The sequence below is a fragment of the Sabethes cyaneus genome, chromosome 2, assembly GCF_943734655.1.
Source record: "Sabethes cyaneus chromosome 2, idSabCyanKW18_F2, whole genome shotgun sequence".
Taxonomy (NCBI): Eukaryota; Metazoa; Arthropoda; class Insecta; order Diptera; family Culicidae; genus Sabethes; species Sabethes cyaneus.
Genome location: NC_071354.1, coordinates 6,819,838 through 6,891,926, shown reverse-complemented (window position 1 = coordinate 6,891,926; position 72,089 = coordinate 6,819,838). Strand labels below are relative to the sequence as shown.

The window sequence follows — 72,089 nt, the reverse complement described above, 5'->3', positions numbered from 1 at the left end:
TTTTAAATGATGAGACTTCCGACTATCCAGCGTCTTTTGAAGTCTCGTGTCTCGCAATGCTTTCCCGCTCTTCCGGAGTTTCCACTGGGCTTCCATCGAATCAAGTTCTTTTGATAAATTGCTTGGTTCATGGCTCCAAAACTGATAAAATCCGATTTTTAACTTTTCGATCTGCAATAATTGGTCAAACGAGGAACCTTTTTTAGTTTACAGTCTATGATACAATTAGCCCCGTTCGAATAATGTTCAGGAATTTGTCCGAAACACTCCGAAACCTTTGTAATTGATTGATGGCTGGTGAATGGCTGGATAAGCAACTATTCCTATGTAAAGGGCGGCTCTTGATGGCTTGGCGATTCCTTAACCAAGTGAGCGGTTGTACCCCAAGGTTATGAGCGGCCCATGACAGCGACAGCCTCTTCGAAATGAGGACATGGAATGGATGCTTGGTACCAGAAACTGTAAATCGCTGAATCACAAGGTGCTGCTGGAACAGCTAGAACTCCGAAAGTTCGGCATCGTGGCACTGTAAGAGATCTGTCGCAATGATGAAATTAAAATTAAAATTTCAGGACAAATATATTTGCGGCTAAACGGCATGTCTCAGATCAATGTGGTCTTCGGCAACTTTTTGAATGAAAAAATGATGCATCTTTTGAAGGGGTCGTTCAATATTTGGGTGTTACTTTAACAACAATTTAAGTAATAACTTTTTGAGTAAATTTTTTTCACCTTTTTGGTTTCAAAATATTAAAGATAAACCAATTTCAAGTATTTTTTCTGAAGATATCAAACTTCTACCATTTTCACCAATAGACCTTTTTTATAAATGACCCCTCAAATCACATTTCTTCTTGTAACATATTTATTTCAACAGACAACTCAATGTGATGTTCTAGACAACATTTTGCATATAAAAGAGGAATATTTTTGCAGAAGACTAGTTTGTTTTTTTCTGCAATAATTAATTAATAAAACCATCAGATGGTTTTTAACCTAAAATCAGTTGTATCTTATTAATTAATGCATATAAAGCAAAACAGTCTTCGGCAATAATATTCCTTTTTTATGTGCAAAATATTTTCTAGAACATCACATCGAGCTGTCTGTTGTAATAAACATGTTACAAGAAGAAATGTGATTTGAGGGGTCGTTTATAACCAAAGGTCTATTGCTGAAAATGGGTAAAAGGTAGAAGTTTAATATCTTCAGAAAAAATACCAGAAAAAGATTTATCTTTAATATTTTGAAACCAAAAAGGTGAAAAAAAGTTTACTCAAAAAGTTATTACTTAAATTGTTGTTTAAGTAACGCTTAAATATTGGACGACCCCTTCAAAATATGCATCAATTTTTTATTCAAAAAGTTGCCGAACATCACATTGAGCTGAGACATGCCCGCAAATATTTTTGTCCCGAAATTTTAATTTCTGGCCCATAGTGCAATGTACGGCAATCGGGCCACATAGCCAGCACACCGACAAGAACTTTAACGGCTAACGATGTATATACTTTACCGCTTCCCGAGGCCTGGTGATCCGAAGCACCTTTTTGCCAATCCCCAAAGCCACCGGGTGATCACCTGCCCAACGTATAATGAACCAGATTGGAACTACGCGAGAAAACTGGATGAGGTACTGCCTTTTTCCGACGAGTTCGATGCTTCAAACCTCGAAGACGGTTGGGACAGAATAGGCTCAGCCATCAGATAGGCTCTAAGCTGCTACCACGGCACTAAATGAAGAGCCCCGGAGCAGAGATGGTTCGATCACTTTGACTGAATTTTGATTCATTTGACAGTACCGTCTTAACGGGGCCAAATATGACAAAGTTATGTATGGCACATATTAGAACAGGTTATTATCTATAATTTTGCTGAATAAAGTTGTGCTGTATCTCTTGTAGTTACGGCGCTACAATGCTAGTATCTTTTTAGTGACTAAATGAACGTTCATTGAGTCACTGATGAGTTACTAGCGTTGTTGTACCGTAACTACAAAAGGTACAGCAAAACTTTGCTCAGAAAAATTGTAGATTAGAACTAGTTCTACAAATGCCCTATATATAACATTGTCATATTTGGCTCGGCTGAGACGGTACTGTCAAATGAATCAAAATTGAGTCTAAGTGATCGAACCATTCCTGTAAAAATTTTCAGTTTTATTCTCGCTTAATAAGAATGAATCTAACACATTCGTTAACTTGCATTAACGGTTCAATTTTCTTTATAGTTTTCGTCGTCGTCAGCAGCATAGAGCCAGGATGGTTCGTGCTGCTTCGAGCAGTCGTCTGCATTTAACTCCATATTGGGGCATTCACCGCCAATTTTCCAGGGGTCTCAGAAGTCGCGACCTGGTAGGACCATCTCGTCATCTTGTTGAAGAGAACCGTGTTCGCTGTACTGTCATCCGGCATCCATACGATGTGTTCAGCACAGCGTAGCCTACCGACTTTCGTCAGGTGTAAGATGGAAATCACTCCAAGTAGTGTCTGTAGTCTGTGATTCATACATACATTGCCCGCAACATCTTCCGCTCGAACATGGAAACGACAAGTATGTCCTCCGTGAAAGGCGTCATACTTTCAGGTCCATGACGAACTACCAGTCTAATAAAGGTTTTTTACATTATCAGCTTCGTAAAGCGGAGTATACTTCTTGATCGAAGCGTTTTGCGGAGGGCAAAGTCGGTCCGAATTCCTGCTCGAATGCTCAGCTACCACTTCTAGATCGACGCCGCCAATGGTTACCATCTGTGGAAGGCGCACGTCTGTCTCCTTTGAGCATCTTTCTTGCATATATTTTGTCTTCGATGCATTAATTTTTAGCCCTATCCGCCAAGATTCTGCTTTCCGTCTGTGGTAGATTGCCTCCGTCGTTGAAAAGTTTCTGGTTATGACATTTAAGTCATCTGCGAAGCTTAGTAGTTCTCTACCTTAGGTGAAAATCGTGCCTCTTGCTTCGATACCCGCTCGTCGGATCACCCCGTCAAGAGGGATGTTGAACTTCGCCTCAACTCTCGCCATGTCTCGAAGGGCACAAAACTGCAATCAGTCGCATCAGTTTGTTCGGAAAACCGTGGCCGTGCATTATCTGCCATGGCTGGTCTCGATCGACTGTATCGTATGTTGCCTTGAAGTCAATAAAGTTGTGATGTTTGGGCACGTCTTACTTTTGCAAGATCTTTGAGATAATAATAATTGGTCCACAGTGGCGCGAGGAACTGTTTCATGAATTTCGATCTTTGTTTCACTTTTGTAGTTTACAGTTTTTTTATAGTTTTACAGTCAGGAATGGCACGCACAGTTGATTTTATTTTGCTCCTTTTTTGACTATCTATGTATAAAAAATATGTATGTGTTAGTCATAGAGTTAGTTATAATTTACAATATTGCCGAAGAAAGTACACTGAGGTCGCTTTTCAGGCGGTTTTTTACGCGGTTTTCGGAATTTACGCGGATGCGTTCAAAACGTTTATTTTTTCGCGTAGTGTTGGAATCCACAAAGTTTTTTTTACGCGAAATTTAGGTTTTTTTAGGCATTTTGGAATTTATGCGGTTTTCGGAATTTACGCGGTTTTTTACACGGATTTCGGAATTTACGCGGTTTTCGGAATTTACACGGTTTTTTTACGCAGTTTTCGGAGTTTACGCGTTTTTTTACGCGGTTTTGATTTACGCGGGACGTATCCTTCGCGTAAAAAGCGACTTGAGTGTATTGTTGTGATTAATTCTCTTGAAAGTGAGATTCGAAATTCGAAAATTCGAAATATTTTCTCGTATATTCGAGATACATGTTTGATACTTTTGGCAAAGTTGTAGCAAATATAAATACAAATAACTTTGTTAAAGACACTATACGTCTATTTCTTTATAGAAATTAACTATGAAGCGTTATTCGTGGGCAAACCCTTGCAAACAGTTTTTAAACCCTGACTTATTCTGATCAACTTTTATGTGTTCATAGTGTTCTAGAAAGTTGTTTATCTTGTTTTTGTAGAACAATATTGTACGTTATGTTCTGAAGTTTCGGAGATTCTGTGCTTTTTTGGTGAAAAATAGTACTTCTTTGAGCTCAAATATTTCCCATGGTGGCAAATGGTGGCAGATCCAACAACTCCTACTTAAAAGTACAACAAAAAACCTGTAAAAGCAAGTATCAATTGTCTATATCTGTTTGTATCCTCAAAAGTTATAGTTGTTTTAAAAATCCATTTAAGTCATGTTTATAGAACAATTAAAATGTACTTCGGATGGAATAAACGCCATTTTGCTTACATTGACAATCACATCTTACATTGTATTAGTTCTTTGAGTTCTTATATTGCATAATATAGCTCTAAGAGATTGTGCATGATCGTTTGCTATCATTAACTCATTTTTCAAAATTTTGCGACTTGGTCCGGTGCCGGCCTGATCTAACACCGACCATATGATATCGCGACAAGCAATCGAATTGAGCAGGCGAGTCGAGCAGTCGAATCAAGCAATCGAATCTAGCAGTTGGGTCGAGCAGTCGAGTCGAACATTCAAATCGAGCAGTCTAGTCGAGCGGTCAAATCAAGCTGTTCAGTCAAGCATCCCGGTCGAGCAGTCAAGTCGAGCAGTCCAGTAGAGCAGTTTAATCGAGCAGTTAAGTCGAGTAGTCCAGTCGAGCAGTTGATTCGAGCAGTCTAGTCAAGCACTTGAGTCGAGCAGTCAAGTAGTCAGGTCAAGCGGTTAAATCGAACAGTTGAGTCGAGCAGTTCATTCGTGTAGTCGAGTCGAGCAGTTGAGCCGAGTAGTCCAGTCGAAAGGTTTATTCGAGCAGTTGAGTCAAGTAGTCCAGTTGAGCAGCTGAGTCGAGCAGTCGAGTCGAGTTGTCCAGTCGAGCAGTTGAATCAAGCTGTCAGTTGAGTCGAGCAATCAAATTGAGTAGTCTAGTCGAGCAGTTGAGCCCAGCAGCCTATTCGAATAGTCCAGTCGAGTTGTTGAGTCAAGCAGTTCATTCGAGCAGTCGAGTCGAGTAGTCCAGTCGTGCAGTGGAATCAAGCAGTTGAGTCGAGCGTCGAATCGAACAGTTGAGTCGAGCAGTCTAGTCGAGCAGCTCGATCGTGCAGTTAAGTCGAGCAGTCGGGTCTAGTAGGAAGTCAAACAAATGTGTCAAGCATTGACAGTTGAGTAGTTCACTCGACCAGTTAAATCGAGCTGTTCAGTCAAGCAGTCAAGTCGATCTGTCCAATCAACCAGTTGAGACGAGCAGTCTAGTCAACCAGTTGAGCAATCGAGTAGTCCAGCAGTCGACCAGTGAGGTGACTGAGCATACAACCCATTGCTACGAAAGCATGATGTCCTGTCAGGGACCTGTTTTTAGTTACCGATAAGCCTTTTATGACGTTCTGTCAGATACCTGGTTTTCGGTACAGACATAAGCCTCTTACATAAATAGTAGATTGTTCTGAATCCACGGTGTGTGATATGTTGAAATGACTTGGAAAATGTTTGACCTTCAAAAGGAATTACATGATGTACGTTGAACAGTGGAAACCAGTTTGATACGCAAAATGCGCCCTGAAAGGTATGAGTCAACTTAAGTTATTCTGTAAGATACACTGAGCTTAGAGAGCTTGAGTAAGAGTATTTGATCATTTACTGTGTCAAACGCGACCTCAATATGTGTGTACAGAGCTCCGATTTGAGTTCCAGCTTCCATCTGTGAGATTCAGGTACTAGTGAGTTCGATCAAGTTAGTCAACACAGAACGACCCGGCAAAAACTGAGGCTGGTCTACTGAAACATGACGATGATTTTAAAAAGCTTTGCTCCAGCCGAAAGACTGGTCTTTGTTTTTGGGCCCAAAAACTGCTTCCGCAGTTGGGCTTTCCGATGAAAAGTTAATGACTGCTAGTTCCTCATTGAACTGTTGCTAACAAAACGACAGTTATGTGGGTCTTCTTCCCGTTCCGCTTGATGATGGCACAATATTTCGCGGCAGAGCGAAACTTTGGCGTGTTGAGGAGGTTTTTATTCTTGGGCACCTCTTGCACGTTGTTAGCGGAATATCACTCCGTGACCTATCAGTAATGGCAGGTTGCCAAATACGGCCAAAACAGTACGGAACAATCGTGCTGCTTCAGGATAGACAAAAGAAATTTTCCCAGACAGTTCGTTCGAGTAAATTTCCTGGCTGACGGTTCCGGTGGCAATGGGAATGTCAATTAACAATTTCATATTCTTGGAAATTTTGCGTTTGCATATAGGAAGCCCAGGAAGCTGTTTGAAATTTGTCTCGACGTACGTTCGGTCGTCCGTCACCACGCGATCGAACTTCATCAGCATGATTGTGTACAGCTTCCGGGATCGTGTTTCGGTTGTCAACATCTCCGACGGAAAGGGTTTAGTCTTTTTGTCGTTGCTGCGGCATCCGGTGGCCACTTTCACCGATTCTGATATAACTTGACGTACGAATAGTTTGGATTTTCGTCGATTACGAGCAATATTTTAATGCGTTTCGCATCCTGCTTGGATGCCATTTTGATAACTGAGGCGTAAATGTCAAATTCAACAACAAAGTTAGAGCTGTTCAGGTTTTTTGAATGCACGATGAAATTTTGATCGTAAAACCTGTTATATACCCGTTGTTGTTAATTTTTTTCGTTTTAATTATTGATTGTTTAGAAATTGAATGAAGATGACAATCATTATACCAGGCATTGATCTGAACATGATGTCTGAATTTTATCCAATAGTAGCCAATAGCCTTTACCGTTTGAAGCATACCGGTTGGTTATCACTTTTTAATTTCCGTTTTCACAGATTGGGCCTCAAATTGTTTACAAACGTAGTTCAATGTCAGGATGGAAAAAAATTCTGTTAATTCAATTCACGTGTTCTTTATCTGCCATAATGGTTTCTGTGTCGAAATTATTTTTTGCGGGAGGGGTCCATTAAATCGATGTACAATTAAAATTTGTTGTGCTAAATAGTCGGTGGGATTCTTATCATTTTAGCCGAGATGGATTTGCGCACTTCCACCAACGTTTGATTCACTTATTCAATTTTTAGAAAGATAACAACGCTAGGTACCCTCCAGATTCAGCCGTTAGTCAATTGTTTACAGTGATTTTGGATCACTTCTGTGGAAACGTAAGACGACAGCTTTCTGGTCCCAATCCATCACAATCGGTTTGGCGGGTAAACTCTGACGTCGCGTCTCGTGTTGTGATTTGTGTGATTTTCGGCGCACGAGAGGTAGGACAATACGTTGTCTAATTTATTTTCGCCTGTTTTACGTTTGTACCATTACACACTGCCAATCATCCGATCAGTCAATCAATCAATCGGACAGTCTACCGGTGAATCGCCCCGTTTGGGGGCGATAATCGGTCCGACCAAAGTGCAGAACTACCGTACCGTACGCACAGTGTGTGTGTGGGCGGCTCAGTCAGAATGCCTTCACGAGAGTGAAAGTGATTCCGGCCACAGTACAGCAGCAAGCTAGAGGTAGGCCTAATTAGTTTTCGATTGCACTGCAGCAGTGTGAATTGGGCGATGCGTCACCCGAGTGACCGTTGGACCGCGGAAAAGGCGACCAAGTCGCCCCTGGCATCATCGAATCCGAACCACAACCAGTTCTACTCGGATAAATGCAGCCCTAATTGATCACGTAGCTGTCGGAAAAGCGACGATGGTCGGTCACTCATGCTTTTTCGCCCGCTTGCGATGCTCGATTTTCGAATGTATGTTTTAATTGTTGGGAATATTTTAATCGAATCCTGTAAACTGGAGCTTCCGGCAAGCGAGCGGTCTCCGATAAGCGAATGCAATCTGTACGCGACTTAATGGAAATTGATTTGACTCTTGTTTCGGGTTCGAACCATTGACTGACTAATGAAAGCACGTTTTGTTTTTTTTTGCTTCGATGATAAACCGATTAACTGCCTGCCGCATGCTGCTTCGCAGAAGGTTTTTCCATATGGTTAGCGTAGTAGAGCTGGTTTAAAGAATAGAAAAAAGAGCTTAAATTTTATAAGCTGAATAAATAGAAAACAATCTGTTTATTTTGCCGTGCAGCAAATACAGTCAGTGAGTTATTTTTTTCTTGCTGGTACAATGCTGCGGGAGCTGACAAAGTAATGTGGATTTGGTCAATCATGTTGCGGTCGATACCGGATTTTGTCAGGTTTGACATGGTTTCGACTGGAAATAATATACCGACGTCGTTGTATTTGTCGTCACTCCACTGACTGGCGTGCCCAGACCTAAACAGAAAGTGGGTCACCCACTTTTCAAAAGCATGGTTTGTCCTGAAAATTATCGAAGAATTGATAAAAAAAAGCAAAGCCGTGAGTGTGAACGTTTTACTACACTTAGAAAGACTTAACTCTTCTTTATCGACTTCGCGGTCGGTTATTAGAGTACAGGACAATTACGTGCCTAGTGCTACGATTATACTGACTCTTGCAGACCCGCCCTGCCAAGATTCCAACATTGACTTGTTAGATCAGTATCCAGTCCATCGAAGCTAACTGGCCGGTACGTGGAAGGCAATCAAATATATTTCAAAATATTCAAAATGTTTTACAGTAAATTTTATTGAGAAGCCGGGAAGTTTGTTCCAGTCCTTCCCTTCTTCAGTGTATCAACATGCTCCCATAGACTCGGGAAACCATATCAAAAAAATAAAATTAGTTCAACTAACCTGCTATCTGTAATAAGATCTTGCAACTCGTAGCACTAAACATTGCATTCTACAGGTTCTATTACTTTTTGGGGCATAACTTACACTAAATACTGAGATTTCTGCCCAATTAAAATTCATCAGTATATTTTCACTTTTTCGCTGTCGATTTTTATTTAATTTTTTTCGGCCGTTCCATTCATCATGTTACTTGCGAAACTTAACTTGAAACACAGAAAACTTTAATTTACCACCCGAACAGTTATCTGGCAAGATATTATAATGATTTTGCCCAAACTGTTCACTTGAATTGATAGGAAAAACTTCACTTTGTTTCGATTGCAATTCCGAATCCGCGACCGTCGTTGTTGATACGTTACCAAGGAAACGGGAGTGATGCCATATTTACGTTGAGCGTGAAACTGGCCAATAATTTTCGCTACTAAATTAACGGTCGTAAAGTTTCGAATATACTTATAAAATTCTCTGAATTCTCAACATTTTATGTGATAGAATTACTGTCGGATCTAGTTCAACAGCAAAAATAGATACGCGATTCTACGTTTCATAATTGTTCATAACAGATTATTACCTACTACTAGCAACTTAGCATACACTTTGCATAAACTTAGCATAAACAAAACGATAGTGGAAACAAGTACTGAAATCAGCAAAAAAGCAGCTGGCCTCTGACTACTTTCACCTTAACACTGACCAATTGAAATTAAATTAGATTAGAAATTGGATGTGAAATTGGATTTGAAATCAGTCCTGAAATTAGAAATAAATTTGACATAAAATTGGACCTGATCAAAATGAATTTCTGTTCGTCTGACTGACCCTTTGAGACTCGCAAACTACTGGCCAAAGAAGGTTCTTATGATGGTTCGAAACAGCTGCTTCCTCTGGAAGGAGGAGGCACTCATACAAAGCAAAGCAAAGCTGTGGGCTTAAACGCCTTTTTAAGACTTGACCCTTTTTTATCGCGGCAGACTTCGCGGCCAGCTATTAGAGTACAGGACAGTTACGGGGCTAGTGCAAACATCCTACTGACGATATATAGCAGCACCGTCTAGCCAAGATTCGAACATACGACGACTGGCTTGTCAGACCAGCATCGTACCTCGATGCAAACTGGGCGGGGGTCTCTCATACAAATGAAACATACTTTCAACCGAACATGAGAATTATCCAGGCAACTAAAACACAAATGTGTATTTCTCGGATAAGAAGCATGTTCTTGAAGTATGAACACCTCCGTAGTCAAGAAACGGGGATGTTTGAGCTACTGGGAAAATTGAAATTAAATTAGACTAGAATTTGACTTTAAAATGGGTCGTTGAAATTGAACCTCGAATTGTACTTGAAATTTGACCTTAAAATCCATCAATAAATTGTACTTGAAATTGTCCCTAAAATCGGAGGTGCAATTGGAACTAAATTGAAATTCGGACATAAAACGGGACATTAAATTGAACTTGTGATTGGACATGAAAATTGGAATTTAATCTTCGAATCATACTTGAAAATGGACTTGAAATAAAAGTTAAAATTAGATTTGTTTATTATCGATCCAGCGCCGAACGAATTATAGTCCTCCAGTACTGACGGCCATGGGCTGCGGTTCTCAAATTCCCTCGAATATCTTCTGAACGTGCGTTGGCCTCAACAGCGCATTCATCGGGTGCGGGGTCTACCCCGGAGTCTATACGGTCTCTTCCCGGTTTTCTACAAAAAATAGTTTTGGCTATTCTTTCAACAGGTTCGACCACTTGCTCACCACAGCCCACCGGTACCGCCTGTAGTTCGTCGTTTTACTTCGCGGCTTACATCGTTGTCACTTGTCACGAGCGTGCTAAGGTATATGAATTCCTCCACTACTTCATATCGTTCCCCATCCAGCTCAACCTCGGTACCAACGCCATTTAAACTCCACAAAAATTTTCTACTGCTTATAAAAGTATAACACTGATAATAAAGCAATTACAGACGGTTTAGAAGGGGCAGAAAATGCCGCCCGTGACCAGAAAACTCATTCCCGCCATTTGTTGGTCGTCCGCAACGGCGAAAAATTCAACTTTTTCATCGTTGCCTGTGTTATTATGGTATTAACTGGGCGAGAAAATATAATACACTCTTCAATCGTTGTGTGACCCTTAAAAGGAGCGATTGTTTGATTATCATAACTCTAGCTTGCAATAAACTTGCACTAACGCACCTAACGTAATTCTCTTTGCGGTAAATTGAAGTACCGATAACCGCAAACCAGGAACGGTCTGTTGCAACGAACCAACTGAAAAACCTCAGCAGCTATGCGATCGACGAAGCCGTTCGTGTATGGTCATGAGTCACGATGAAATACCAGTCCAGGTGGCCAGCTGCAAGTGCCGTGGGATAATTCTGGTCTTTTTGTTGTCGTGAGCAGCACTTCCGCAGTTAATTAAGCTCCAGCTTCAATAGTTTCCTTTCCTCAGCAGCCGGTGAATACGGCCGACCGGGAACTGCAGACATGCACGACTCGAGCGTGACTTTCGCTTGCCCTTGATGCTTCCTCCTTTGTCGCGTCCAGACAAAGCTAGCGTTTGAATAATGCTGTTCGCCGGCTTACCTCGTGTCATATACCAGAGCCGGCGACTAGAATCGGTCCCGCCTATTTTTCATGGGCCATCATTCCACCATCATGGGCGAGATGCAGAAGCGGGTGATCGGGTGGTGGCCGATCAACCCCCGAATGTGCAGATTAAGAATCAAGGGCCGATTCTTCAATATAAGCATAATTAACGTGCACAGCCCTCACCTCGGAAGTACCGATGATGACAAAGACGAATTCTACGCGCAGTTGAAGCGTGAATACGACCGCTGTCCAAGACATGATGTCAAAATTATCATCGGGGACTGTAATGCTCAGGTTGGTCAGGAGGAGGAATTTAAACCGGTGATTGGACGGTTCAGCGCTCACCCGCAAACGAACGAAAACGGCCTAAGACTTGTCGAATTCGCCGCCTCCAAGAACATGGCCATACGTAGTACCTTCTTCCCGCATGACCTCTACCATCGGTACACCTGGAGATCACCCAACCAGGCAGACTCACAAATCGACCACGTTCTGATAGATGGTCGGCACTTTTCAGACATTATCGACGTCAGAACCTATCCGGGCGCTAACATTGATTCGGATCACTACCTAGTGATGGTAAGGATACGCCAAAAACTATCTGTTGTGAACAACATACGATACCGACGCCCGCCACGGTATAATCTAGCGCGACTGAAGCAACCGGAGGTCGCCGAAAACTACGCGTTATCTCTCGAAACCACGTTGCCGGAAGAGGGGAGCTGGATGAAGCCCTTCTTGAGGACTGTTGGAATGCCGTGAAAATAGCCATTAACAGCGTAGCGGAGAACGTCCTAGGCAGTGTGGCACCGAATCGACTTAACGAACGGTTTGACGAGGTATGCCAGCAGATATTGGCTGAGAAGAACGCAGCGCGGGTACAAATGCTGCGTAGAGCCACCCGTCAGACTGTGGAGCGATACAAACAGAAGCGGAGGCAGCAAACCCGACTCTTCAAGGAAAAGAAGCGCCACCAAGAGGAGAAGGAGTGCGAAGAACTCGAACAGCTGTACCGCTTTCACGACACACGGAAGTTCTATCAGAGACTCAACGAATGTCGCAAAGGCTTTGTGCCGCGGGCCGAAATGTGCAGAGATAAGGATGGAGGTATCTTGACTGACAACCGTGCGGTGATTGAAAGGTGGAAGCAGCATTACGATGAACACCTGAATGGCGTGCAGGCGGAAGACCATGATAGCGGTGGAAGTGACAACATTGGTATAGCAAGCAACGAAGATGTGCCACCCCCATCGATAAGGGAAGTTAAAGAAGCCATCCAGCGGCTGAAGAACAACAAAGCAGCGGGAAAGGATGGCATTGGAGCGGAACTTATTAAAATGGGCTCGGACAAGTTGGCCGGCTGTCTGCATCAACTGATTGTCAAGATTTGGGATACGGAACGACTACTGGAGGAGTGGAAAGACGAGGTTATCTGCCCTATCTACAAGAAAGGTGATAAGCTGGATTGTGAGAACTACCGAGCCATCACTATCCTGAATGCCGCCTACAAAGTGCTGTTCCAAGTCCTCTTCCATCGACTATCGCCAATAGCCAATAGATTTGTGCGAAGTTACCAGGCCGGCTTCAAGGAGGGTCGGTCTACAACAGACCAAATCTTCGCCCTGCGGCAGATCCTCCAGAACGCACCACCTGTTCATCGATTTCAAAGCCGCATATGATAGCGTAAACCGACACGAGCTATGGATAATTTTGGACGAAAACGGCTTTCCGGGTAAGCCTACTAGACTTATCATGGCTACGATGGATGGGATCCAGTGCTGTGTGAGAATCTCGGGTGTATTGTCGGACCCATTCGAATCTCGCAGGGGACTTCGACAAGGAATGGTCTTTTCTCCCTGCTATTCAACATTGCGCTTGAAGGTGTTATAAGGCGAGCGGCGATCGAAATGCGGGGCACGATTTTCAATGAATCCAGTCAATTTATCTGCTTTGCTGACGACGTGGATGCTGTCGGCAGAACATTTGAGGCGGTGGAAGATCAGTTCACCAGACTGAAACACGAGGCAGAGAAGATTGGATTGAAGATAAATACGTCTGAAACGAAGTATATGCTGGCGGGCGGGACCGAGCGCGACAGGGCTCGCTTGGGCAGTACCGTGGCAATCGACGGGGATGAGTTCGAGGTAGTCGACGAGTTCGTACACCTTGGCTCACTGGCAACAGAGGACAACAATACCAGCCGTGAGATTAAAAGACGTATTATCAGCGGAAGTCGGGTCCACTACGGACTCCACAAACACTTGCGATCGAACAATTTGAGCTCCCGTACAATGTGCACACTGTACAAAACGCTAATTAGACCGGTTGTCCTCTACGGGCACGAAACGTGGACATTGCTAGAAGAGGACCTACGAGCACTCGGAGTTTTCGAACGGCGGGTGCTAAGAACCATCTTTGGCGGAGTGCAAGAGAACGGTGTATGAAGGCGAAGAATGAACCACGAGCTCGCGCGTCTCTACGGCGAACCAAGTATTCAGAAAGTGGTTAAAGCTGGACGGATACGTTGGGCAGGACATGTTGCTAGAATGCCGGATAACTATCCTGCAAAAATGGTTTTTCGCATCAAATCCGGTAGGAACAAGACGAAGAGGGGCACAGCGAGCAAGGTGGCAAGACCAGGTGGAGCAAGATCTGGCGAGCACTGGGTGCCCGCGGAACTGGAGATCAGTTGCCATGGACCGAAACAGATGGAGAAATTATACTGCGCAGGCCTTGTCATAAGACGTTAGGCCAATTAAGTAAGCATTCCACCATCTACGTTGAACAAACTGGAGCATTTCAATTTCAGGCTGAACAAGAGAGCAAAGTTACCAGTGAGCTGGTTCACCTTTTACTGCCAAAGAAAAATTACGCAACATGTTACTGTAGCATTGGTGATGGATAGATTTGTGTTGCTAAAGAAAACCGAGTGAAAAGCCGTAAGTTCCGAGTTTTCTAAGTTTAATCAATTACCGAAAACCGTTCTTGTAAGAATGAACAAATTCTTATATGAAGATGTAAAAGATGTCACTTAACACTGCTAATACTTATACTGCTTATATGAAGATATAAAAGATTGTTGTTCTCCGCTAACTACAATAAAGTTTATTGGGCCAGCAATCAATTGTTGCAACAAAACATTGGGTTTAGTTTTAATACGTTTTCCTGCGCATTTGTTGCGGTCAATAGTGTCTAAATTGGTGTTAACTTGATTTTAATTGCTAGCACTTGTTTACGGCAGATAATTTTTCAATGTGACGATTATTGAAATTAAAACGACTGCGGCACCGCTCGTGTTGCCGTTGATGACGCGCATTGAAAATCAATAGTTTTCTATATTTTCTATATTTTCCAATTCGATTTTCCGATCAATTGGTGTAAATATCTTTGAAATCTATTGAAAATTGACTGAATTATAAGCCGAAGCGAAAAAGCGTTACCACTTTGATGACGTCATTTCCAACAACCAACCACGAAGCGAGAATTCTGGTTAAACATAGGTTTATTATTTTCAATTTTTCAATAGTTCAACATCAAGAATCCATACTTTTCTTCGTTTGGGTAAACTCTTAAAAGATTTTCCGATCGATTTGTGTAAGAATATTGAAAATCGAACGGGAAACCGCTAAGCTATTAGCGTTCAAAACCTGACCACTTTTCGAGAAAGATTTTTTGGAATGACACCCCATCTCAAATCTTGCCGTAGGATTACGCTACGTCAAAATAGGACATTAGGGACAAATGAACAGAAGAACTTTAGGTTCGGTCACTGCAACCAGTGCTGTTGATCCAGTGCTGTAATGCCAGCTTTTCCTTACCCACCTCGCGCCAGTACTGCCTCTAATTACAGCCTTTTCGGGCAACGCTGACCGTTCAAGTGCCAAAGCAGACTCGCTTACCTTGCGTCCACATAGCTCCCCTACAAATACATTAAAGAGAGCCTTTGAAAGCGGCACTACGGACTACCTCACTACCATTAGTATGTGAGTATTCGAGAGGGTCGCTCAACTATGGACCAAATGATCACCTTGCGGCAAATCTTCGACAAATTCCAGCAATTCAAATTGTAGACTCACCATTTGTTTATAGACTTCAAGGCGGCATACGATTCAATTAAACGAAAGGAGCCATGGCAGATTATGCTTAAACATTTCCAACAAAAGTGATTAGGCTGATACGTGCTACCCTTGATGGTTCAAAATCAAGCGTCAGGATAAAGGATGAGATATCGCACTTGTTTGTGACGTTAGCTGGTTTGAAGCAAGGTGACGGACGCTCGAATTTACTGCTTAACATTACATTGGAAGGTGCTATTCGAAGGGCAGACGTGCAGAGAAGCGGTGCCATCATCATGAAATCTCATATGCTCCTAGGGTTCGCGGACAACATCGATATCATCGGTGTTAACCCTAGAGCTGTGGAAGAAACGTACACGCATCTTAAGAAGGAAGCTACGAAGGTAGGACTCATTTTAATTTCTACCAAAACAAAGTATATGGGGGCTGATAGAGGGCGTGGTAGTTCTTCGGGTGCTGGAACTACGGGTGCTGGTGATAGATGGAGATACTTTTGAAGTGGTGGACGAATTTGTTTACCTCGGTACGTTAGTGATATGTGACAAATTGTCGCTGACAATGATGTGAGTCGTGAAGTACAAAGGCGAATAGCGGCTGCCACCAACAGGGCCTTCTACAAATAGTGTAGCCAGTGAAGGTCCCGTAGCCTACAACTGCGTACAAAACTTGCGCTCTAGAAGATGCTAATTCTCCCGGTGGTACTCTACGGTCGCGAAACGTGGATGTTGTAAAAGAGCGACCGACGAGCTCTTGGCGTTTTGAGCGTAAGATCTTACCATTACGGATGTTGTGGAGCGACTAAAACACGGCTGGCCACGCAGCAAGGATGCCGGATGAGAGACCAGCAAAAATGATACTTAGCAGAGAACCCGACAGCGGCCGACGACTTAGAGGCAGACCCAGCAGATGAGTGCTGCAGCGGATGTCAGGATGACCGAGAAACGTCACTACCTAGGGGGGACGCACAAATATGGAAAAATGTTTGTTTCTCTTGCATCAGACGGATAACAGATTTACAGTTGGCCGCGAAACAAAAAGTGGGGGTACATGAAAACAAAATTTAGACAAAATTGAATTTCTAAAATATGTGCAATAATACTAATAGCAAAACTAGATCCAAAAATACAAGAAGAAAATTTGAATGAAGTGGTCAAAGAAAATTGGCCAACCAAGTCCAAGTCCAAATCCCAAGTCGAGCAATTGAAATAAATCATTTAATTGAGATAATTTTTGTTAAAATCTGGGCACATTAGTTAGTTCGTAAATAGAACTTCTCTTGCCTAGTAAACCTAGTATGTCATGAGTTCACTTTACCAGTTGTCACTTGAGAAGAAGTCACTGACGAAAAAAAAAGTTTTTTCCTGATGAGTGCTTATTCTACGGTATCCAATGGGAGTTTCACCTCCGGTGAAGATTTTCGGTAAGATAACATACCTAACGGTAATATAACATTTGACTCCCAGATAATGTCCGCTTTTCTGTCCACTTTACAATCGCAAACAGCGAGGTGAATAAAGCGGTCTTCATCTCCAAGAACCGAACGGAAAGCGATGAAGACAGTGATGACGTTTCCTCTCTGGTTTCGCCCAGTTGTACCCTGAAGCAGGACGCAGGAGGTTTTTCCGATGATTGCGTAAGTACTGGCCGGTTAAATTTTGTCTGTCGATCAGCCAGCACTCCAAAGCGTTTATCTTTCGAAGAATTCCGAGACAAGCAGCAGTACGATGGTGGCGCAAATCCTATCGAAAAGTCGCGAACGGGACTCCAAAGCTTTCGACAAATGGCTGAAAGCTAAAGTGTGAGTTAAATTTCACTGATTAAAGTGTATAAGCATTAACCTACTATTTATGATTCCAAATAGAGAGACGGAACGCATACGGAAAGAAAAAGAACAAAAACGCAAACGACGCGAGGAGGCAATTAAAAAATTAGAGGAAGAACGTCGAAAGCAAGAAAGTGAGGAAAAGCTGAAGAAATGGGTGGAACGCAAAGAACTGGAAAGAAAAAAGAAGCAAGAAATTCAAGAAAAACAGAAGCAAAAAAAGGAATTAGAGCAGAAGCTTAGCAAAAATTGGACTAACAGTGATGACAGTACAACCAATTTCAACGCGTGGCTAAGCCGCGTTAAGCAACAGAAAGAAGGTGAGTGTCACGTGTACCATAACCTAATTATGAGATGTTAATGACAGTCTAAAAATTCAACCCTTCAGAAACGAAACTACGCCAACTGGCAAAGCAGCGCATAGAGGAAGAGATCAAACAGCAGCGACAGGACCTGTCGCGAATGTTCTACGGCGAGTGGCTCAAATCGGCGAAGGACAAGCCGAAACCGGTTCCGCTGAACCGTGGCATCGAGAGCCTTCGGGGAACGGTTTCGAAAATCTTCATCAATCCCAATCCATGGCAGGCGACTGACTGACAGACAGACGGTTGTCTAATGCCGCCCGATTAGCAATTAATTTTGACGCCTAGAATTGTACCTAGATGATAATAAATTTCCTGTATCTAAGCGATTGTCTGCGTGAGTTAAGCCAACGAGTACAAAACCGCACGAATGCAGTGCAACCAACAGGTTGCAGATCCTTTTTGCTATCGATTGAGTCGTAATTCACTTCGCTTTCCGGTTGCAAGTCTACCTGAGTACTGCCCCCGGCTAATAAACTATTTCCGACGGCGGAACCAAGTGAGCACTAACCACGGTGTTTAAGGTCAAAGGGCGGAAAACAAAAGCAATAATCTGGTGCGTAGCACCTGTTCCTTCCGCGACGGCATTGATTGCAAGCTTCGTTCAGTGAGAGTCATTTAACGCCATGTGTTGCCTTGGGAAACGAGACGACCGCGACCTAATCATGGCCACTTATTTTTTGTTCTATCAAGATTTTGTACGAAAACAACAACTTTGCACGGATGAGTTTAGCTTGTGGTGAGAGGCAAAGCCAAGCGAAGCGTGGGAAAAACTGCCTGTCGTGGAAAGTGTGTTCTTCTATGAACATTCAAAGCCAAGGTGTTTTCCACGGAAATCCTCTTTTCCTGCTTATTGATATTCTTATATAGCCGCTTTGCGGCTAAATCTGATTAAGCCATAAACTGAATCGGAGTTTGTTAGCTTTGAAATATTGTTAGATCGGTACCACCTAGTTGTATATTAATAGAAAAGATTATAATCACTCCCATTATTGAATAGCCAGTATTGTGGCTTCGATTCAATTTAATGCCATCGAGCCTCCCATCCATTTGAATAAACTGACGCAGTCAAGCATACCGTTAACAATCGATCAGGATTGACGTAATAAAAAATTCTAAATTTTAGGAAGACCGTTATGATGAACCGGTGATAAAATTTTTAAATAAAAAATGAATAAAACATTAGAATACTTACAATACAACACATTTGTCATAGAAAATAATCGTGACATTTCGAGGTTATCCCCGTTTTCCTGAATAATCGACACTCTGCTAAAACGTGCTTCTGTCTTCAAATAATTTTCTCATAAAACTTTTGACTTCGAGTGGTGGCCTTGTGCGGCAAACGCGGCCTAGCATGTTGCACTATCTTGTTGAAGCCACATTCCATCCGCATTACGAACACTCAATTTTGATACAAAAAAGTCGCTGATCGTACCCCTGTAGCAGGCATTACGACGGAACGTTTCTGTCGGGCATCAAAATTGACGAAACACTGATAAACTATACTAAACAGTGACTTTGTTTAGCGTTCAACGGTGTTTCGACAGTAGCACGACTAACATCCCAAGTAACAATTTGGGTTTTTTTACACTCCTATGACGGCATTTAAGACCAAAATTGGTCTTGAAGACCACCATAAGAGTACAATAAAACTCACATTGTTGCTTGGGACCTGCTGTTCTAGCATTCTCGTCAACAGCGCTCATCCAACGGGTACGGAGTCACTACAAATGATAATTCAGGGGAACAAATTTTTCTTAAATCATATGTTTGTACAGAAAAAATGGACAGCGTTATCGTTTGATTTGTGCCTGCCAACCAAGCCGAAAACAGTGACTAACTAAGCTTAACCTAATTATTAATTTACAAGTACTTTTAAGAATATATTGCACTAACTATTATACGGAGTCCGAACACAGTGCTTTCAGTCTTGAGTAATTCTCGCTGAAACGGCGCCACTACTGACACGAGGTCTTCAAATATTGGAACTTTCACGCTTAATTGGTTGGAAATGGTTAAAAAATAAGAATTACACTTTTGATACCTCGAAATAGTGGACCTCTCGTGCACCAAGGGGCCTAACAGGTTCAATAAAGGTTGAATTTTGAGCATACCTTGAGATCTATATCATGTGATATTTCATAAATTTGCCATGAAACAACTAACAAATGGCCCGGTTCTGCAAAGAAGATGAACAAATGGAATTTCAAATGGAATAAAAATTTTTTTGGCGGCCATCTTGGATTTGGTCGGAACGGTACGGAAGGTAAGTTTGCTGTCGACAGTGAGGTCAAGGTAGCGCACAGCATCTAACCATTCTGTCTCTGTCTCTGTCCAGGACTCGAATGTTTGCTGTTAGAATCAGCCTTTCCTTTAAGCGATGACGGGGCATGATAATTTGAGTTTTAGCAGCATTCACCTTTGTTTTACCGTACTAGTTGATGTCAAGCCTCTTTTGGAGCATTGACACCAGCGCTCTCGTAACTCGCCCTTCATAGCTGACGGCGGAATCATCTGCAAACAGGGACCATGTGCTTCCTCCAGGAAGTGGTGACATGTAGAAAATATAGTGAATCGGTCGTAGTACCCAAGCAACAATGAGAGTTTTATTGTACTCTCATGGTGGTATTCAAGACCAATTTTGGTCTTAAATACCATCATAAGAGTAGAATTAAATCCAAATTGTTACTTGGGTAGGTTTCTTTGGGCGATCCCAGCTAGGACGTTGTAGGAATCCGAAAAAGTGTCTGCGATGCAGACTATGGATGTTCTTCTGATACCTATGCCACGTCGTCACTAGGTGATGTAGTTTGCCGTGCCAAACATTGTCGTAGGCTTTCTCCACATCCAGTTGGCTGTTGTGGCTGTTGACATGGAAAGCTCTTCGTTCTTCCTCACGCGGTTGACCGCCCTCTGCAACTTGTGTACAGTAGAGTGTTCTCTCCTAAATCCAAACTGGAGATCTAAGATGTTGTTGGACTCGGCGAATCCGTGCAGCCTACCAAGACCTAGACGGTTTTTTCATACAGCTTACTTAGTGATGACTAGGGACCGAAACGGTTACATTTTTTCTGTACATTTACCAATATGCAGTGCCATGTCATAATCTCAGCCAATACCGTCGCTTCGTATTGTTTCTGTATCGAGAGAACCTATCACTTGATGTGTTGAAACTAGCTGGAATACGTACATGATTATGAGCAAACATTCTTATTTCACTGTGACCAGTCGAAAAAAATGTCACAGTATAGAAGTGACAGGCATTCGCTGTGTTTTGCTCACCTAGAGCTGTGAATAATATGGACAAGCGAAAGAGAATACAGTGTAATTATTGATGTGTTTTTCACCTGAAATTTATGTAAGTAAAGTTGCTGAATATTTGCACGGTTTTGTGGTTGATCACTACTTTAAAGATCTTGTAAGAATAGATGCAGTAGAGTTCGTTTTCAATTTTGGGAACGTTCTTTTTTGAATCCGCATTATTTGGGGACAAGCTGTAGTCATACGAATGAAGCAGCAAACGAGAATACAAAAAACCACTACACCTTTTGTCATGCATGGTGCTAGAATGTTGAAGCGTGTCTCTGCCGCTCCGAAGTGTATGCGACACGACGAGCAAGCAATGTTATCGTTATTCTGGCATTTCTTCACAGTGCGTGTGTACTATAAATCTGCCGCATGACTGGTCGTAAGAAATAATATCAAATATCTTCAGATTTTGGTCACCAACCAGTACATTTTACGTCCTTGGTGATGACAGTAAACTTATTGGACGATAACTACAAGGGTTAGTTGTGTCCTTACCGGGTTTAAGGATTGGCATCACTTTGGAGGTTTTCCAACAGGATGGGTAGTAGCTTCAGAGGTTCTTCAGGCAGTTCAGGGCTTTAGGTCTCATGCTTTTGATTACCATGTTGAAGATATCGTCCAAACCTGGCGCTCTCATGTTCTTTCAGCTGAATCTGCTGGCTATCTTTAGCTTCTTTGTTCTTTCTGCGACTACGTTCCAGCGACTTCGGCTGCGACGTTTAATCGGGCTAACAATGGGTCAGTCTAAGTTAGGCGAGTCCTAGAGTTAGGAGAGATAGCGTTGGCTTTTTCGTAGGAAATGAACTGTAGGTATGATCAGGTGTTTTAAGCGGAGGCATGGGCTTGGGTTTGTACTTCAAGATTTTTGTCAGGCGCCAAAATGTCAGCAGTCAGCAGTCAGCAGTCAGCAGTCAGCAGTCAGCAGTCAGCAGTCAGCAGTCAGCAGTCAGCAGTCAGCAGTCAGCAGTCAGCAGTCAGCAGTCAGCAGTCAGCAGTCAGCAGTCAGCAGTCAGCAGTCAGCAGTCAGCAGTCAGCAGTCAGCAGTCAGCAGTCAGCAGTCAGCAGTCAGCAGTCAGCAGTCAGCAGTCAGCAGTCAGCAGTCAGCAGTCAGCAGTCAGCAGTCAGCAGTCAGCAGTCAGCAGTCAGCAGTCAGCAGTCAGCAGTCAGCAGTCAGCAGTCAGCAGTCAGCAGTCAGCAGTCAGCAGTCAGCAGTCAGCAGTCAGCAGTCAGCAGTCAGCAGTCAGCAGTCAGCAGTCAGCAGTCAGCAGTCAGCAGTCAGCAGTCAGCAGTCAGTAGTAGTAGTAGTAGTAGTAGTAGTAGTAGTAGTAGTAGTAGTAGTAGTAGTAGTAGTAGTAGTAGTAGTAGTAGTAGTAGTAGTAGTAGTAGTAGTAGTAGTAGTAGTAGTAGTAGTAGTAGTAGTAGTAGTAGTAGTAGTAGTAGTAGTAGTAGTAGTAGTAGTAGTAGTAGTAGTAGTAGTAGTAGTAGTAGTAGTAGTAGTAGTAGTAGTAGTAGTAGTAGTAGTAGTAGTAGTAGTAGTAGTAGTAGTAGTAGTAGTAGTAGTAGTAGTAGTAGTAGTAGTAGTAGTAGTAGTAGTAGTAGTAGTAGTAGTAGTAGTAGTAGTAGTAGTAGTAGTAGTAGTAGTAGTAGTAGTAGTAGTAGTAGTAGTAGTAGTAGTAGTAGTAGTAGTAGTAGTAGTAGTAGTAGTAGTAGTAGTAGTAGTAGTAGTAGTAGTAGTAGTAGTAGTAGTAGTAGTAGTAGTAGTAGTAGTAGTAGTAGTAGTAGTAGTAGTAGTAGTAGTAGTAGTAGCAATCCGCCGCTTTTTACGTGAAGAATACCCCAACAAACACGGAAGCTGAATTTAAATGCTTCTGAACTGGTTACAGTTGATTTAACTCCGAATACTGGTAGATGCTGAATAAATTTAAGCAAAGGCCTCTATATTCTATAAGTGTTTAAGCAGCCAACGAATGCGCTGTAAATCAGCTGCTTCACATAACAGTGTCACAAGCAGATTAGGTGCATCTTTAACCTCTCCACAACCTGTCAATATTCTCAATAATTGTGCTATACTGGCCGAATAAACGAATTGTCATCTTAATAAAAAGCCCTCTCACGAACCATTTATGCGCTGATTAAACATTTTAGCAGCCATTATTATTCAGCCTTAGCTGAATATGCATCGAATAAAATTTATGTAAACAATTCTACAATATTTATTCAGCCGAAAATGGAGAATTTATACAACCTATATTGTTTGAGGCAGAAAAAACACTTGTTAAGCAATTATATCGTCCTTTATGTAACCTTTAAAATGGTTATATTAAGCTTTATATATCCTTTATATTGGTTATTTAAACATACGCAAAAGCCTATATTAAGCTCCTTTGCAGCTTCGAAAGCAGCTATTAGCAAGCCCGAAGCTTGATAAAATAACCAGATTTAAATGTTCAAGAGCTGAAAAACAAACGTTTTTATTTCTAGAACTAAACCATAGTTAAGCCACAGGTTGAATAAATTCAGCTATAAAAGCGTTTGATCAGCCAGAAATTGTTACTTGGGTAGCTGCCATCAAAGCTGCAATGGAGCCTAATAGAGGCTTTTGCGTGTTTTTCAATAACGAACGAGAACGAGAAATAGTTTTGCAATGCTGTTTCAGTCGCTTAATCAACGTCTCATCAACCTTTATGCAGCCAAAAAATTATCTATTTTAAAATTTCAAAAAAATAGGCAGCGTCATATTTATTTTGCTAAGGGGTCGTATTCTATATTTTGAATTTCGAATGACAATTGGTTATTTAAAAACACGCAAAAGCCTCTATTAAGCTCCATTGCAGCTTTTAAAGCAGCTACCCCAGTAATAGCATCTGGCTGATCAAACGCTTTTATAGCTGAATTTATTTAACCTGTGGCTGAACTATGGTTTAGTTTTAGAAAGAAAAACGTTTTTTCAGCTCTTAAACATCTAAGTCAAGCTTCGGGCTTGCTAATAGCTGCTTTGAAGCTGTAATGTAGCTTAATAGAGGCTTTTGTGCGTTTTTAAATAACCAATTTGCGCAAAGCTGGAAACAAGGCGCACAGAGGCGATATAACTGCTTAACAAGTGTGTTTTCTGCCTCAAACGAAATAGGTTTCATAAGTTCTTCAATTTCGGCAGAATAAGTATTGTAGAATTGTTTACATAAATTTTATTCGATGCATATTCAGCTAAGGCTGAATAAATATGGATGCTAAAATGTTTAATCAGCGCATAACTATTTCTTGGGACGTTCTGCTTAAATGCCGAAATTGGCGTAAAAAGTGACTTCAGTGTACATTACAATGACAGTTGCTGTCAAAATAAAGAGCAACAGAAGATAAAGTTGGGGAGATATTAATATAAGTGATATTTTATTGTTCATATTTAAATATAAATATGAATTAAATATGAAATATGAATTAAATATGAAGTTTAAGGTATAATGGTTCAACAAGACTGATTGGTGAGAATTTTAGCAATGAATAAATGTAGAAACCTAGCTAGCATAAAGTGTGAGAATGACAAAAAATTGAAGAAACCTTATCTCGAGCGACATCATCAAACTTAGAGAGGCAGCGGCATAATCTGAGCCGTTAATCGTGTTTCGTTTCATTTCGTTTTGCTTCGCTCAACCGTACGACTTCTACGAAACACGGATAACGAAAACGTTTAACTTCGGCTTTGAACCTGTTGCACTGTTTATCTAGGATGGTTTGCAACAGATGCCATTTCCATGGCTAGCTTTGGCCAGGTTGGGTGGAACAGAAAATTTTTATGTTTACAAAGGGATGATAACTGTACTTTGGACAGTGTGCGATATAGGGCAAAGCAACCATTGATTTCGAGTAGGCGAGGATCCGAAAGGGTAAGGAAAGTGAATTCAGAAGAAAGCGAGTGCGATTGATACATTGATAACGGTTGAGCCACCAAGCGTCTCCATAGGAATAGAACTAACCTTAACGCACACGATATAAACTTACTTTCGGCACCGACTAAAGCCTCTGGTAATCTGTCCTTTGCGGTTGTGTTCGGAAGATAACTTTTACTTCTTTTGGCATTCGTGTGGGGGACAGTTTCATCTTTCATCCCGGTCATTTTATGGGTGCGTAAACACAAACAGACAAATAATTTTCCATTCGAACGCACGATTGTTTCTATTTTCCTTTGACAATCCAACTTTGGTTTGGCCCGAAAAAAAAGCTAGTAGGGAGAGGAGGATGTCATTAGAGACAATCGGACCATCCAGGAAGGCACAAAAAACATCATAAAATCTTTACTGGGTTGATACACGGTAACAATTTCCACCGTAGAAGGACAGATAAAAAACTTTGAAAATGTTTCCTCACTTATTTTTTCGCGGTTGCTTATTTGCCTCAAACTCAACTTTAACCACAGCAGATTTCCTAACTTTTTCTTTTAACTTTCTCCTTCCCCGCAGATGTCGCAGCGTTTGTTGGTCGTTCGATTGTAATGACGGAACCATTATGGTCAGGAGGCAATAATGAGAGCACCGCGCATAATAGCACACGAGATTAGAATCTTGAAGTGGTCTGCGGTGGCCATCCCTGTCATCTCGTGGACGCGAACGACGCAGCAGCTTGCCTGCGGGTAGACTGGCAGAAAACTAGCCAAGAAGTTGTACCTCTACGAGAAACAGACTGTACGGCAAACAAGCGCAAGCAAGGTGGTTTTTCTTTCTCGGTAATTTGTCTCCGGTGTCCTTCTGCTTCAACGCGCCCGGATGTGACCAGTCAGTAGGGCAACGGGATTTTTTTCTCTCCCCTTCAGCTTTGCGGAAGAGGCAAAAACATTTGGTAGTTCTTCTGCGCCGTTTTCGCCTCAGGTAAGCATTGCCTGGTCAGTTGGAAGAAGTTTAAAAACTTTTAATTCTCCAAGTCTACAACCATCGCAGTAGGCACGTTGCATGCCGACTCCGGTGTCAATCGATCCGGTAGGCGACGACGAAAATGACGAATGATACGAGCACGGCGACAAAAGCCACCTACGATCAGAGTAACTGCAAGAAGCGCGAATCGTGGCACTCGAATGGGGACTTGACGGGCGATGCCGGACCGGATCCCGGTGGGGATGACGGGACGGATCCGGATTCAGGTACAACCGGAAATGATCGAGCCCAGGAAACGACGGCCCTTAATCCGAAGGGTAGCAACCGTCCGGCTGCGGGAGGTAAGGAGCGAACGCTGGTAGTGGCACTGACGGGCGAACGGCGACGGGAAACGTGGAGCCAAAAGACGGAGTTCCTGCTGGCCGTCATCGGGTTCGCAGTGGATTTGGGTAATGTTTGGCGCTTTCCGTACATCTGCTACCAGAACGGGGGTGGGGCTTTCCTGATTCCCTACTGCATCATGCTGCTGTTCGGCGGGCTGCCGCTGTTCTACATGGAACTGGCCCTGGGACAGTTCCATCGGTGCGGCTGTCTGACGATTTGGAAGCGGATTTGCCCCGCTTTGAAGGGTAAGTGAGATTGAAAAATCAAAACTATTGAAGTGTTTTTTTCTCTTCCCGTCTCATTTTTTGTTGTTGCTTTTCTTCAATATGGATTTCTCCTTTGGGACACGGAAGCTGCAATCATTTACTGAAATGAATAGTTCCTAGGAGGAACCGCTTTAGTGAAGAATATGAGTTTTCCTTTGCTTTCTTACAAAGGTAGAAATTTTCAATCATTTTATGACGATATGGACGATATCCGTAAATATAATTCATCCGACTGACTGAGATACACAAAGAGATCAGTCATATTCGTAAAGTCCTTTTTACAGGTTGGTGGTTTTTTCAATCACGTTGGCATTGATTTGCGGTTAATTTTTTTTTCTTGCGACCAATTTGACATTTTCATCGCCCCTCAGTGCTGTGATGATTAAAGCTGTACGCCAACGGGTTGTCAAACAGCATTTTAAACAACAACTCAGTGACAGCTTAAAATAAGCATTCGGACTTCTTCGTAAGTTAGACCGGCTTGTACTTGAACGAAGTTCGCAGTCCTGAAGATTTTTGGCCACCGGTAAGGCTAGATCGGATTATAATGAGCATGCTGATTCGCATGGGAATGTTTGTGAATCACTCGAACGTAAGGAAATATGCGTCGTTAGCAAGTCATACGTAGCGAGGGGCGAAACAGGAATGGGAGATAAAAATTGATTGTCATTCGCCAACGTTAGATAGTAGCAAATCAGTTTGTGGTGATTCATACGCCAGCGGCGATTTGGATAAGACAATCAACCAAGCAGAAATGGAAACAGTGATTAGTTTGATAAATACCGCGTCGTTTTTTATTTATCGAAGCAGTGTTTTGAAATTTTTGCCAAGGTTTGTATTGATTAGCTACGTTTACTAGTAATAGCCGGCTATAACTCAACAGATAAAAAAATGATAAGAAAGTGGGAAACTTATGAATGTGCTGAGTATTTGCTTACCTTTTTTTATGGTACACAAAAACAACAATATCATCGTTAAGTTGCAGTAGGCTGTACCTACTGTTATCGAAAAAATGTTGTTGTTTTTGGCAAAGTCATCCTGTTCAGAATGAACTTAAGTCGGTCAAAAATTGATGATTAATTTGTCTGATTGCTACTGTTATTGATAACTGGTTCGTTAACCTCAATTATTTTTAATTAAGTAATAAATGAGGATTCTGTAATTTAGCCGATTAAATTCATCCAGGGTGATTATACGTGTGATTAAATTTTATTACCATGAAAACTGTTCAAAATTTTTTTGCTATTCTATCTTTAACTTAAATTGGTAATTTTTTTCCAAAATCTGTTCTTACACTTTGCGAATTTTAGTTTTTCTGCTACTTTCTATGTTTTTCTACCTTATCGCATTAGTTTTCTGAGTAATAACTGTTGAAGATTGCCAACAGTTTGAATGAATTCCGAAACAATAATCCTCAAATAAAGTGACCGTGACTTAGGGTTTACCGGTAGGGGGATTATTATTTTCCTGCGAGTTATAATATCTTCCACCATAATTCCACCAAGTTAGATAATCACGCATAGTTATCTTTAGTCACAAATCTAACGTAACCTATTGGGTTGGTAGAATCGCTATTAGATTTTTCCATCTGAGCGTTCCCAACTGCCGCCCATGTGAGATGAAGACGGAGGCAGCAACTGTCAGCTGGTTTCCAATCTTCAAATTTCTTCATTAGCTCATTCTGAAGAACTGAGTGTTCGGCTTCTTTGCTGCTTCTCTATTTACTGCAATAAAGTTAGTGCCGCGAACTCGGTAGAAGGCTTGGGACCGACAAATGAAAAAAAATTAGAATTAGAAAAATGAAAAATGAGAAAAAATAACATGAAAACGAGAAACAGAACGTGATTGGAACGGAGGGAAAGTAGGACATGATAAGAGGAAGAACGGACCAAACGAAAACGTTAAACGGGAGAAAAAAGCGGAAAAAGACGAATATCAAGAAAAGAAAAAGTTGAAATGGGACAAAAACTGATAAAAAACACGACGGGGAAAGAGGAAAAACGGACCTGAAAACGTAGAAAAAAGGAAAAGGTGCAAGGAACGGAATAGGAAAAGAAGAAAAAAGAAAAAAGAAGCAGAGAAAGAGGAAACAATAAAAGGACAGCACAGGGAATACAGAAATCAACAACAAAACTATGTTGAAACAAGAGAAATCAAAAGGGGAAAGACAACCGCAAGAGAGGAAAAAGAAATATAGGAATAGGATATAAGAAAACTAACCTCTCAAGGCCAAACAGGAGACATAAAGAGAAAGAAGGAACATAAAACAATAGAAAGGAACCGAAAAAGAAAAAGAGAGAAACAAAAACGAACTAGAGAAAAAGGAACAGTCGTAAAACGGGAGATAAAAACGAAGAAAAACGGAACAGTGAAACAGAAAATACGAAACAGAGAAAAAGGAAAATCGCAAGCAAAATGTAAAGGTATAAAAGGGGAGGATAAAATGAAAGAAAGACGAAAAATGGAAATGAACTCAGGAAAGGGGCAAAATGGGAGACTGGAAACGAAAAAACGTGGGAAAACGAACCAAAACACAAACGGACTGGACAGAAAAAGATCAAGAACGAACGAGAAAAGAAGAAAAATGAGACAAAACAAGAACAATCAAAGAATACGAAGAACACGATAAAGAAAGTGAGAGGTGCAAAAATGAAAAAAACAAAAAAAAAACTAGAACAGACGAAGAAAGACGAATATTGAATAAAACAAATAGTCGAAGTGGGACAAAAAAAAGGCAGGAAAAAGAAGAAAAACGGGCCTGAAAACGTGGGAAAACGGAAGACGAGGAAAAATGGAAAAACGGAAGACAGTAGAAGAAAAATAGAAATAAACAATCGGGTCTCAGGAAAGGGACGAAAAAAGGAACAGAGAAAAGGGAAACAATAGAGAGAAAAAGGAAAAACTAGAGAGAGAAAGAGGGAACACGAAACAAGAAAGGAAACTCGAAACGGAAAACAAGAGAAACCAAAAGGGAAAAGAATAACAGCAAGGGAAAAAAAGAAAACCGATAGAGGAAACGAGGAACACAGGAAGATGTCAAACAGGAAAAAGAAGGAACAAAAAACGGAAGGATGAGACAGGAAAAGAATAAAAGAAAACCAATCAAAAAGAGGAGCAGACGAAGACGGGAAACGAGAAGGAAAACAGATTAGTTATAAATATACATCAGTGGCGAGTGACTGTCGTTAAAACCACTCTAAAAATAAGAAAACAGAAATAAAGGAAATAGAGAAAAAGACGAAAACTGGAAAATAGAAAACAGAAGAAAAGAGTGATAGAAAACAAGGAAGAAAATAACAAGAAACATAAGAAAAATAGGATTTAATATAAGCAAAAATGAAACAGGAGACGAAGAAAAACGAACCAATAAAACAGGAAATACGGAACATAAATATAGGAAAAGTGAATGGTAGAAAACGGGAGGAAAAAGTGTGAACCAAAGCACTAACGGCTTGGACAGAAAACAAGCAAAAAGAGGATACAACAGAAGAAATAGAAATACGGGATCAGAGAATTGGAAAAAACAAGAACAAAAAAAACGAGGAACAGAATGTGACAGAAATGGTGGAAAAGCAAGACATGATAAGAAGTAGAACGAAAAAAACTGGAAAGCGAAAAAAGACGAATTTCAAAGGCAAAAGTCAAAACGGGACAGGAAATGTCAAAAAACAGGACAGGAAAAGAAGACAGGAACAAACGATTAAAAATGGCAGAAAGAAGACGAAAAATGAAAATCACCGCGAGTCCGGAAAGGGACGAGAAGCAGGAAAAGCTGGAACAAGCTGAAAAAAGAAACAGAGATAGGGGAAACAATGGACATAAAAAGGAAAACTTTAGAGAAAAAGAGGGAATACGAAACAAGAAAGAACACGGAACATGGAACTGAACACAAAAGAAACCAAAAGCGAAAAGAAAAACAGCAAGAGAGAAAAAAGAAAACCAATAGAGGAAGCGAGAAAAACGGAAAAAAGAAATGGAACAGGTTACAAAAGGAGAAAAAGAGGGAACGAAACACGCGAGAATGGGACAGAAAAGAATAAAAGAAAAACAAAAAATGGACTTCAGAAAAAGAAAAAAGTCGTAAAACAGGAGATAAAAAAGGAAAGGGATACATGGGAGCAAAAACCGACTAAAAGCGACGGAAAAGTCGAGTCGAAAAAACGGAGCATCAAAATGAGAAGAAATGGACCAGACGTAGACGAGAAAGAAAACAGATAAAAATAGAAAAACGAGCATTGAAAACGAAAGGAAAGAAAAAAAAGAGTAAAAAAAGATGGGAAACAGGAAAGAAAATAACAAAATAATAAAACAAATTAGAAACATCAGAAAAATAGGACTGAATATTAGAAAGAATAGGACAGGACATGAAAAAAACCAGGCCCGGATGGGATTCCGGCTACGCTGCTCAAGAAGTGCATTGCTGGTTTGCTTCAGCCTCTCATTCTTCTGTTTCGTCTGTCCATCTCTACTGGAAAATTCCCTGCAGCTTGGAAGCAGGCATTTTTGATAAACTGGTCAGAAAAGGTGAAAATAAATACCGGAGTAGGAAAATGGAAAAAACGATTTCTGGCTTCGTAGGAAAAATGGAAAAAAAGAAAATGAAAATATAAGAAGGAAAGAAACGAATAGAACGTAGATTAGCAGGACATGATAAGAGAAAGAATGAAATAAAAACGAAATAGACGGATAGAAAAGCGAAAAAAGTCGAATATCAAAAAATAGAAAAAGTCGAAGTGGGACAAAAAATAAGACAGGGTCTGAAAACAAGGAAAAACGGAAGACGAACAAACACGGAACGGTAGAAAGAACACGATAAATGGAAATGAACAATCGGGACTCAGGAAAGGGGCAAAAAACGGGACAGGAAAAGAAAAAAAACAGAGAAAGAGGAAACAAACTAGCAGAACTAGAGGGGGAAAACTAAAGAGAAAAAGAAGGAATACGAAAGAAGAAAGGGAAGACGGAACAGAGGTTACGTGCATTTCTGAACGCCTTTCTACTAGGTGGCCTATAGCCACTCCGTATAGTCCGAAAAATTCGATTTCGACGGGTGAAAATGGCCGGTTGAAGGCATCTAAACGCGCGGCTAGTAGATCAACTAGAAGCGATTTTCAAGTGTAAAACCGTTTTCTGTATAAATCGTATTCTTTGGAAAAATCCTAAGAAGTTCTGATCATTTGTAAACTCTAAGAAGAATGAAGTCGGTTTGCCTGCTCACGATAAATGCAACCTCTTTACAATGCACTTCAAGCAGACTTTCAATCGTTTTATTGCTCCTTTGAACAAATTGCCACACCTAATGAAGTCATCAAGCTCAACGTTTTTCATGTCGAAACTTGTCGAAACTGCCTTCAGAAAGTTAAAATATTCGTTAGTGGCCGGACTTGACGGTATTCCATCTTGCATCATGAAAAGGTGTTCTACTGTTCGCGCTAGACCTCTTCACAATTGTTCAATGCTTTAATCCTGCAGTGTGAGTTCCCTACGCTACGGAAAGAGTCAATAATGTTTCCTGTACACAAGAAGGGTGCTAAGCACAACGTTCAAAACTATCGAGGGATTACCTGGATTAAAGTACTCGAGATAATTGTGAACAACGCTTTGTTCGCTAGCTGTCAACACTACATTTTTTCAGATCAGCATGGTTTTTTCCAAAGCAGTCAGTCACCATCATACCCGTCGATTTTGTCTCATTCCACCTGCGTAACTTGAATGAAGGAGTAAAAGCAGCGTTTGATCGGGTAGATCACGGCATCCTCCTTACTAGGCTGGAGAAGTTAAGAGTTTTCGCACCGTTCTGCAAGTGGCTATCACTCATATCTAACACATCGTAGATTAAGTTTGAAGATCTGGTCCAGGTTTTCTAACTCGTTCTACAACATTTCTAGCGTACCACAGGGGAGCAACCTTGGACCACTGCACTTTTCCTTTTTTAAAATGAACTGTCAGTTCTCCTGCCACCTAGTTGTTGGTCTTTTCATGCTGACGATGTAAAAACCTTCAAGGTAATTAAAATAGACTTCGACTGCATTGAACTGCAGGATTTGAAACAAACACAATCTTTGCAGGGTAGTTATCCTGCCTTCGTTGAACATGCGCTGTCCGTCGTATCCATCCAGGTTCAGTCACCTTTTGAATACTGAGTTCATCTTCAGCCTTCATATTCCATTCTCCTGTACGCCGCCGAAGATCGTTCTCACCACTCGTCTTCGGAAGAGTCCGAGTACGGAGGTTTAGCCTGTTCGAGTGCAATTGTTTTAGAAGCCCACAGAAACCACGACTTCCGCTGATAATACGCACATCTCATAAGACTGGTTTCATTGTTCCCCGTGACCACTGAGCCAAGGTGAACAAATTTATCAACTACATCAGGCTCATCCCCGTCGATTGTTACACCACTTCTCAAGTGGCGTCGGTTCCCAAGTAACAATTTGGGTTTTATTACATTCTTATGATGGCATTTAAGACCAAAATTGGCAAGGAAAACTGGCATAAGCGTGCAGTAAAACTCATATTGTTGCTTGGGTTGGCTCTGTTGCCCCACCATGCCGTTGTTCTGGACATAATTGCCTTTAACCGAATCTTTTCTGTTTAGCGCTTTGATCTGGTGTACTGTTCAACCACGGTTACAGATGTTCTGCCGATAATATCCATGTCATCGTCAAAGTAGATGAATTGACTAGATTTGTTGAAGATCGTGCCTCTCGTGTTGATATCCGGTCGGTGTATGACACCCTGTAGCGCTATGTCGAACAGCAGACAAGAGAGACTATCACATTGACGAAGCCCTCTGGATGATTCGAATGAACTTGACAATTCATCCGAAATCCGAACACAGCACTGTGTACCATCCATCGTAGATTGAATCAGTATGATCAGCCTCTTGAGGGAGCCGTTCTCGTCCATGATTTTCCATTGCTCTTTTCGGTCGATGGTATCATATGCGGCTTTGAAACAAATTGCCTTCTTTCTGAAAACATCCTTCTGAAACATCGTTTAAAAATCGGTCACTGATCAGGTGACTCCTTGGATGTTAAAAAATTCTTTGCACGTTCCTACCCCTGGAGTGACAAAAAAAAACAATTAATAATCGGCCCTCTTTTACTACTCGTCGGTCACCATTGATTCTTCTACGATACCATTCTTTCACTCCTCGATGGCTGTCGGCATTCCCCCAAACAAACAGGACGCGAAACAGTTTGATTAGTCTAATTAAATCGCTCGATGCTGACGAATGCTGGACGAATGACGAACGTGACATTCTTTTTTTTTCTTCGAATGTCTTACACCCGCTTCCACACCCCTTATATCAGCCTCCTGCCCCGCTTTCCCCTACGCATCCGGTCCGTTTTGCAATCGGTAAAGTTTTTATTTCTCACGGCTTGCCTTGTTGCACCTCTTCTTATCGGCACCGCGTACCGCACCCGGCCGTCGTCGTCATCGTTTCTATTAATGTACGTCGCAACCGGTGGTGCGGTGGGAAACATCTTTTCAATTCCTATCCCAGTCTGCGTTTTTCCAAATGCGAACGCGAACTCGAACGAGGACGACCATAGGGAAATGGAAAGGAAGTAAAAAGCACTCATTACGGGATGATTTACCACCCAAACCTGGGCACTTGTCGCCCGGGTCCCCCCACTTGTTCACGAAGGGGAAAACCCAAGGCGAATTCAAATAAGCCGCATCAGTAAAGGCTGCTCGTAAAATCTCCAAATGTACGAAGGGTGGGCGGGGGATGGCGCCAAACGCAGAGACCGAAGGTAAACACTAGACGCTGCTGAGCTTGGATCTGCGAATATCTCACTCCGTGGAGTAAAACGAAACGTAGAGAAAAGACGATCGTTTGGAAAAGTATCAAAAAGGTAATAAAACACGTTCTAATATATTCTGCTATGCTTGCTTCGATTGCGGGCCAAGAATCATGGCAGAAGGTTTTTTCCTTACCAGGTTAAGTTTGGCTTTTTTTCGCTTATCCTTATCGGACGGTTCACTTCGATTGGGAAGTGAACCGGAAAAAGGGAATCAGCGAATCCGACGCCGCACGGTAGGACGGCTGAAAATGGTTGATTTTGCTAAATGTTTCAGACCGGATGGGATTTTTAGTTCGCCCGAAATGGAAGCATCTGTTGGGCTTCTTCTAGAACAAATTGCATTACGAACCAATTTTACAATCAATTTGTCACAAGCATCATATTAACACTCGAAAATTAGCATTGGTTACCTACCGTTTGCAGGGCACGTTCGCAAACGACATGATAAATGGTTTATTTTATGCTCACAGCCTACTGCCTCCTTCTGCCGGGTGAAAGCCGACAGAAAAAGAGAAAAGCCAGCAAGCGGGCGGGCAGGAAACCAAAAATCAGGCCAAACTCCGTTATCCTTTCCATCGACACTACGACGACGCTTGGGGCTCGAGTTGCAGCAATAAGGGTCTGTCGGTCTCAAGACTCTGTCAGACTGCCAGGATAATAACTTTAAATTGTTTATGAATAGACAATTTGTGCTGTGTATTTATCGTTGATACTGCCAATGCGGAGCGAGCAGCTGTGGGAACTGGTTTGCCCTTCGTCATCGTTGCTAGCAAATGGTACCGTGAGGAACCGAATTTCGGCCTGTCAATTGCCGTTTGCGTCGTGTTGTATTATTATAAAGTCAGTAATTGAAGCTCTACTTTAGACTCTATATTGATTGCCCGGATTGAGATGGTGAAAAATTGAATTAAAATTTATATGTCACAGGAACGAATCCTGTTGGCTCATCCCACCCGCAAAGGCTTTGAACGGATGTTCTAAATTAGATCAGATATCCGGATAAGTTGGATGTCCTTGATAATTGAAGCGAAACTTTAATCGATATGACCTACCGGGAGTTGAGCCGAGTTTCGTCAGCAATCAACCACAGCCACATTGTCGTTGACTCTTTCGGCTGGAAACTTGAACCGAAAGTTTCAATTGAACTGAACTGCTGAACAAAGCAATTAAATTTTTGTTTTGTCAAAATACAGGGCTTTCATCGCCCGGCCGATAAAGGGTTAACGCACCACGAGAGCTAGAACGAGAGATAATGTCACAGGCAGAGCATGATGAAAACAGCATACCATGCTGGCTCGGGTCAAACAATCACGGATTGTAATTTCCATCAGCCAGCGCCAGCGAGCTGGGCTTATACGGGCTTTCGGATGCAACGATACGTTTAATCGTTTATGGTAAGAGGATTTTCGAAATTAGCACAATCATCTCGGGCGACTCACCAACTGACTGAACGAAGGTTCCGAGTAATTAACGAAACATGTTGATGCATCGATTTTTAACCCTTCTTTGTTTCAAGTTACCGTAGAATAAAATCATTCCATCGGAATTCTCATCTGAATCACACACTCACATCAGAAAATTTCACAATCAAAGTAAACACCGCCCCCCGTCTGCCATAGTGAAACTAAACCCTACTTGTCAATAAGTTGAAAGGGCTACAAACAAATGTAGCGAGTATTTAAAAACGAGCGGGTTTTCCATTTTCCACGCGTCGAGCTTTTCGTTCAACACTTGAGCACTGGGAGGGAAAAACAGAGAAGAAACTTCTATAATCAACCTATTTAAACAGGCTTAGATTTATTTCGTTTACCGCAAACAAGAGCGCACCGACCGGTCCCAGAGAGTAGGCCTTGAGTTGAGTTTGTTTGACCGGAAAGGTAACACCACGGCAACGCCAAGCAATCCTTGATAGCAGAGTTTTTTTTTATTTCTGTTTTTTCTCAACACTAGTATTTTCTAAGATAAACTCGCTTTCATGTGGGTTTTCTCCCTTAAGTTTGCAACAGGTGGAGTTTTGTTTTTTGTCCAATGTGTTTGCTTGTTTGTTGTTTGGTCAACAAATGGGGACTGCGAAGTAAAAAATAAAAAACTGAATAGAAACCCCAGTTTGCTACTCGGATTTGCCGCTTGTGCTGCGGAAAAACTATGTTCCTGACTTCATTGTTTACAATAGAAAGATAGCTTCTAACATGTCTTATTGAGAGGGGAATGATAATCTTAATGCTTCATTTGTTGCTGGATGGTAGCAGGATATCTCTTCTGTAAAACAAGCTTAAGGTAAATATTTATCTTTTAGTTATTTCCTTCTACTAAATTGTTTTTCAACAACTATTCCGGGATAATGGGACATGCAAGTTCTATGAGAAGGTGAACCAATCTCGTAAACTGCCTGGTCGTGTAGAACGAAATGAACACACAGTTCTTATGATAGCGATGATATATTTGAATCAGCTTCAAGCTAAAAACTTTCTCAGTTAAATTTATATAATTTAGTGTAACTACATTACAGTGTGCCTGTTGAATTTATTCAATGGACACTAGGTTTATATTTTCCTGACGGCACACTGTGGGATGAAACCCAAATCTAGGTGGTAACTACCCAATTAATCCAAATCTAGGTGACAAAAGTAATTCGGAGTAAAGTTGTTATTTTAATTTTCGCATTTTTTGTTATATATGACATTAGGGTGACCATCATAGTAAACGAGTGCAAAATATAAACTTTTTTATAGCTTAAGTTAGCTGAATAAAATGTTCAGCAAAGTTAAAGAACATTGAATTTTAAGTAACTTTGCCAAAGAAATGAAAGTCCTATCTCTTATGGTTGATGGGCTGGAGCTATTTGAAGTTTTTTAGTTGTGGTGGATCTAAAAAAGCCGTTTTTTCTTTATATCTTCTTTCGTGTTTATTTCTCACAAATCATGCCTTTTGAGCACTTTCACACGCATGGAAAACACACATTTTGTTTGAAGGAATCAAGTTGCTATCTCCTTCGGTTCTTAGCTACTGGCATTTTTTCTAAAAAAATATGTTTTTTTTTCAAATGTCAATAACTTTCACCTGCGTGAAAGCGGACTACAACCAGATTCCGGCCCACTATTTCACTGTCAAGGATAAGTTTGATGTTCCAGAGAACTTCCGAAAACAGAAGATGTCGAAGTTTGGCAAGAAAATCTTGATTTGGAGTATGCATTTCGTTACCACAGATACCATGAATGAACCGGTGTATTTGAAAGAGCGTCTCCAAAAGCGACTTCTGCCTCTTCTGTCTCTTCTCTTCTCACTACTGTCCTATGATCTTCTGGTAGGATTTGGCTTCATGCCATAACGCGAAGGCCGTGCTGCAGTGACATAAGGCATATAATGCCGATTTCGTGCCGAAAGATCATAATCTCAAAAACACCAGTGCTGTGGTCAATCGAGATTAGTCCTGGCAACTATTATCCTGGTTGACACCCTGTAGTATTGAATTCCTTGATCGCATTTGTCAGGGTATCTGTGGGCGATCATGTATCGGTGACTTCTCCGTCCCAGGCGCTAAGCATCAGACGCGGAGGAATATCACCGATGCATCTGAGATTGAACGTGTTTATGTTAGAGAAAGCCTTCCCACGTGAGTGACCTTTCTGTCCCAGGCGCTGAGCGTCAAACGTGGAGGGATACCACTCACCCAGTTGACAGCTCAACCCTTTTACTAACTGATTCTCCAGCGAGCTTTCCCCCGTTAGTGACCCCTCTGTCCTAAACGCAATGCGACAGGCTTGGAGGGATATCGCTCACCCAGTTGGCAGTTTGTTCAAATCCGTTTCGTGATACCAGAGAGGGCTTTCCCGTGTGTTTGACCCCTCCGTTACAGACGCAAAGCGACAGAGTTGGAGCGATATCACACACTCAGTAGAATGCTGGCTCAGGTCAGTTTGGATATGATAGAGAAAGCTTTTCCGCTTGTGGGACCCCTCCGTCCTAGACGCAGAGCGACAGACGGACAGGGATATCAAACACTCTGTAGACAGCTGACTCAGGGGCGGACTTAGGGAATTTAGTTTGGGAATTTCGAGCTGACCAAAGAGGTGAATTAAATTGACGAAGCTAATTCACGCATTGTAACCGATGGTTACAGGTAGAAAAATCCTATCTCTTATGTATGAATCGTTAGAATCAGTTTTTTCTATTTTAGCGTTTTTTGTAGTTGTTATATGACTTTTTTATGTTTTACAAAGTTCTACAAATAGTAAAAATACACAAGTTTACTGAATGTAGTATACCTCTATCTTTGCTAGTTTAGCAATTGTAGAACTTTCATTATAAAAAAATACCCTAATTTTGACCCCGAATTACTCGACTATAAAAGCGAGTTATAAAAAAACGCAGAGTCATAATTGTCATTCACTCACTGCTCGATTTTCGAGCTGTTCGGTTTAGCTTTCTTTCTTTGAGTGGGCACAAGAAGCTTGCCCCACCTGTGCAGTGGTAACCTGATTTAGATACCGTCGTTTGGAAAATTATTGTGCAAGCTTCACTTTTTATCATGTTTTTACTTACTACATCATAGCTGCAAGCAGATGACGCAGTCACACTTGCACTAGCTACTGTGATTCACAGTCTGTGAATCAATTTTCGTGCCTGGATGGTTGCAGTCGCAGTTCAGGAATAAGGGAATAAACAGGATAGAAGACGTTCGAACGGCATATAACAGGATTAAATAGTATCTAAATGCTTGACTTGCTTGTTGATCATTGGGAGTAAGGCACGCTTAATGAAGAGTCTTGGGGTCATCCCCGGTCGGTGTAGTGGTTAGCATTCACGCTGACGACCCAGGTTCAGATTCCAACCCCGCAGGAGTCACGAATGTCCCAACCTGTTAAAGTGATAATAATCATATTAAAAAAATGAAAAGTCATAAGCGTTTCCTTGCTACTGAAAATTTATTGCAGATTCTTTTGGAGCGTTATATGAATGGAGTTTTTTCTCTATGATTTATCAGTTTGCTAAACACGAATAACACAAGCATCCTACGGGTTGGCTACGGTAAATCAATTTTCGTGCCTTGATAGTTGCAGCCGCAGGTTCGGAACAAGGGAAAGGACAAGTCGAACTTGTTCACATCGTTTTTTATATACAGAGTATTAGATAGTGCAGATTTTTCAGAGGGTGATAGACCACATTTGACGAAAAAATTCCTTCTACGCATATGCTCAAATCTCAATCATTACAGAGTTATTAAACATTTTTAGTTTTCGGTTCTGTTTACATTAAATTAGCTCTGATACAAAAACTATGCTGGCCAGCTCAATTCTGTTTCTTTCATTCAAAAGTTGAGAAAATTTTGTACTGAAAATTGGTCTCCTACTTAAAATTGGGACCTCCTACTTAATGAAATTTAGTAAATTTTTAGAAGCAAAAAGTATGAATTCGTGCAGTTTTCAAATACTAATTTAACACACAACACGATACGTTTCAAATCAAATTGCAACGAAACTAAAAGAGGTAGGCGCTCATCGTCAAAGAACGAACTGCAAAACGGCACCAGAGCTTCAAATTGGAAGACAAAAGTAATCAATTTTGCAACTAAGCTACCTAACACCCTGTAGGTATAACATAAAACTTATTATCTAACGGTTTTCACAATTTTAGTATACTAATATTGCAATGTAAAGTAATAATAAATAGAAGAAAATGTGATTTTTGAAAATTGTCGTAAAGGATTGGGTCAAAGTGTCAAAGAATTATTAATAATAAGAAAATCGAGACTTTCTGTTTGCATAGAAAACTCAAAGGGAAGTATATTTTATAGCATATCACTTATATTAAGAGTTCATAACTCTTAAACCATGCATCACAGAACAATTTTTTTCATAGGACCTGAATAAATAAATCTGTTTAAAGGATCCTTAATAAATAGAAAAAAAAAAATCAGGGAAGCATAATTTTTTTTTCGCAGCAATCTAGAAGAAATCAGTTGGGACAAGTTTTTCACAAAAGGGGTCAGTCCCGGTGTAGTGGTTAGCATTCACGCCTCTCACGCCGAGGACCCGGGTTCAAATCCCAACCCCGCAGAAGTCACGAATGACCCAAGCTGTTAAAGTGACTATAATCTAACTTAAAAAAAAGTTTTTACGACGGTGGAAAACTTGGCAATTTCCCAAGCAGCATTTGTTGCATGAGGGGCTACGCAACTATAATTGAAACATTCAAATATGGTAGAAATTAGTATCCGTTACTTTTATTGAACTGTTAGGTGACTGAAAAAGCGCAAGAGGTGGAGCCTATGTGCAACCAATTGTTACACAGATGCTTTATGGAACATGAATGTGCGTTATCTTAAGACAAGCAGCTATTCGCGTTTATGATACTAAAAGAGATTTTAAGTCTGCTTGCACTCACACGAAGTCCTATGCCGTGTTGTCAAAACTTGTGGGAAAACAAAAACAAAAATAATTCCTTCTCTTTGTTTATCGCACAAAAACCAAACAATTATGAGCAACTTCGTAATCGCGAATTGTGTTTAGCGGGAAACAAATTTGCTCTCTGACCTCCAAGACAAAAAGTATTTACATTGTTATCCGTAATGCGAAACAAAACTTTAGTTTTTGGGCCTATTACATTATACTAATCTTCATGCCATTCAAAATTTATCGAGTAAAATATAATTTTGCTTCGTATTATTTCAAATTGTGATGTGAAATTTGTTTATCTATTAATTTTCAAATTTAAAGAATTAAACCAGCCAAATTAAGATTTCGTCTACGATGGAAAAATGCGTTGTAAAATCAAACTATGCGAACTAATGCGATTTTCATGAATTTTCATGTAATCATTGCTAAAATAAAAATGTTTCTTCGTTGAGTAACATTTTTTTATATAAAATATGGCGGAATGTGATGTTACATTTATTGTATTTGTTTGGTTACATTTAATTTAAAAATATGCCTGAATCGACATGATGCAACATCATGTTGCAAGTTGCTCATTTGGTATGAATTTCAATACTGTGACCGGCGAAGTTCTTTGCAATTTAAATAAGATTTTATAGCAACATGGAAGATGTTGCAAGTGCTGCTTGGGTTATATTTTCAGTGACAGAACAATTTAACGATAGCATTATATCTATATATATAAAAGTGAGCGTGAGTATGTTTGTATTTTTGTATGTTCCACCATAACTCCAGAACGCCTTGACCGATCTCCACCAAACTTGGCACACATGTTCCTTGTTATAAGAGAATCAGCACTGGTGGGACAACAAGAGGGGGAAGGTTCCATAATAGGTGGGGAGGGTCCCTAGTAGGGGGAGGCCATAACTCCGAAACGGCATGACCGTTCTTCATCAAACTTGGCACATATGTTTCTTGACATAAGAGAATCAGAACTGAAGGGGTTGACAACAGGGGGACGGAAATGTTTGGACGGTTCTCCCATAAGTGACGCTAGGACAAAAGGAGGTGCTGATAACCGGAGGTTGCTGACGAGAAGGGGGAGTAACCCCCATATGACTGAAACAATTTATTCGTACAATAGAAAAAATCAGAATACGAAACACTAAACTGCAATGCACGCAGCTGTAGATTTGTCAAGTGTAATTATGCACCGAATCAAAGTGACCTGTATAAAAAGTGTTCGATCATTAGTGCTAATTGACAATTGTTGTTGGGCGACTCTGTTTGAGTCACAGGGGCAATCATTCAAACAGCTTGGAGTTGATCTGAGAACACCATGTTTTTCCCATGGTAAACTTTATGTGGCATGCTCCAGAGTGGGCTCAGCCAATAGTTTGTGCATACTTGTTCCTGGTGGTGACACTAAAACATTGTTTACAAACAAGTTTTGTCTTGAAGTGAGATGAAAGGAATGACAGGTTTGTTGTATCCATAGAGGAAACACTGTTGCACCTTCTATTTTTTTATTAGGATAGCATTTCCTATGGGTGGGGTGGCCATTGTTAAAAGCGGAGGTGTAAATAGGAAAAATGGCTTTGTTTTTCTTTCTTTATAGGGCTTTATAGGGATTGCCGTAAAGAAAAAAGGTGTGCAGGTGGCCGGGTAGACAAAAGAGTGGGTGCCGACAAATAGGGAGGAACGTCCGAAAGAGGAACAAGCGTTGTATTTTTGCATTATAAGCATTTCGGTTACAATAACCGATGTACAAGTGGCTGTGAGACAAAGGCTCCCCGAGTAAGATCGGGCACTCAGCTGGTTTATTCATAAGATTCGGAGAGAGAAAATGTGAGATAAAATAGTTGTATAAAAAATCGGCATTTATGCAATTAAAGCAATTTTTTCTAAACTTCTTTGAGATTTTCAATGCACTCCGTGAATAAACACTTTGGCAAACTCTTTATTTGTTTGCTTTTTGTTTTTTTCTCATTCCTTTCCTATCTTTGCCCTGTATTGTTCATACTCGAATCATGGTAGGCATTGAATTTGCGCCGGTCAGTATGTGTAATAAACCAGGAAGCTGGCAGGCAGCCATAAACTTAAAAAACAAATCAAAACGGACCTGTCATTCAGGCCTGTTGGGCGATGAAAATTTTGCAGTTAAATTGAACCCGAATGATACTACGTAAGCTTTTCATATCCTGTTTTATTTACAACAGGTGTCTACGGTTGCAGTTACGTTTGATGCCACGAAATAATAATAGTCCTTGTCTCGCACGGGAAGCTTGTTTGCCGGTAGTAACTCCACTTCCATCCGGCGGTGCATAAAAATACATTACGACAAACGGGAACGACGGCGGCGGGAAAATCGATCCCAAACGGCTCCCGCGAGTGCACTTGATGTATTTTGTCCTCATTTGCACCGCCGCCAAGCCGTTAGATGACAAAGTAGGTAGTTTGAAGAAGTGAATGCTAAGGGGAAATAATGGGTGAAGGCCAAACAGCAGATAATCGTTTCGCAATTTCGACGGATATTGCGTCGGTTTTCCTATATTTGAAGTACCTACATACCGGTGCAAGCAGCCAGAGCAACTCTAGTTCGTCCTGCGGGTGGAAATATTCACAAGCCCAAAATAACTCTTCCGAATGGTTCGGTTTTTACGCATTCAGTTCTGGTTACCTAATTAATTGCTTCAAACAGTAAATTATTGTCGTCCACTTTGTGCCGATTGTGCAAACGAGTGCCACTTGTGTGCTCGCGCGGCTGGAAGAGCCAGCCAACACGCTGCGATCCAATATCCTTCCCATACTCATGTACGTATTATCCTCCACTACTCCACAGGTGTCGGCTACGCAATCTGCCTGATCGACATTTATATGGGCATGTACTACAACACGATTATCGGCTGGGCGGTTTATTATCTGTTCGCCTCATTTAACACCGAGCTGCCGTGGACGAAATGCGGTAATTTATGGAACACCGACGCGTGCACCCCGGTAACGGCACTGGCCTCGGCCGCCAATGAAAGCCTGCTGGCAGCGGCCGGTGTCGGGTTGAACGGAACTGCCGCCGGTTTTATCAACGGAACCGTCGGTCTGCTAGGAAATCTAACGACGACCGTGGCCGGCGCCCTGGTCGGGGCCGAGGTGGATCTCGTTCGAACCAGTCCAGCGCGGGAGTTTTTCGAGTAAGTTTCCTCTCTCTCTCTGGCTTCTCCAGATGAGGTGGGTATTTTTTATGGGTCGTTTGCTGTTGAAAATTGGAGTTTTTACCACCTTCACGACCGAATGGATGTCATCGATTTTTTTATGGCCGGCAGTCGCCGCCGGGTGCAATCTGTCGTAAATTGCACTTTAAGGCATATTAAAACCAACTCTTACACACACGAGTGGCTGTTAAAAATGGAACACCTTTCCGGTGCGGTGTTGTGGATACATTCGGTTCAGCTGGTTTTATTTTCGTATTTTTTTTTTCTTTTTCAGACGCCAAGTTCTGGAGCAGTACAAATCGGACGGATTGGACTACATGGGACCGGTGAAACCGTCGCTGGCGTTGTGTGTTTTTGGAGTGTTTGTTTTGGTCTATTTCTCCCTCTGGAAGGGGGTCAAGAGTGCCGGAAAGGCGGTTTGGGTGACGGCCCTCGCTCCGTACGTGGTGCTGTTGATTCTTCTAGCCCGCGGGGTAACACTTCCAGGAGCGGCTGAAGGAATCCGGTACTACCTGACACCGGAGTGGCACAAGCTGAAAAATTCGAAGGTAAATTTTGGGGAATTTATGAATAGAACGTTTTCCATTACAGATTTAACACGATAAGATAATGTTTTTCTTCCTTAATGGTATTTGAACGTAGTAGAACTCGAAAGTTGTCTGCAAAATAAAGCGTGTTATTTAAAAAATTGTCGTAAAAGGGATCGAGTGATCGTTTTAAATCGCAAAAATAAACTGCATAAAAAGGCTGGAGTGTATACCCAACAGTTCTTTTATCAAATATTCGGTAACCTCTCTAACAGAAAAGTAAAGCAATAAATAATTTGCTTTCTTCAAAATTCGTTAACTGATTTAGACTACTTAACCTTCTAACGAGTAAGGATATCTGTAGATCACCTTGATTTTAAAACCTCAGAGGCTCACGTAAAAATGAATAGACAACAAATTGTCAAAACATATTTCTTGATATTTTCACATCAATATTACATTATTCTGACCATGCGTTGGAGAATTATCATCTTTCAAAATACGGTCAATTACGAAAATCAAAATTTCGCGCATTTTGGTCATTGTTACTTTTGAAGAAAAAGGACGTCTAGAACAAAATGATCGACGTCAAAATTTTTGTGTTAGAAAATTGCAGGTTTTATTTTAATTTTGCAATAAATCTCATTAAAAGAACTCGGTAGAGGATTGGCTATAAAAATAGGGAAATATTTTTAGACTATTTCTTTCTTGGTGCTTGTCCAGATAATTATTTTGGCATGAAAATCAAAAGTTCAGTGTGTACTTTTATGAAAGAATAGTCATGGACTTAATCGCACCGTTTTTAGATTAGCTCATTAGAAAATAGGTAAAATATCTTCAACAGAATGTTCTTTCGAGTTTTATAAAAATTGAGTGTTTCTTCAATGTAAGGCTGTGAACCATTTCGTGAAATTTTTAACTTTTTAGTTAAAATATTACAGTTCGATGGTTATTTCTCCTCGAGTGGTTAAAATCAGTTCAGAATGCGAACCATTTCATATTTGACAGATTGATAGTTGTTTTACTCAATGAGAGCATATATAAGGTGAGGATGAAGATATGTTTCTATAACAGCGAATTTATTTATTCATTCCAGGTTGGAATTGGATGAATTTTTGGTGTTCATTTGCTCCTATTTGATAGATAAAATTGATCTCATTTCATTTCAGCTGGAATAAACAAATTTGTTGTATGTTAAACATCCATACATTGGCGAAAAAAAAAATCAAAGAAAAATCAGCGAAACACATCGAAGCTCTTTCCTCACCTGTGACCTATCTCATTGGCTCTCAGAAGCGAACCATCGAACTGTCAAAACTAACCATGCTCTCGAGCAGGGTTATTTTCGAAAAACCATCGAACTGTCAAATTTTAACCAAAAAGTTAAAAATTTCGCGAAATGGTTCACAGCCTAAATATCAATTTTTGAAATTAGTTTATACGTGGCTAGAAGAATATTGAAATGCACTGTTCAATAGGGGTTGTTCCAAATCCAATTGAGTAATATGAAAAGATAGAAACAGATGAGATGTCAAATATGTTGTGGAATGTTTCTAGCACATTTTTTACCCTTCTGGCACTACAAGTTTTCAAAATTATTTTTCTATCGAGGAGTATTTGATTGCTATCATATTTAAATATTTTCCAATTGAGAAAGGCATTTATGATACGCCTGACCTCTATCGAAGTCTATGGACAGACAGAATCAACTAAGGTTACGATACTTTTGATAGATGTAATTCATACAAACGCAATTTATTGTGTCTTCGACATGAAATGTGATGAATTAAAAATTGTTTTCTAAAAATTTGCATTTTTTCAGCTGCTGGAACGAATTGCCACCTCGCTATTTTGAACACTGATTACGACTTTTTCAAAAGTCAAGCACCCAATTTTAATATACCATATAGTAGTAGACATGTGAGCGCTTGCTTATTTTGAGGTCTTGGCTACAAGCTTATTTATAACAGTGATAAATTGATAAATGATATATTCAGGACTGCTTAAGAAAGCACCTTGGTGATTAAAATACGTTCGGGGTAATGGAAATTAATTCCAGCGCAATAATTTTTAATGTAGAAAATCTGAAATTTAGATTAATAATAGCGACTTTCAGTGATAACAGCTGAAGAATTAAAGTTAACAAGAATAAAATGCTGATAACCCCTACTTAATCAACCTGTCGCTTATAGTAAGGTAAAACAATCAGTGATACGACTAGACTGCTTAAAACAGGTTCCTTACACTTAATGTAACGAAATAATTCTAACTGGAAGCAGCTCTTCGATGAACACCGTAGTTGCAGAAGGAGGCGGAACAAAAGTTATCCTAGGGATGGTTATGGAAGACAGTGATGAACCGAATCTCCAAGAAGTAAAACGAGAAAACGGGTTTCTGAAGACCAACATCGTCGCTAGTAAGAACCACCTACCAGCAGAGCTTTACAAACATGATCGAGAAACGCTGGTAGCGACTCTACACTGATTAGTTTTTCCAAGATTCAAGGGGAAGCTACCGGAGGAACATCTACAAAAAGGGTGATTGGGTCCTCTGGTGCAACCATCGTGGCAAAATGCTGGTACATACTGCCTACAAGGTACTCTCCCAGATTCTGTTACACCAGGTGTCACCGACACCACAGCTAATCGTAGGGAATTATCTGGGCTTCATGGGGACTCGCACTACAGCCGACCAAATTTTCATCATCCGACAAATTTTGCAGAAATACTGGTAGTACAACGTGCCGATGCCTACTAATACAGTTGTTATAAAGTTATTCTGGCTACTGCTTATATGACAAATTTCGATTAAAAATAAATCGTTGTGAATAGAAGCGCCAAAATTGTGTGGCTTGGGACACACCACATCTTCATTGACTTCAAAGCAGCATATGCTATAGTCGATCGAGACCAGCTATGGCAGCTTATTCACGAACACTTTGTTTGGACAAACTTACGCGACTGATCAGAGCTTCATTGGATCGAGTTATGTGTTTCGTGCACATTTCGGAAATACTCTCGAGTCCCGTCGAGACACGCAAGGATTGCCACAAGATGACGGCTTATCCTGCATACTTTTCAACATCGCTCTTTAGGAGGTAACCGGACGACCAGGCATCAAAACGAGATGTACGATTTAGCTAACTCCTGAAAACCATTGTTTAACGACAGGCTTTGCAGCCGGTTACTAGAGTACAGGACAGCTACGAGGCTAGTGTAACGATCCTACTGATTTGAGCAGCACTTCACAGTGCAGATTTGAACATACGACAACTGGTTTGTTAGACCAGTTTGAATCAGGAAGCTAACTGGGCAGTAAGCTAGCACTCCTAGGCCTCGCAGATGCCTTTAATATCATTGCCAGGATCTTTAAGATGACGAAGATAGTTTACGCTAGACTGCAAGCGAAGTTTAGGAGGGTTGGGTTAATAGATAAAAGGAAGAGGTTAAAAGGAGACAAACACACAACTTCTATGGACGGTAACCGTTGATGGCGACGAACTAGACGTGGTAGATGAATTGGGATCAACAACCAACACTAGAAAGGAGATCCAGTGACGCATTCAAGTGGAAAATCGGGCCCTTCGCAAAGCCAGCTCTCATCAGACGAGTGATTCTTTATGGACTTGAAGTTGTAACGCTGCTCTCGAAGCAAATACGCGCCCTTGCCGTGTTCAAGCGGAAGCCGCTGCGGACGATATTTGGTGGAGTACAAACGGAGGGTAGTGGAGACATATGAATCACGAGCTACAAGTACTGCTTGGAGAGACTTTCATCGAGCATCTGACAAAAGTCGGCAGGCTACCGTGGGCCGGACACGTCGTAAGGATGCCTCACCCAGCCGGCACCAGGAACAGAGGGGACCAACGTGCACGATGGCTCGACCAGGTTGAAAGCGATTTACCAATTCTCAGACGCCTGGCGGCTAGTGGGCCAATATCGAACCTAAGATTTAGTTCAAGCGAGAAATACTGAGAGGCAGTCTGAGAGAGAGTCAGAGAGAGACATTGAGTGAGAGAAAAAGAGAGAAAAGAGAAGGAAAGCAAAGGCTGAGAAAGAGGAACGAGAGAGAGAGAGAGAGAGAGAGAGAGAGAGAGAGAGAGAGAGAGAGAGAGAGAGAGAAGGAGAGAAGGAAAGCATAAGCATCCTTTTCGGACTCTCGCTCTTATTTACTCATGTGTATTATTATAACTTTACCAACAGGCAACAATGCCCTAATGGCTCTTAATGCCTAATAGAGCAAACATCGAAACATTGAGACAAATTTAGAACGTAACACTTGCTTAGACAGATGAAAGTCAAACGCTGTTGAAACACGTTTGATTGCACGTTGCAGACCAGTGATGGCGCCATTAGCACTGTAGTTGCTGCGACGAAAAGGCAGGTTAAGCAGAGGAATCCTTCGCAACACTCTTAATGGTGCATTCAGATTGATCTGGCGAAGAATGTCGGGGCAACCGATGTTGGAAGTCAGGATATCGGAAACTACCATGGCGCGCGCTGTTTCTCGGCGCAATTCGAGGGTGTCTAATCGGATGAGCTGGCAGCGATCCTCGTATCGTGTATTCCTCGTGGGCTGTCTCCAAGGCAGCATTCGAAGCGCGTAGCGTACGAATCGGCGCTGGATGCTTTTGATGCGTTGAATGGCATTGTTGTAGTGCGGAATCCATACAGCAGAGCAATATTCTAATGAAGACCGAACAAGCGACCCGTAAAGCGTTACTAAGCACTCGATACTGCGGAAGTCACGACTCATTCGCATAATTAAGCCTAACTGCCTAGAGGCTTTGGCAACAATGAGCGATATATGCTGTTTGAAGGTTAATTTAACATCCAATATCACACCGAGATCTTTTACATGGTCGACTCGTTGAACTGGATTTCCGTTGATATTATAGTCGAAACGTAACGGCTGATTTTTCCTCGTAAACGTAATCATAGAGCACTTAACTGGGTTGAGCAGCATACGACTCACTTCGCACCAGTTAGCAAACATATCAAGTTGTTCTTGAAGAAATAGCGCATCGGTAGTGCTATGGATCCTATTGAAAAGCTTCAAATCATCCGCAAAGGCGAGTCTTGGACATTTTATTGAGCGGATTATGTCGTTGGAATAGTATACAACAAATTTAGTGCGTATTTAAAGCTTGCTTCAGATAGTATTGGAACAAAAACAATTGCGTGTATTTCAGTTATTTATTATCCAGCTTTCCACGAGCGATAATGGCGGATATTGAGCACAAGCTTTTGGCATTCATTGCAGGAGCCTCGAGTTCGCCCTGACGGAGTTACTATGGAAACATTCATGATTGTTTGTTGTTCGAGTGTAAAAATGTAAACATTGTTTAATTTTGCAGATCAGCTAAAGAGTAACATAATTGAATGGATAAGAAGTTTTATGGATTGTGGCTTCGCAGTTTCCGGGCATTTCAGGGAGAATGGCCAAATACACAACGGAAAGTTTCTTATCAAGTCGAGACGCTGTTCGAGAGCAAACTTGTCAACGGCTCGACCAATATGAAGTTAATGTTTGCTTCTGACTGCACTCGAATGTTTAATTCGCACGATTGTAAAAAGTATCCTGAGCAGGTTCTTTCAGGAAATTAAGGCCGCAAACCACTACAAAAGTTATATTCCTCTTCAGCTGATCTGCAAAATTAAACAATGTTTACATTTTTTCACTCAAACAACAAACAATCATCGATGTTTCCATAGCAACTCCGTCAGGGCGAACTCGACGCTCCTGCAATGAATGTCAAAAGATTGAATTCAAGATCTTTTTTTACACAAATGTAACATTTCTTCATACTTGTAAGAAAAAATACGGATAAAATTTTTCGTCACGGTTTCGAAGGAATTCTCGAACTTTTCCTGTAATATGGTTCATTAGGCGGCGCACACTTTCTTCGTCCATCGTTTTGGCTAACTTATTCCACCAGGTCTTCATCTGATTACTGGCTTTGACAACTTTTCCCTTTGCCTGAGTTTCCTCTTCATGATTGCCCAGTATTTCTCAATAGAGCGGAACTGGGGGCAGTTCGGTGGTTTAAGGTCTTTCGGAACAAACTGGACCCCTTTCTCTGCATACCATTCTTGAACGACTTAACTGTAATGGCAACTTGCCAAATCTGGCCAAAACATCACGGGATGGTGGTGGGATCGTATGAACGGCAAAATTCCTTTTTGGAGACACGCCTTTTGGTACAGTTTCGGCGTCATTGTCTTATTTGTAACGAAAACTGCAGATGGCCTGCCAGATAATAAATTTTCGTGCAAATTTATAGTAGTAGTAGTAGTAGTAGTAGTAGTAGTAGTAGTAGTAGTAGTAGTAGTAGTAGTAGTAGTAGTAGTAGTAGTAGTAGTAGTAGTAGTAGTAGTAGTAGTAGTAGTAGTAGTAGTAGTAGTAGTAGTAGTAGTAGTAGTAGTAGTAGTAGTAGTAGTAGTAGTAGTAGTAGTAGTAGTAGTAGTAGTAGTAGTAGTAGTAGTAGTAGTAGTAGTAGTAGTAGTAGTAGTAGTAGTAGTAGTAGTAGTAGTAGTAGTAGTAGTAGTAGTAGTAGTAGTAGTAGTAGTAGTAGTAGTAGTAGTAGTAGTAGTAGTAGTAGTAGTAGTAGTAGTAGTAGTAGTAGTAGTAGTAGTAGTAGTAGTAGTAGTAGTAGTAGTAGTAGTAGTAGTAGTAGTAGTAGTAGTAGTAGTAGTAGTAGTAGTAGTAGTAGTAGTAGTAGTAGTAGTAGTAGTAGTAGTAGTAGTAGTAGTAGTAGTAGTAGTAGTAGTAGTAGTAGTAGTAGTAGTAGTAGTAGTAGTAGTAGTAGTAGTAGTAGTAGTAGTAGTAGTAGTAGTAGTAGTAGTAGTAGTAGTAGTAGTAGTAGTAGTAGTAGTAGTAGTAGTAGTAGTAGTAGTAGTAGTAGTAGTAGTAGTAGTAGTAGTAGTAGTAGTAGTAGTAGTAGTAGTAGTAGTAGTAGTAGTAGTAGTAGTAGTAGTAGTAGTAGTAGTAGTAGTAGTAGTAGTAGTAGTAGTAGTAGTAGTAGTAGTAGTAGTAGTAGTAGTAGTAGTAGTAGTAGTAGTAGTAGTAGTAGTAGTAGTAGTAGTAGTAGTAGGGGAAAGCCAGGACTTGCCAATGTATGTGGGTAGAATTACAGTAGATCCAACTTTGATTATCAAATGAATTTCACACTAATGCTGTTACAGAAGGGCCAAAAGGGATTGGGCGGACCCACAAGCAGAGGCACTTGTGCGCATTCTGGGGTTATAAGAGTCACCTTCCAGCATTAGGATCCTTCCATGTAATAATCAATTTCGCTATACCAACTTCAACCCACGTGATGATTTGTTTGTTTTGAATTGAGAAGTGCCATATTTGCTTCAGACCTCATGGATTCAGGTTGGCAATCCACTCCATCATCCAGCCTTCCACATTTATGATATCAATAATAATACTGTTAATAATATGATATTAAGATGAAATGCGGTATATATGATAAAAATAGAACAATCTCACCAGCAGTCCTTCCTATGGAATAGAGTAGCATCCTTTGAGGTTCCATAAGTGCCTCTAATAGTTAATTTAATTTTTCATTCTGGTATCCATGTGCAGTATTAAGACTCGTTTTGGCCAAAGTTTTTACTATATAGTTATGGACATTCCCGCACCGTGTACCAGACGGTCGACTATCCGAATCTACAACGTCAGCAACACGTGGGCTCTTCGCAAGTTTCATCATAGTAACTTCGTCAGCAAAGCAGCCAACACAACATTCCAGACCAAAACGGAGACATGCTGCCAGCGCAACGGATACGGTTTCCCTGATGCAGCAAGACTTCGGCACCGGGCACTCACCAGCAGCGGTGGAGCGGATGCAGAATCCCTGACGCAGCAGGTGTGTGGCCAGTGATAGTCAGGTAGTTAGGTTCGTTTAGTCAGGAGCTCAGTTCAGTCTAAGTTATCGTTTTGTTGAGTGAAGAAGTGAATGTAATTAGTAATAAGTTGTGAAGTAATAAATATTTTTTTTATTGATAATCACATGGAGTGATCCATATTTGGCGCAGTCGTACGGCTTACCCTACGACTTAGTGAAAACTCGGACTAGCAAGCCAAATTAATCTATTAGTGAAAAGGCCCAACCCGTGGCATAGAAAATAGTGCACAATCAAAAACTGTTTCGGACAAAGTGCTAGTGTCAAACCATTGACTACGAGAACCCGGCTACAGTGTTCATCGAGAAGACGACGGCCATCCCTCAACCCGCAGGCGATTTGTGGTGCTCGGACCGGAAACAACTAAGTTGGTGGATTTTCATCCTTCAAGGGTAAAGAACCGTGAGTAACTTATTTCCTCTCCCTTTTTATGAAAAGATTTAACCCCGTTCCTAGAGTTAACGCATTAAAATATACTAGAAAAATGGAGCCAAACTTCCAACACCTGTTTGACTCGATTCAAAATATGGAGCAGCGAATCGGCGCTCTCCAGTTGGAAAATGAAAATCTCCGACAACAACAAAATCAGCAACAGCAACAGTTGCAACGACAGCAGCAGGCCCCCGTTGTGGAGGACCGGCGAATTGATTTCTATAGGATTCCTGATCCTATTAGAACGATTCCCTCTTTTGATGGGAATAAGAAACAATTAAGTTCATGGCTGACATCAGCTAGAAGAACTTTAAATTATTCAGGCCACTCGTAACAGCCGAATTACTCGCTGTTTACGAACAGGCTATAATAAACAAGATCGACGGCAAAGCCCGTGATACGATCTGTGTTAATGGAAATCCTTCGACGTTCGAAGAGGTGGCAACAGTCCTAGAAAGTGTTTATGGTGATCGTAACAATATTGCTACATACCAGACACAACTATGGTCAACAAAAATGCAAGATTCCTTGCACACGTACTACAAACGTACGAAAGAGATCATGATAAACATGAAATCTCTAGCCAAACGAAACGATACTTACAACCAACACTGGGTTGCAATAAATCATTTCTTAGAACAAGAAGTTCTAGCAGCTTTTATCAATGGACTGAGTAAACCATATTTTGGGTATGCCCAAACTGCTCAGCCAAGCGATTTAGAAACGGCATACGCATTCTTATGTCGCTTCCAAAACGCAGAAAAAACGAAATCTCAAACACAACCTGCACACGAGCAACCTCACCATAGCAAAGTTTACAAGCCATTTAACCAAGAAAAGAACTACAAACCATTCAATCAAGAGAAAAATTATTCCAATCCAAAACCTGGACCATCATCGGACAGAAACAGAATTACGCCCATGGATATCGACCCATCCCTTAGATCTAATCAACGAAATAGGCTTTTTAACCATACTGCCGAGAAGGATGAAGAAATTGAAACAGATAGTGAAGCTTCAGAAGCGGAAGAAGAGTCAAATTCTCAGATAGGCTCTTACAAGGACATTATGAAATAAATGCTACTAACGGCCTACCATTTATCACATTTAACATTTTTGGCAAACAGGCAAAAATCCTTATAGACAGTGGTGCAAATAAAAATTTCATATCTCCACATTTGGTTCCAAAAAACGTACGGATTCCATGCAAAACAATTAAAATTTCAAATAGCTCAGGTAGTCACAAAAGCAGTGAAAAGGTAGCCATTAAATTGTTTGCTACTGGCGAAAAAGCTAATTTTTACCTTCTCAGATTCCATTCATTTTTTGATGGTATTTTGGGATATGAAACTCTTTCAGAACTTGAAGCAATTTTGGATATTGCAAACCACAGACTCGTTTTACCAAAACAAACGGTCAAGCTGAACATACGAAATCTTGGATCACCGGAAATTAAACTTAATGCTCACACTGCTACAGTTTTGGAAATACCAGTAACAGAAAAAAGTGGTGACGTTCTACTAAAAAGACCAATCAGGATAGGAGACGCAGAAGTTCCTGCCGGACTCTACAAATCTCAAAATGGATTTATTAAAGCTCTAAGCATGAATTATGGCGAACAAATCACATTCAAATGGACAAAACCTGCACAAGTACACGGAATTCTCTCAAAAGTCGAAATTAATTTAAACCAAACTTCAGAACACGAAAAGCTAAGCTGTCAGGATGTCGCGAAACTCATTAGAATTTCGCACCTGAACATAGAAGAAAAACATGCTTTACTTAATGTACTTTCGAAACATTCAAATATTATACACGACGAAAATTTTAAATTATCGTGCACTTCATCCATACAACATCAAATAAAAACGGTTGACGACATACCCATCCATACAAAAACATATCGGTATCCCCACGTTCATAAGCAAGAGGTCGAAAAACAAATCAATGAAATGCTTGCTGATGGAATAATACAGCACTCGATTTCACCCTGGACCTCGCCCATCTGGATCGTGCCAAAAAAGGCCGATGCCAGCGGGAAACAGAAATGGCGCGTAGTCGTAGACTATCGAAAGCTAAATGAACGGACAATCGACGACAAGTTTCCGATTCCAAATATCGATGAAATTCTAGACAGGTTAGGAAGAAGCATGTACTTCACTACCCTTGACCTTAAATCTGGATTTCATCAAATCGAAGTCAATCCAAGAGACCGCCCGAAAGCAGCGTTCAGCACAGACAAAGGACACTTTGAATTTATCAGAATGCCCTTTGGCCTTAAAAATGCTCCCTCAACTTTCCAGAGAGCTATGAACAGCATCTTAGGCGATTTGATTGGAAATTGTTGCCTAGTTTATCTAGACGACATAATAATCTTCGGAAACTCGTTGCAGCAACATCTGGATAACCTGAACAAAGTACTACACAAACTAGAAAAAGCAAACTTGAAGATACAACTTGACAAGTGCGAGTTTCTTCAGAAAGAATGCGAATTCTTGGGACATGTAGTCACACAAGATGGAATCAAACCGAACCCGAACAAGATCGATAAAATTATAAACTGGCCAATACCAAAAACACCAACCGAAATTAAAGGCTTTCTCGGTATTCTGGGTTATTATAGAAAATTCATCCGAGACTTTGCGAAATTAACGAAACCAATGACCAAATGTCTTAAAAAAGATGCACAGATTATACATAATGCGGAATTCATCCAATGTTTCAATGATTGTAAAAAAATTCTAACTACAGACCCTCTGCTGAAATACCCTGACTTCGAAAGAAAATTTATTCTCGAAACCGATGCTAGCGATTTTGCTTTAGGATCTGTCTTGTCCCAACGCTTCGACGATGGCAAAGAACACCCAATTGCATATGCTTCACGTACACTGAATGATACCGAAGTGGGATATTCAGCAACGGAAAAAGAATTATTAGCTATCGTATGGTCCGTAAAGCATTTTAGACCTTACCTATTTGGAACTAAGTTTGAAATCAGAACAGATCACAAACCGTTAATCTGGCTTAGACAGAAAAACGATCTCAACAAACGACTTCTTCATTGGAAATTGGCCCTAGAAGAATTCGAATTCGAAATAAACTACAAAAAAGGGACACAAAACAGTAACGCAGATGCTCTTTCCAGAATTCAACCTGAAATAGAAGTAAACGCAAACACTTCCAGTGACAGCATGACACAACATTCTGCAGACACTGACGACAGTGATTTCATTCCCTCAACCGAGAGACCGCTCAATGATTTTAGAAACCAAATAGTTTTAGAAATTTCTAACGAAAATAGCATAGAGTGCAACACAATCTTTAGAAACTACCATAGAACAATTATCAAAAAACCAGTGTTCAGCCCCGCTATACTTATAAACATTCTAAAGGAACGCGCATCACCGAACTGTGCTAACGGCCTTTTCTGTGACCAACACACACTCCTTAATTTGCAAACGATTTATAAGAATTATTTCTCTAGAGCAAAAACATTCAAAATCTATTGGACTGAAAAAATTCTCACAGATGTTACCGATGAATTAGAGCAAAACCAAATTATACAAAACCAACATGATGCCAACCATCGAGGTATCAACGAAACTACGAGACACCTAGCCCAAACATATTTTTTCCCACACATGAAGTCCCAAGTAACACGTTATATAAATTTATGCAAATTGTGCCAAAAATCCAAGTACGAACGGCGACCCTACAAACAAAAATTCCTATTAACTGAAATCCCAGATAAACCCCTTAAAATTGTGCATATGGACATTTTTATTATCAAAGAGAAGCATTATCTCACCTTCTGTGATAAATTTTCTAGACTTGTACTTGCACTACCAATTAGAACTCGGAACAGTGTGCACATCCTTCAATCTATCTCGAAATTTCTCGGAACACTAGGAAAACCTTCCCTCATAGTGATGGATCAAGAACCAGCGTTTACATCTGCCGTAATACGCGAATTCCTCGAAGATAACCAAGTCCAATACCATTATACCAGTGTTGGACAATCATCCTCAAATGGGACAATAGAAATCGTTCACCGTACCCTACGGGAACTACATAACATTTTATCCAACAAACCCTCTACAAAAAACCTCTCCGAAACTGCAAAAATAAACCTAGCTGTGTCCATCTACAATGATTCCATCCACTCCCAAACTAACTACACACCAAAAGAGCTTTTCTATGGCATAAAAAACCAAGAACAGCTTCCCGAAGACTTAGAAGAACGCATTCGCCTGAAAGAAAAGTTTTATCAGGAATTCATTCTTCATAACACAAAAGCGAAGCAAAAACAACTTGAAAAGATAAACAAGACAAGAGAAAATCCTGAACATTTCTACCCAAATGACATAGCGTATATGCGCAAAAGAAATAATCTTAAACACCAGGAAAGATATAAAGAAATTAAAATCACAGAAAACAGAGACGTCAATGTTATAGACGATACTGGACAAAAGATACACAAAACCAAATTGAAAAGAAAAAGGAAAACAAGCCAACCAACATAACACTAATACCCATTTTTTTCTGGTTCTGTTTTAGCTCTTCTCTTTTCAGCCTACAACAAAATGACAACAGTTATCCACACCACCCTCATCATCCTCATCATTATCCATACAACCTCAACCAACCCCTTATCTCATTTACAAATTACGGATTTGAACAACAATCCTGGTATTTTTGCTTTGAAAATTGGAAGAACATACTTAAAACAAGGTTACCATAAGCTTATTCATGAATTCAAGTTACATGCGTTCCATTCAATACTTAGACAATACGAAGCAATAATAACTGATTTAGAAGGGAACCCTCAATTAGATGAAATCACTAAAATTGTAAAACAAAAACACATGCAAGCTAGTACAATATTACAAACATTAACTCCAAGATACAAACAAAAAAGAAGCATTGAAATATTAGGTTCAGTAATCAAATCAATTACGGGTAACCTTGATAACGAAGACCTTTTAAAGCTAACCAATCAAATTCAAAATATTAGAAATTCTAATAACATATTGATAAATGAGAATAATGAACAAATTAGAATAAATGACATGTTCGGCAAACGTATGAATAACCTCACGAAGCAAATATTCAAGCAATCAGTCGAAATTAGTAAAATCGTTAAACAAGCTAGATTAGGGCTAGACAAATCATTCGACTGGCAGCACACACTTCACATTCATAATATCATCTTCAACCTGGACGACATACGTTACCATCTAGACATCATCTTCGGCGCAATCCAGCTCTCCAGACTAGGAGTAATTTCGACAGCACTTCTTCTGCCTAAGGAATTAGAGTTGGCCACGCAAATTCTACAGTCGCAAGGCATAAATATCAGCAACCACGATCAAACGTATGAATACCTGGAGTCTGCAGCATACCATCACGACGGTTCGATAATCATCATTATAAAAATCCCAAAAATTCGAGAAGGCTACTACCAGCTACTCCGTATCGAACCAATTCCGATTGATAGGAAGGTGATTGAGATCACTAGTAAATTTGCTATTACCAACAATGTCGAATCTTTTCTATTGGACGAAAAATGTGGTCAAATCGAAGGAACATCCCTATGTGACATACAGAATCTTATAAATGTTACCGATGATCAATGCTACCATCAATTGTTCCATGGTAATCCAAGCAGATGTACTTTCGCCAGCCACCCCGATTCGTTAGAAATCCAAGTTGTGGAAAACAGTGGAATACTGGTGAAAAACGCTATCAAACCCGTTCATCTTGAAAACACCTGCGGATTCGGAGCAAAAAATCTCACCGGATCATTTTTCGTAACGTTCGACAATTGTTCGATTGAAATCGACCAACAGCGTTTCGATAGCAAAACTTTCAAATTTTCTTCAGAACCTATCATTCTTCCACTTCATTTCGTCAATGTTAAGAAAATCAACGCCAAAGTTAAACCCATGGAAGAGCTCCAGGACTTGCAGTTTAGCAATCGTCACAGGATAAATCGTTTAGAGAACACAAATCAACGAAACAACCTGACAAACTTTGTAAGCATCATCATGTTAACAATGATCGTTACAGCTGTTCTGATCTACATCATCAAGGAACTCCAACAACTTAGGCGGAGGACGGCTGTTCGAGTTCCCGAATCCAGTTCATAGGTTGAACCGAGACGTTTCAATCTAGCAAGGGGGAAGTTATGGACATTCCCGCACCGTGTACCAGACGGCCGACTATCCGAATCTACAACGTCAGCAACACGTGGGCTCTTCGCAAGTTTCATCATAGTAACTTCGTCAGCAAAGCAGCCAACACAACATTCCAGACCAAAACGGAGACATGCTGCCAGCGCAACGGATACGGTTTCCCTGATGCAGCAAGACTTCGGCACCGGGCACTCACCAGCAGCGGTGGAGCGGATGCAGAATCCCTGACGCAGCAGGTGTGTGGCCAGTGATAGTCAGGTAGTTAGGTTCGTTTAGTCAGGAGCTCAGTTCAGTCTAAGTTATCGTTTTGTTGAGTGAAGAAGTGAATGTAATTAGTAATAAGTTGTGAAGTAATAAATATTTTTTTTATTGATAATCACATGGAGTGATCCATATTTATATAGCAGGAGATGCTTCATAAGCTAAAACGAAAAAAAAATAATTAAAATAACTTATTAGGCTTACCTATTAGCTAGGCCGTGTGGCTCCGTCGTCTGCCCAAAACCGCAGTTTTGAGACCAGGCAGCCGGGAACCACCCAACATCGCACCTCCTAGCTTGGCTACTCAATAGAGCAGTACTAGGTATGGCCACGGGGAGCCGCTAGGTAGGGGCTTGGGATGGCTAGAGCTATATTGCACGCTCCTCATTTGCCCTATTCCATACTCTAAATTTTCGTGTAAATTTGTCGGCAAAACGCCGACGCGAGCCGTTGCCAAGTAACATTTTTGACCTGGCATTTGCCCGAAGTCAGCCTTTTTTATTTTTTTTTGTCGGAAGATTTGACCACTGCGACCATTATTTTGATCTATTGTGGTATCAAGTCATATTTTCGTTTTTTTTAATCCATTCTATTTACGTAAAAATTGGGATTTTGGTAAGTAAATCGGTAATTTTTACTTCAATATTCAATACGGTCTATCAAAAAAGGGCCGACCTGGACCGATGTGATCTCAATTAATTTCGGAGGCCAATATATTACTAAACATCTACACAAAATTTGATTTGCTGTTTTTAAAGCAGTTTTTACGTTATTGACATTTGAAAAGACATATTTTTTTAGAAAAAATGCCTGTATATTCGGAACCGAAGGAGATAGCAACTTGATTCCTTCAAACAAAATGTGCGTTTTCTATGCGTGTGAAAGTGCTCAGAAGGTATGATTTGTGAGAAATAAACACGAAAGAAGATATAAACAAAAAACGGATTTTTTAGGTCCACCTCGACCAAAAAACTTTAAATAGCTCCAGCCCATAAGAGATATAACTTTCAATTCTTTAACAAAGTTACTTAAAATTTAATGTTCTTTAACTTTGCTGAACATTTTATTCAGCTAACTTAAGCCATAAAAAAGTTTATATTTTGCACTCGCTTACAATGATGGACACCCTATTGTCATATACACCACAAAATGCGGAAGTTAAAATAACAAATTTTTTCCGAACATACTAGGGTCTATTTCTAATTCCCGTCGTAGTGAGTAAAGCCATTTTAATTTTCATCATTTGCTGGATGGATTTAATGAATACTCTAAAAGTTCTTGTGCTGATTTGACTAAAACATACTTACCTTCCGATCCGTGAAGTTTGAAATCACCGAAAAGCGATTATCGAAGCACTTTATTGAAATTACGCAACTGACTTTATTTCTTAAATTGGTCGTACCGTTTTAAAATCCGTCCATCAAAATTTTTCATCGTCCGAACTAAAAATCACAACAATGTTTACGAAGCTAACGCGCATTAATTTGTGTAGGACGGCATGACAAATGTTATTCTGCAAAATTTCTGCAGGTCAGGCAAGTTTTCCTGGCTGTAGAATAACGACAATGCCTTGTGTGAGTTATTTTCATTTATAAATGACGGAAATTCAAACGATTAGTCGACATTTTCTTCTTCGTCGCACGAAAAAACGTTGGAAATTTGGCTGGTAGGACTTCTTTAATGATAAAAAGCATTTGAATAGATCTCAGCTCACTTTGATTGATCGCGAATGATAGACAACAAACTAAATTATTAGGGAACAACTAGTCTTGCATTGTGTGTCATAAAAATGCTGATATTTTTAATAATTTGTGTTGGATAGAACGGGAATAGGTAATTACTACGAAGCAGCAACCTACCCTATATACCTAAGACTAACAGTTTTAGCGTAATTACTTTTATCCACCTAGATTTGGGTTTCATTTCACGTTGGGGCATTTATTAAGTTGTTTAAATTCTGTTTCCTGTTTCAATTCCCAGGTGTGGATCGACGCGGCGTCGCAGATCTTTTTCTCGCTCGGGCCCGGCTTCGGCACGTTGCTGGCCCTGTCCAGCTACAACAAGTTCAACAACAACTGCTACCGAGACGCCCTGCTGACGAGCAGCATCAACTGTTTGACCAGCTTCCTGGCAGGGTTTGTGATTTTCTCCGTACTGGGCTACATGGCGAACGTGCAGAACAAATCGATCGAGGATGTCGGTCTGGAAGGGCCGGGACTGGTGTTTATCGTGTACCCGGAAGCGATTGCCATGATGAAGGGATCCATCTTTTGGTCGATCATTTTCTTTCTGATGCTGATTACGTTGGGACTGGATAGTACTTTCGGTGGATTGGAAGCGATGATTACGGCGCTGTGCGATGAGTACCCACGGGTTATCGGTCGGCGGCGGGAGCTGTTCGTACTGATCTTGCTGGCGTTGATCTACATTTGTGCCCTGCCAACGATGACTTACGTAAGTGTTTAACTTTTTCGTTTCTATTTATAAGGGAAATGATTTGTTTACTCTACCGTCTTTATGGAGCGTTGAAGTCACCAACCGACACCGAATGATGAGCTTTTTCTTAGTTTAAACGCTCAAAGCTTCCGTCGTTGTGCACAGGCTTGCCACATTAAAAGCTTTGATGGCTATCAAATTAGAGTTACAAGGTGCTTGCCAGTGAGTGCTTATCTTCAACCACTGAACATCGAAAGTCCATCAGTCCGTAAAGGTTTACTGTTTGGGTAGGGAAAAGTAATCCAGAAGCCGAGAGCGGTTCGTACTCGAGAGCAATCGGAAGGATAAAAATCAGGAGGAATAAATAAAACCTAACCACTATCAATTGTATTCTGATTCTTTTCAATGTCGTTGGTACGAATGAGTGGAGAGGGCAGTAGAAATCAATTCAATTTAGCGTTTGACTGGGGATGCTGTTTTCCTCCCGCCCGTTCTCACATCAACAAGTGGCGATGGCAACAGTGCTAACATTGCCTTCCAACTTGATAATGATAGAACGAGAAAAAAACCAAGACTCTTGTGTGGAACCTCGGTGTATCTAAATAAGTTGAATTGATAGCAGATAATAGAACGAACCGGTGGTGGAGGAGAAAAAAAACACATAAAACTAGGGCAGCTTCCACTCGACACCGGGACTCAGTTTGCGCGGCATCCTTGGAAGTAGGGATAAATAATGTTTGCGTTAATGCAATCACTTCACCGGACAGCCCCGTCCAGGATGATACAGTGGAAACGTTTACTGCTTTACTGCCAATTTCATGTTTAAATGCATGAGTCGAACGTTGTTCGTTCGACTCGGACTGGACTGGACGTCCACAATCACACGGCCGGTGGTGGCCACGTGAGTTTGGTGAAATTCTGCTTGAGTTCACTACTCGAACCAAGGAACCAAGGAAATCTGCTATGATGTGAATTAGTCATCGAAACGATAATTTTATGCATCTGTAAGTTTGGGTCGTGTTGAGTACAACAGTGCCGAAATGGTCGCGTCGTTTGCACCCGTTTGGTTCCGAAAAGGCAGCAAACAAAAACAAACGATATGTCAAACTCGTACAAGCTCATTAAAGATTCATGGGCTAGCTCGGGGTTCTGCTCTGTTCGGTCTTGGGGAGAAGGTTTGTAGAACAAATCGGTGCCACTTGTTGCTTCAAGCTTTTAAAGAGAAGTGGATGCATACTGGATTTTGCAGTTTTTGATTCCGTCCCATGTGATGTATGTATGCTTCCTTCAGGGCGAGTATCTCGAACCGCTGATTATTCTTATCTCTTTTAACTTCGTTGACTTCGAGCTCATAGTTTTAAAGTTTAAAAACTAAAGCCTGGATGAAAGTTAATATGGACGCAGAGAACAACCTATAATTCGCGACTGGAGTGACGCAAAAAAAATCATGAATGACTGGTTTGCAGTACTTTTTTCTAAATAGAACTCGTTATCAGTGATGCCAGCGTACAGTGGTCCAACAGGGCGAATAGCGGAACTTTTTTCTTAGTTTCTTTTGCTTTCATTTTAGCTTAGCTTTTCTTGCTGACATTTTACAAGAATACAACATTCTAAGCAATTATCAAAGCACTCAAAATACACATTTTTGCAGAAGACTGCGAATCTTTTGGACCTTTACTTGCTAAGTTATCATATTCAAGCATATTCAAGCTCTAAAATTCCATAGCTTCACGAGCCTATAAGGTAAAATGAGGTAAGCGGATTTATGAAATCAGCGCTTCATCTTAAAGCTTAAGTCGAGTACTATAAACTTGTATGGGTTCCACTTGTCCCCAACCACCCAAATGAGAGTACCGCAAGCATACGTTTTATGTGTTTCGCGTTTGCTAAAGACTCGATACAGGTCCATTCTTTTGTGTTAGTAGATAGACACATGGTTTCTTCGGCAAAGTTATAGAAAATATAGAGGCAAACAACTTTGCTAAAGAAATGACATTTCTATCTCTATTGAGTGCAGAGCCATAGAGCATTTTCTTTAGAAATTCTTTAAAAATTAGTTTTTCATACTTAGCTTACGTTGCTTGAATTTTACAAGAGTATATGGTTCTAGGTGATTATTAAAGGACTCAAAACACATGTTTTTGCAGAAGGTTGAAAATCTCTAGGACTTTTCCTTACAAAGTTATCGCTTATTTAAGCTTTATTTTTCCTTACCTTCACGAGCCAAAAGCGATAACTTTGAAAGGAAAAGTCCTAGAGATTTTCAACCTCCTACAAAAACGTGTGTTTTGAGTCCTTCAATAATCGCTTAGAATAATATATTCTTGTAAAATGAAACCAACACAAGGCAAGTATGGAAAACTAATTTTAAAGAATAAAGAAGAATTAAAGCATTCTGGGATATTTACCACGTCTGTTTGTCTCTCTTCAGCGATTTGTTATAATTTTTTGTTGCGTTTTTGGTTTGATGGCGTCGTGTTTTGGTAGTCTTTTTGGGCATATCTTATTGGTGTTTTGCTGTCCTTTATTTTATTATTTTGTATCTATTTATAGTGATTTTGTCGTTTTGTATTTTTCTTTGGCGTCTTTTCACCGCATTTTTGTCGTCTTTCGTCTTTTCGGCTACTTGCCTTCACTTCTTAGTCATTTTCCGTAGCCTTTTTACTGTTTTCACTGCCGTTTTGTCGTCTATTTGCTGTTTCTTTTGTTGCCTTTTTGTCATCTTACCGTTTTCTGTTCGTCATATTAGCCTTTAGTTGAGCCTTTACGGCGTCTTTTATCGATTTTTTGTCATCTCTCTATTGTCTTTTCTTCGTATTCGTTGTCTATTTGTCATGTCTCGGTCGTATTTTTGTTGTCTTTTGATTATCTTTTTGCTATGTCTTTTTAAAGCATTTTTGTCGCTTGTTTTCGGCGGTTTCTTTCCATTCGTTTATTGTTAGGACAACAAAAATGTTTTTCGTCGTTTTCCTGACGAATATTCACCACCGTTTCGTCGTCTTCTTTGATCATTTTATGTTCTGTTTGCCACGTTTTTAAACGTTCTTTGCCACATTTTGTCGTGTTTTTACTGTCGCTGTTTTGGTGTCTTTTCGTCGTCTTTTACTCGTTTTGTGCTCACTAGTGCTCAATAGAAAATGTATTTTATAAAAAAAAATAACTCATATCCTTCAAATATTTTTTTTTGCCCCCCGATTTTTCAAGCCAAAAACTTTAAAAAAAATTTACAATGGTCTTATAGTCATTTAGTAGCCTTTTACTTTTTTATGCATTTTTTCGGCGTCTTTTCATCGTGTTTTTGCTGCTTTTTGCTGTTCTTTCATAATTTTTTCGTGTACTTGTCATTACTTTTTCGTTATCTTTCTATCGTCTTGTTGTCGCTATTTCGTCGTTTTCCGTCATCATATTGTTGTCTGTTCGATGCTTTTTCGCCGTCTGTCGTCTTTTCATATTCTTTTTACCATCGTTTACGTTTCTTCGTGCTTTTGCAATGTTTTTGACGCGGTTTTTTGTCGTGCTTTTTTTCTTGCTGTTTACGCGCTTGTTCGTCGTCTTCATCGTATTATGATGTTTTTTCTGTCCTCAGTTCATCGTTATTTTACCTCCTTTTTTGGCATTTTTCGTACTTTTTCGGTGAATTTTTAAAATTATTTGTCGTTATTTTTGTTGGTGTTTTGAAATCTATTTGTCGTCACTATTTTCACATCATCCTGCTTGTTGTCAAGACAACAAAAAGCTGCCTTCTCGTCATTCATTCTTCGACTCTTCTTCTATGCGCCATCTTTTCGTCGTCACTTTTGCCTGTTGCTTTTTAATTGTTTTTATCATGTTGTTTTTTTGCTATTTCGCCATCTTTTTATCGTCTCTTCATCGCTGTTCTGCGTCTGAAAACAGTGAATTTGTTTGTTTGGCATGCATTCGCACCTCCCGGTTAGTCATTCTGCGTCTATTTATAATCATTTCGCAGTTTTTTGTTGTGTTTGGCATTTTTTGTTGCTGCTCTGGCGTTTTTTCGGCGTCTTTTTATCGTTTTTGGCTATCTTTTGTCTTTTTTCACTATCTTTTCGCCTATTTGTCATTGCTTTTTCATCAAATTTCTATCGTTATTTCGCCGCGCATTCATCTTCGTGTTTTTATCATCTTACTAGCTGACCTGACAATAATCGTATTGCCACAAATTAAACTGTGTTGTACATAAATCGTACAGACAGACAGACAGACAGACAGACAGACAGACAGACAGACAGACAGACAGACAGACAGACAGACAGACAGACAGACAGACAGACAGACAGACAGACAGACAGACAGACAGACAGACAGACAGACAGACAGACAGACAGACAGACAGACAGACAGACAGACAGACAGACAGACAGACAGACAGACAGACAGACAGACAGACAGACAGACAGACAGACAGACAGACAGACAGACAGACAGACAGACAGACAGACAGACAGACAGACAGACAGACAGACAGACAGACAGACAGACAGACAGACAGACAGACAGACAGACAGACAGACAGACAGACAGACAGACAGACAGACAGACAGACAGACAGACAGACAGACAGACAGACAGACAGACAGACAGACAGACAGACAGACAGACAGACAGACAGACAGACAGACAGACAGACAGACAGACAGACAGACAGACAGACAGACAGACAGACAGACAGACAGACAGACAGACAGACAGACAGACAGACAGACAGACAGACAGACAGACAGACAGACAGACAGACAGACAGACAGACAGACAGACAGACAGACAGACAGACAGACAGACAGACAGACAGACAGACAGACAGACAGACAGACAGACAGACAGACAGACAGACAGACAGACAGACAGACAGACAGACAGACAGACAGACAGACAGACAGACAGACAGACAGACAGACAGACAGACAGACAGACAGACAGACAGACAGACAGACAGACAGACAGACAGACAGACAGACAGACAGACAGACAGACAGACAGACAGACAGACAGACAGACAGACAGACAGACAGACAGACAGACAGACAGACAGACAGACAGACAGACAGACAGACAGACAGACAGACAGACAGACAGACAGACAGACAGACAGACAGACAGACAGACAGACAGACAGACAGACAGACAGACAGACAGACAGACAGACAGACAGACAGACAGACAGACAGACAGACAGACAGACAGACAGACAGACAGACAGACAGACAGACAGACAGACAGACAGACAGACAGACAGACAGACAGACAGACAGACAGACAGACAGACAGACAGACAGACAGACAGACAGACAGACAGACAGACAGACAGACAGACAGACAGACAGACAGACAGACAGACAGACAGACAGACAGACAGACAGACAGACAGACAGACAGACAGACAGACAGACAGACAGACAGACAGACAGACAGACAGACAGACAGACAGACAGACAGACAGACAGACAGACAGACAGACAGACAGACAGACAGACAGACAGACAGACAGACAGACAGACAGACAGACAGACAGACAGACAGACAGACAGACAGACAGACAGACAGACAGACAGACAGACAGACAGACAGACAGACAGACAGACAGACAGACAGACAGACAGACAGACAGACAGACAGACAGACAGACAGACAGACAGACAGACAGACAGACAGACAGACAGACAGACAGACAGACAGACAGACAGACAGACAGACAGACAGACAGACAGACAGACAGACAGACAGACAGACAGACAGACAGACAGACAGACAGACAGACAGACAGACAGACAGACAGACAGACAGACAGACAGACAGACAGACAGACAGACAGACAGACAGACAGACAGACAGACAGACAGACAGACAGACAGACAGACAGACAGACAGACAGACAGACAGACAGACAGACAGACAGACAGACAGACAGACAGACAGACAGACAGACAGACAGACAGACAGACAGACAGACAGACAGACAGACAGACAGACAGACAGACAGACAGACAGACAGACAGACAGACAGACAGACAGACAGACAGACAGACAGACAGACAGACAGACAGACAGACAGACAGACAGACAGACAGACAGACAGACAGACAGACAGACAGACAGACAGACAGACAGACAGACAGACAGACAGACAGACAGACAGACAGACAGACAGACAGACAGACAGACAGACAGACAGACAGACAGACAGACAGACAGACAGACAGACAGACAGACAGACAGACAGACAGACAGACAGACAGACAGACAGACAGACAGACAGACAGACAGACAGACAGACAGACAGACAGACAGACAGACAGACAGACAGACAGACAGACAGACAGACAGACAGACAGACAGACAGACAGACAGACAGACAGACAGACAGACAGACAGACAGACAGACAGACAGACAGACAGACAGACAGACAGACAGACAGACAGACAGACAGACAGACAGACAGACAGACAGACAGACAGACAGACAGACAGACAGACAGACAGACAGACAGACAGACAGACAGACAGACAGACAGACAGACAGACAGACAGACAGACAGACAGACAGACAGACAGACAGACAGACAGACAGACAGACAGACAGACAGACAGACAGACAGACAGACAGACAGACAGACAGACAGACAGACAGACAGACAGACAGACAGACAGACAGACAGACAGACAGACAGACAGACAGACAGACAGACAGACAGACAGACAGACAGACAGACAGACAGACAGACAGACAGACAGACAGACAGACAGACAGACAGACAGACAGACAGACAGACAGACAGACAGACAGACAGACAGACAGACAGACAGACAGACAGACAGACAGACAGACAGACAGACAGACAGACAGACAGACAGACAGACAGACAGACAGACAGACAGACAGACAGACAGACAGACAGACAGACAGACAGACAGACAGACAGACAGACAGACAGACAGACAGACAGACAGACAGACAGACAGACAGACAGACAGACAGACAGACAGACAGACAGACAGACAGACAGACAGACAGACAGACAGACAGACAGACAGACAGACAGACAGACAGACAGACAGACAGACAGACAGACAGACAGACAGACAGACAGACAGACAGACAGACAGACAGACAGACAGACAGACAGACAGACAGACAGACAGACAGACAGACAGACAGACAGACAGACAGACAGACAGACAGACAGACAGACAGACAGACAGACAGACAGACAGACAGACAGACAGACAGACAGACAGACAGACAGACAGACAGACAGACAGACAGACAGACAGACAGACAGACAGACAGACAGACAGACAGACAGACAGACAGACAGACAGACAGACAGACAGACAGACAGACAGACAGACAGACAGACAGACAGACAGACAGACAGACAGACAGACAGACAGACAGACAGACAGACAGACAGACAGACAGACAGACAGACAGACAGACAGACAGACAGACAGACAGACAGACAGACAGACAGACAGACAGACAGACAGACAGACAGACAGACAGACAGACAGACAGACAGACAGACAGACAGACAGACAGACAGACAGACAGACAGACAGACAGACAGACAGACAGACAGACAGACAGACAGACAGACAGACAGACAGACAGACAGACAGACAGACAGACAGACAGACAGACAGACAGACAGACAGACAGACAGACAGACAGACAGACAGACAGACAGACAGACAGACAGACAGACAGACAGACAGACAGACAGACAGACAGACAGACAGACAGACAGACAGACAGACAGACAGACAGACAGACAGACAGAAATGCATTTTAATAGGTATGGACTCTGCCATATTTATGTCTCTTTTTCGCCATCATGCATTTCGCCAATGCAATTTAAATACAAGCCAATAAGCATTTAAGTTGCCTTAAATGCTACTTAAATGCTATTTTGGCAAAATATGCGGCTACTTTACTGCTAGCCCTCTTATAGTGCTGACAATGCTTATTTGCAGCTAGTTACCGACAAGAAGAATTTAAATAGAATTGTGGATGCCACAACAGTTATGCAGTCAAAAGGCTGATAAACAGCAACGCCAGGGATGCTAATAAACGATTGATTTACTGCTTATATTAATGCTTGTTGGTTACCTGGGTGGCGTCTGGTTTTGGTATTTTTTATCGCTTATTTCCTCAGCCTTTACCATATTTATAGTCTTCTTTATTTTGACACTTTGCTGTTTTGCTGTCGTTTACTCACTTTTTTGTCAATTTTCCATCATTCTTTTTGCTATCTTTTCAATGTACTTTCCTCGTCGTTTTTAGTATGTTTTATCGCCCTTTTGACGCTCTTTGAAACACATTTTTTTGCGTTTTTTTGTTATTACTATTGCTGTTTTTGCATCTTTGCATTTTCCTGTCCTATTTTTCTCACCGTCGTCGTCTTTCGTCATCGTTTCGATGTTAGTTTGTTGTATTTTCGTCTATTTGTACAATTTGTACGTCGCCCTGTTTGTTACCAAGACAATAAAAAACTGTCTTTTCACTGGTTTGTCGTCGTTCTTTCGTCGTGTTTCTGTTGTATATTCCATCTTTTCGTCGTCTTTTTGACACCTTATTGTTGTCTTTTCGATACCTTTTCGCCGTCTTTTTGTCATTGCTTTGTTTTCATCTCTTCGTATACGTCGTTTTTTAGTCATCCTTCTGTCATATTTCTGTTGCCTTTTCATGGTCTTTTTGTCATTATTTACGTATTTACGTCGTTTTTTCGTCGTTTTTAACGTCTGATTTAGGCATTTTTTGTTGTTTATTCCGTCGGCCTTAGTCGTTTTCATAGTCTTTTTTGTTTGACGCCCCTTAGACACTGTTAAATGTCTATATTTCTTAGTTGTTTTTAGTCATGTTTTTTATTGCTGTTTTGTCGCGTTTCCGTCGTTTTTGTCATCTTTTCATCGTCTTTTGTCGTCGTTTGGTCAATCTTTTTGTTGTCTGTTCGTCACTTCCGTCAATTCCGTGTCAATTTTCCGTCAAGGTTACCTTTCTACTGTCTTTTCAGTTGTTTCATCGCCGTTTTTGGCATGCTTCATTTTAATTTTTAGCGTCGCTATTCTGACGTTCTTATAAAACATTTTGTTGTGTTTCTTGTTTTTTTTTGTCGCTGTTTTGGCGTCTTTGCATCGCAGTTTTATGCCGTGGTTTTGCCGCTTTTCATCATAATTTTGTTAACTTTTCATCGTGTTTTCGCCATCTTCTTATCACTTTTTCATTTTGACTTCTCTTCGTTGTCTTTTCTTCATATTTTAGACCTCTTTTCGTCGCCTTATTATTGTGTTTTCTGAAGGTTTTCCATACCTAGGTTCTCCTTATAACCCTTCAGAACATTACACACCATTGATTTTAGCATTTTTAGCATTTAGCCAACTTTGATACGTACCACTCTGGGTTTTTCACATGTTTGTGCAGGTTTTTTTTCACTTGGTTCGAGTTCCATTATGTTCTTTTGTCCGCAACGTGGTGGAATTTTTTGATAAAGCTTCCCAAGTTGTTATTCATAAACATGTTATAACAAAGTAACAAAGTTACGTCAAATGGTTCTAGTACCTACCATAAGAGGCGTGCCTGTGACGCACGAGGGGCGTCCAGATTTAATTTTAGTCACACTTTTAAGCGTGGTTTATGTGGACTGCAAGAGTACAAATAAAAATTTCTTTCTCAAATATCGAATTTACGAAATTCTTGTTGAATTAAAATTTCCCGTTTTTGCAGGGTGGTGTCTATTTGGTGAACTTCCTTGGTGTCTATTTGGTGAACTTCCTGAACGTTTACGGGCCCGGTTTGGCGATTCTGTTTGTCGTATTCATCGAGGCGGCCGGTGTGTTTTGGTTCTACGGCGTGGAGAACTTCTCCGCCGACATCGAGCAGATGTTGGGCAAGAAACCGTCACTATTTTGGCGCATCTGCTGGAAGTACATCAGTCCGACGTTTTTGTTTGTGAGTATTCCTTCTGTTGATGATTTAGGAAATATGTGACATTAATTGTTTTCTTTACCATTTTGTAGTGCATTCTGGTGTTTTCGCTGCTGGGTTACGAAGGCATGCTCGAAGGGGAGTACAAATATCCTGAGTGGAGCGTAGCAGCCGGTTGGGTACTTACACTTTCCTCGGTGCTGTGCATTCCCCTGTATGTGATGTACAAATTTATGATCAGTGACGGTAGCTTGCGGAGCGTAAGTTCTACTTCATCTTACTCTGAAACAATTCAAGAAAAATTACTAATTTAAATTTCAGCGCCTTCGTCAGACCTTTAAACCGGAACCGCTGATACCGACGGCTGTGCCCGGTCAGATCTACACCGGAACCGCTGTCTGACAAGATTGCGCCGACGTCGACGCCTCCTCCGCCGTTCTGTTGCAACGAAAACAAACAGCATGCCATCGTTGCCAGGCCAACCGCAGCAAGCTTCAGTGCTGCTGCTGCTGCTGCGGTCGCTGCGCTTGTTGCTTTGATCGTATCGATTCACCAACGAACTGTAGTTGTTCCCCAAACTACTACTGCTACTACTACTATTACAACTACGAAGATCCTTCTAGCGAGTGTCCACCCAACAGT

General features: G+C 41.0%; 2 protein-coding genes across 2 annotated transcripts; both read left to right on the top strand.

Moving 5' to 3' along the window:
- The first annotated feature begins 16,734 nt into the window (after nt 1-16,734).
- On the top strand, nt 16,735-17,764 carry LOC128733458 (coiled-coil domain-containing protein 34-like). Its single transcript, XM_053827056.1, has 5 exons — nt 16,735-16,765; nt 16,809-16,978; nt 17,046-17,143; nt 17,207-17,487; nt 17,556-17,764. The coding sequence occupies exons 1-5, from the start codon at nt 16,735-16,737 to the stop codon at nt 17,762-17,764; spliced, it is 789 nt and encodes a 262-aa protein (XP_053683031.1).
- Nucleotides 17,765-25,824: 8,060 nt separating this feature from the next.
- Nucleotides 25,825-71,849, top strand: LOC128738264 (sodium-dependent serotonin transporter). The gene is made up of 7 exons (XM_053833269.1): nt 25,825-26,332; nt 43,381-43,726; nt 44,022-44,295; nt 61,052-61,525; nt 71,247-71,471; nt 71,540-71,707; nt 71,769-71,849. The coding sequence occupies exons 1-7, from the start codon at nt 25,825-25,827 to the stop codon at nt 71,847-71,849; spliced, it is 2,076 nt and encodes a 691-aa protein (XP_053689244.1).
- The last annotated feature ends 240 nt before the right edge of the window (nt 71,850-72,089 follow it).

What these genes read in the sequence shown, in the direction of transcription:
- LOC128733458 (XM_053827056.1), top strand. Translation starts at nt 16,735, where the DNA reads ATGGGAGTTTCACCTCCGGTGAAGATTTTCG. An exon ending in ACCTCCGGTGAAGATTTTCG is followed by an intron (nt 16,766 to 16,808) that starts GTAAGATAACAT and finishes TTTGACTCCCAG; the next exon opens with ATAATGTCCGCTTTTCTGTC. An exon ending in AAATGGCTGAAAGCTAAAGT is followed by an intron (nt 17,144 to 17,206) that starts GTGAGTTAAATT and finishes GATTCCAAATAG; the next exon opens with AGAGACGGAACGCATACGGA.
- LOC128738264 (XM_053833269.1), top strand. Translation starts at nt 25,825, where the DNA reads ATGACGAATGATACGAGCACGGCGACAAAAGCCACCTACGATCAGAGT. An exon ending in GATTTGCCCCGCTTTGAAGG is followed by an intron (nt 26,333 to 43,380) that starts GTAAGTGAGATT and finishes ACTACTCCACAG; the next exon opens with GTGTCGGCTACGCAATCTGC. An exon ending in CCAGCGCGGGAGTTTTTCGA is followed by an intron (nt 43,727 to 44,021) that starts GTAAGTTTCCTC and finishes TTTCTTTTTCAG; the next exon opens with ACGCCAAGTTCTGGAGCAGT.